At 33.8% G+C, this 72,089-nt stretch overlaps 3 protein-coding genes, 1 long non-coding RNA gene and 1 other non-coding gene across 7 annotated transcripts in view; 2 read left to right on the plus strand and 3 right to left on the minus strand.

Annotated features, from left to right (window-relative positions):
* Positions 1-8,425: 8,425 nt before the first annotated feature.
* Positions 8,426-8,532, plus strand: LOC114420770. Its single transcript, XR_003668403.1, has one exon. It is a non-coding gene; the product is annotated as a small nucleolar RNA R71 (small nucleolar RNA).
* Positions 8,533-29,196: 20,664 nt separating this feature from the next.
* Positions 29,197-37,485, minus strand: LOC114419322 (histidine kinase 4-like). Of its 3 annotated transcripts, none has more exons than XM_028384977.1 (12): positions 36,765-37,485; positions 35,597-35,998; positions 35,194-35,427; positions 34,937-35,106; positions 33,969-34,187; positions 33,692-33,878; positions 33,551-33,602; positions 33,211-33,440; positions 32,892-32,990; positions 31,928-32,640; positions 30,708-31,193; positions 29,205-29,856 (listed from the first exon to the last, which is right to left on the minus strand). In XM_028384977.1, the coding sequence occupies exons 2-12, from the start codon at positions 35,936-35,938 to the stop codon at positions 29,625-29,627; spliced, it is 2,964 nt and encodes a 987-aa protein (XP_028240778.1). In that variant the 5' UTR covers positions 35,939-35,998; positions 36,765-37,485; the 3' UTR covers positions 29,205-29,624. The 3 variants fall into 3 exon arrangements, with proteins under 3 accessions (XP_028240777.1, XP_028240778.1, XP_028240780.1); XM_028384979.1 differs by having other exon boundaries at positions 35,597-36,002; XM_028384976.1 differs by lacking the exon at positions 36,765-37,485 and having other exon boundaries at positions 29,197-29,856; positions 35,597-36,737.
* Positions 37,486-43,611: 6,126 nt separating this feature from the next.
* On the minus strand, positions 43,612-47,170 carry LOC114419323. The gene is made up of 3 exons (XR_003668236.1): positions 46,832-47,170; positions 46,624-46,743; positions 43,612-46,487 (listed from the first exon to the last, which is right to left on the minus strand). It is a non-coding gene; the product is annotated as an uncharacterized LOC114419323 (long non-coding RNA).
* Positions 47,171-56,736: 9,566 nt separating this feature from the next.
* LOC114420601 lies at positions 56,737-58,753 on the minus strand. Its single transcript, XM_028386455.1, has 5 exons — positions 58,445-58,753; positions 58,023-58,364; positions 57,461-57,612; positions 57,042-57,384; positions 56,737-56,913 (listed from the first exon to the last, which is right to left on the minus strand). Exons 1-5 carry the CDS (start codon positions 58,751-58,753, stop codon positions 56,737-56,739), a joined length of 1,323 nt encoding a protein of 440 aa, XP_028242256.1.
* Positions 58,754-71,318: 12,565 nt separating this feature from the next.
* The window catches only part of LOC114419325 (GTP-binding protein ERG), a 6,769-nt gene continuing 5,998 nt past the window's right edge, over positions 71,319-72,089 (plus strand). Inside the window, exon 1 of the mRNA XM_028384981.1 lies at positions 71,319-71,916. Coding sequence (XP_028240782.1) covers positions 71,467-71,916 — 450 coding nt within the window. The 5' untranslated portion in view covers positions 71,319-71,466. The remainder of the gene's footprint in view (positions 71,917-72,089) is intronic.

A 72,089-nucleotide genomic window follows, 5' to 3' on the forward strand; every position in this document is an offset into this window, starting at 1 on the left:
CCTTCTTAGGAAGAATTCACCCTTGAATTGATGTCAAAGGTACCTACATCATAAAGAGTCAAGTCAGTAACATTAAAAGTGTTGCTCACACCATAGTCTAGTGGTAAAGCAATTTTATATGCATTATAGTTGATGCGCTTTAAAACTTGGAAAGGACCATCTCCATTTTCTTGAAGTTTAGATTTCCTTTTGGAAGTAAATGTATTCTTCCTCAAGTGAGTCCAAACCCAATCACCCGGTTTGATAACTATTTTCTTTCTCCCCTTATTGGAATATCTATCATATTGTTCAATCTTTTTCTCAATTTGTGTTTTCCCCTTCTCATGCAAACTCTTAACAAAATTGGCTTTAGAAACCAATCCATATTCATCGTAGCAAAATTTTTAGGCAAAGGTAACAAATTAAGAGGTGACAATAGACTAGAACCGTAAACTACCTCAAAAAGAGAATAAGTAGGAGAGTTTACTATCCTATTATAAGGAAATTCAGCATGGGGTAGGCATTCCTCCCAAGATTTCAAATTCTTACCTATCACATACTTTAGAAGTTGAAATATATTTTGATTTACCAGAATGACAAACATAGCACATAGGCTCAAGATTTCTCTCACCCATCCTTTTCCTATCAAGCTCTCCACTTGCCTTTGGATCTCTTTTCTCTCTTCCATATTTTTCTATATGTTGCCTTATTTGGTAAGGAAGCTCCTAAAATGAGATAAATTTGGTGCTCTATCCCTCTCAAAGGAGGTAACCCATGAGGGGTGTCTTTGGGGAAGTGATCGAGACCGTACCCGAATCAAATTAATATTAAAATGTAGTAACTAGGAAGTGATCCTAGGTCATTTCCCAATGAGCAATGATACACCAAATGTTCATAACAGATAGTAGGAAATAGTAACAAATTGGGGGGAGGGGGTTGTTTGCTTTTGTAAATTAAACAGCGAGTAAAATTGAATTAGAAATTATCATAATTAAAATACGTTGCTTCCCCTTGATTCACAAGCAAGTCTCTTATCCTAGGTTACGAGAATTTATCCTTTATCAATTCAATCACTTAATCAAACCCTAAATTAAATTACTAAGCGAAATTTAACATAAAGCATTCATTATGTGATTAAGCATCACACACACCAATTACTCATAAACGATCATTAAGCATGAACGTAAATTAAGCGCAGAGACAATTAATCAAGTACTAAGCATGCATGAAATAATAGCAACAAATTCAGAGTAATTAGTGAAGAGGAAAAATTGAACAGAATTTAACAGTAATAATAGAACCTCAAAGAGAGCTGTGCTTGATCCTCAAGAGAAAACAACGCTGCGGACTTAGCCTTCCATTAATCAAATAGAGAACGAAATTTTATTGATAAAACTAAAAGTCTGAACTGGAATTGTAAAAAAATGAAAATAAAAAAGAAAGAGAAGAGAGACTAAAACTAAAAACGAAAAATAGAGGAGAGAGAGGAGAGAGAGAGAGCTAAACTAGAACCTTGGTGCTGTTATATAGTTTTTTCAGCCCCAAAGCTTACAAATATGTTTTAAATCCAAGCCCATAAGTAAAATCAAATCAAATCTAGATAAGATAAGATAAGATAAGATCTAGATGAAATAATATCTAGATGAGATCAAATCTAAATAATATCTAGATAAGATAAGATCTAATTTTATAGAATAAATTAGTCTGCCCTCTTCAAGTCCAAGCCCAATGCTGGACTCAAGCCCAAGCCCAATTCTAGATTCAAGCCCAATGCTTCATTAATTCCTGAAATTAGATTAAAAACATCAAATTAGCTGAATGGGCCCAAATAATAAAACTGCCTAATAAATTTGACAATTAAGACTAATCAGTATTTAAAATGGTGCAAAAAGGGTTAAGAAATAGGAGAAAATAATGGCACATCAAAACGCCCCATACTTAGCCTTTTTCACTCCTGGGCAAAATGAAATAAAGAACAAAATCCAAGGATATCAAAGAGAGACAAACAAAAACATTTACATATTTCTCAATGAACATCAAGGAAAGAAAAGAATGGGTAACATCTAACATGAAGAGATCCAAAGAGTCAAGACATTCGTGAAAATCATCCAAGCAACCCAATCATGGCAAAATAGTTAATCAGCTCAATAATGAAAAATGATTAAGCCTCACAAGATATACACTCTATCTCTCAAGTGTCTAGGCTACTGTTTACTCTCAAAGCACCCATGAAAACAAACACCACATAGACTTGGCAAAATTCTAAAATTGACAAACGACTTGACAACACATGCATATGAGGATCAAAAGGCCTTTAAAGGTTGTAATGGGGCCAAGGACAAGGTAGGGAAGAAAAATATGGAATAAGTAGCTAAATCCCAAAGGAATAGAGGAGCAATGGGGAATAAGTGGAAATTAAGCACAAGTAGTAAACCCAAACCCTCTAATATCAAAAAAATCAACCAAGGCTCCCAAATCAAGTTCTCATATCAAGACCTTATTTATTCAACTTCACTTCTTTTCTTCTTCTTCTTCTTCTTCTTCTTCTTCTTCTTCTTCTTCTTTTTTGAAGAGTACGAAATTGCAGAATTTGCAACAACTGAATTTTTTTTTATTTTTTCATTTTTCATTTTTTTATTGAACAGTACGAAATTGAAGATTAAAGAAAGAACTAGGCAATATATATATACATCAAGCATGGCCAAAATAAAACATTAAGCATGGCCAAAAATCATATCTTCCAATGAAACATACCCCCCCACACTTATTCCCAGCTTATTCCCAAAACAATTCCAAAGCTCCAAAATTCCTTAAGGGCAATGTGATATCATGGTTTTTCACTTAAGGCTTGTAATGAGCTTCAAAACAAATAAAAGGGAAAATAGGCTCAAAGGGGCTATCAAAGGAATTAATTCAAGGTAAGACCATTTGGCTAGAAGCTTATAAGAACGGAATTGCCTAAATCATTTCCAAATATGCATGTGAATTAGGAAGCATCAACAAGAATCAAGCCAAGGCTATTGTTCAAGCAATCAATGGGGCAAAACACACCAAAAGATTATGATGATGGATGGCTCGAATTCTCACAAAGGTAAACTTATAACTTTCAAATTGAGCTTTCAAAACTATCATGACATGTAAAGGAAAAACAAGGATTTCAAGTCACAAAATGTCAAGAGACTTTTATTTTCAGAACAATTACCCATTACTTGAACATATCCTATAATTCAAAGACAAACATGCAAATTTAACACAGCAAAACTAACAAAATTAAACTAGAACACAACAAAACTAACAAAATTAAACTAATTTAACACGACTAACAAAACCAAAACCAAAGAACACACTCCCCCCCCCATACTTAAACAACACATTGTCCTCAATGTGGCACAATTAAAAGATTAAAAGCAATTAAACCATCAAATAGAATCAGACAAATGTAATAAAAGTAAAGAAGGAGATAAGAAAGAAAAACTCCCTAAGCCATGGTAGAGGAAGTGTAGGGTGGAGTAAGGAAGTCTCTTCCACCACTACGTCCACTAAAGAAGGGTTTGTGAGGAATGGCTTAAGTTGGTGTCCATTGACCTTGAAGCTCTTGTTTGTGGAGTCGCTTTTGATCTCAACTATACCATAAGGAAAAACATTAGTAACAACAAAAGGACCAATTCACTTAGACCTCAACTTACCACTCATGAGTCCAAGCTTAGAATTATACAATAACACTTTTTGCCCAACCATGAAGTCCTTCTTAATTATCATGCTATCATGGAACTTCTTGGTCTTTTCTTTATACAACTTGGCATTCTCGTAGGCTTCTAGGCAGATCTCATCTAACTCACACAGTTGCAACTTTCTTTCCTCACCAGCTTGATCCATAGAGAAGTTGCAGGTCTTCACTGCCCAGTATGTTTTATGCTCAATCTCCACTGGAAGATGACATGCCTTTCCAAAGACAACCCGATAAGGAGACATTCCTATGGGTGCTTTGTAGGCAGTCCTATGTTCCCAAAGAGCATCATCTAGCCTAGTGCTCCAATCCTTCCTACTTGGTTGCATAATCTTCTCTAAAATTCTCTTGATCTCCCTGTAAGAAATTTTTGCCTGCCCATTGGTTTGGGGGTGGTTTGGTGTGGATACCCTGTGGACAACCCCATACTTTTTAAGCAAGGCATGCATTGATTTGTTGCAAAAATGGGTTCCTTGATCACTAACGATTGCTTTAGGTACTCCAAACCTTCAAAACAGATTAGATCTGACAAAATCTACAACAACCTTAGCATCATTAGTTCTATTGGGCTTGGCTTCCACCCATTTTGAAACATAATCAACTGTAAGGAGAATGTAAACATAACCAAAAGATACAGGAAAAGGGCCCATGAAATCTATACCCCAGACATCAAACACCTCACAAAATAGCATAGGTTGCTGAGGCATTTATTGTCGCCATGTAAGTGCACTTCTTACTCTCTGACACTGCTCACAAGTGCTACAAATCTTCCACGCATCTTTAAAGATGGTGGGCTAGTACAAGCCACAGTCAAGCACCCTACGAGCTGTCCTTTGAACACCCAGATGACCTCCCAATGCGGAAGAATGACAGAACTACAGGACTGAGTCAGTCTCATGATCTGGAATGCATCATCTAATGACCTGATCACTGCACAATTTCCACAAGTAGGGGTCATCCCAAATAAAATGCTTAGCATCACTTTTAATTTTATCTTTTTGGGCCTTAGATGCTAAGGGAGGAAAAACAGAAGCAACTAAATAATTGACAATGTTAGCAAACCAGGGAGTAGAAAAAGAATCAGAAATACTATACAATATATATAAATGATCATCCAGGAAACAATCCCGAATGGGTGAGTCCTCATCAGACACATGTTTGATCCGACTCAAATGATCAGCAACTAAATTTTGTGCTCCACTCCTATCACGGATCACCAAGTCAAACTCTTGGAGCCAGAGCATCCATCGGATCAACCTAGGCTTTGAATCAGCCTTCTGCAACAAGTACTTTAAAGATGCATGGTCAGTATAAACAATAATGCGAGTACCAAGCAAATAAGAACGAAATTTTTCAAGAGCAAAAACTATGGCTAGTAGCTCTTTCTCAGTAGTAGTATAATTCGCTTGGGCGGCATCTAAAGTCCTAGAAGCATAATATATCACCCTAGGCAATTTATCAATTTTCTGAGCAAGGGCAGGCCACAATGCATAATTTGATGCATCACACATAAGCTCAAAAAGGGTTGTCTAGTCGGGTGCCTGGATGATGAGGGTGGTAGTCAGTGCTCTTTTGAGGCAATCAAAAGCCTCTTTGCATTTATCATTATAGTCAAACTCCACCTCCTTTTGCAACAAGTTGGATAGTGGAAGGGCTACTTTGCTAAAATCTCTTATAAAGCGCCTGTAGAATCATGCATGACCAAGAAAAGATCACACCTCTCGCACGCAAGAAGGGTAAGACAATTGTGAAATAACATAAATTTTTGCAGGATCTACTTCAATGCCATTATTCGAAATAATGTGGCCTAAAACTATACCTTGCTCAACCATAAAATGACATTTTTAAAAATTTAGAACAAGGTTAGTTTCAGTGCATCTATTCAAAACCTTTTCCAGACTATCTAAACAAACATCAAAAGAGGATCCATATATAGTGAAATCATCCATAAACACCTCTATGCAATTTTCTAAAAAATCACTAAAAATACTAATCATGCACCGCTAGAAGGTACCGGGGGCATTGCACAGGCCGAAAGGCATCCTCCTATAGGCAAAAGTGCCGAAGGGGCAAGTGAATGTGGTCTTTTCCTGATCCTCAGGAGCAATAGTGATTTGCATATAACCAGAAAAACCATCAAGGAAACAGTAGTGAGATTTACCTGCTAGGCGTTTAAGCATCTGGTCAATGAATGGCAGTGGAAAATGGTCCTTTTTGGTAACCTGGTTCAGCCTCCTATAGTCAATGCATACTCTCCAACTGTTCTGCACCCGAGTAGGAATCAGCTCTTCCTTCTCATTTTTTATCACGGTGAGGCCGGTTTTCTTTGGAACTACCTGGACGGGACTCACCCATTGGCTATCGGAGATAGGATAAATGATTCAAGCTTGCAAAAGCTTGGTTACCTACTTCTTCACTACATTAAGAATCATCGGGTTGAGTCTTCTCTGTGGCTGTCTTACTGGTTTAGCCCCATCTTCTAAATTTATTCGATGCATACATGTGGATGGCCTAATACCAGGAATGTCCGCCAGGGTCCAGCCTATAGCCTTCTTATACTTCTTAAGAACTGATAACAGCTTCTCCTCTTGCTCATCAACAAGGGAGGCAGATATAATTACTGGAAAACTTTTGCTATCATCCAAGTAAGCATATTTTAAATTTGATGGCAGAGGCTTCAATTCTGGTGTGGATGGCTGGATAGTGGTAGAAAGAGATGGTTTCACAACCTGTACCTCATAAAGAAAGTCAGAGGTATGTGTACTTCCTGAAACATGGTTAGTTCTATCTGACTCTAGAAAATCAATCTCAAGAGGTAAAACATCAGCAAACATGTAATCAATATCAAATTCAGATTCACTCTCAGCATCAAATTCAGACATATGATCAAGTACAAATTCAGATTCAATGCATGAAGAGTGACAGGCATGCAGATTAGAATGAAGATCAGTCATGTATTCATAAAAAATATGGTCAATTATTTCAACACGATATACAGAAAGATCTTTAGATGGGTGTTTCATAGCATCAAGAATATTAAAATGAACAGTTATATCACACAACTCCATAGATAGTGTGCCTGCATATACATCTATCTTAGTTCTAGAAGTTTTCATAAAAGGTTTGCCTAGAATGATGGGAACTAATCCTTTAGAAAATCCCTCCTCCATATTTAAAATATAAAAATCAACAGGGAAAATCAGCTCACCAACTCTAACTAAGACATCCTCTATGAAACCAGCAGGATAGGCAACACTTCTATTAGCTAAATGAATTACCACATCAGTTGACTGCAAAGGACCTAGAGATAGAGAATTAAAAATAGACAGAGGCATAACACTAGCAGAAGCTCCTAAATCTAGCATGGCATTATCAAACTTATTGTTCCCTATAATACAAGGTATGCTAAATGTACCTGGATCTTTACATTTTTCAGGGATTTGGGGAACAGATTTACCAATCAATGCGGAGACATTCCTGCCCATACTAATTCTTTCACTTCCTTTAAGCTTCCGCTTATTAGTGCACAACTCCTTCAAGAATTTAGCATATCTTGGAATTTGCTTTATTGCATCCAGCAGAGGTATGTTTACCTCTACTTTCCTAAATGTTTCCAAGATCTCCTTCTCTGCCTCTTCCATATTTTTGTTGGAAATTGCTCTTGGAGGGAATGGAAGAGGGATATGCTGCTTCTCTTTAGATTCACCTGCATAGAAATTGTTAGGTAACTTACTCTTTAAATTTTTGTCATCATCTTTTTCTGGAGTGGAGTGAGGTTTGGCAAGTTCATTGGCGGATGAGGAAGATGCTACTGGTTGAGGTCCTTGACACTGCTTTCCTGACCTCAATGTAATGGCACTCACATTTTTGGGATTCTGGACAGATTGAGAAGGTAATCTATCAGAATTATGGGACTGATGTTGATTTAACTGTGTAGCCAACTGTCCCATCTGATTAGTTAAGCTCTGAATGGAGGCTCTGGTCTCTTGTTGAAACTCCATGTTTTGCATAGTCATTTTCCTCACAAGTTCTTCAAGGGAAGGTTGCGGAGGGGCCTCAACTGTTTGCTATTTCTGGGGCTGTTGTTGTTGTTGCTGCTGGATTGGTGGAGGAACGTATGGTCTGCTTGGGCCAGCAGCATTTTAAAAATAAGTCTGTTGTTGTTGTTGTTGCTGCTGTTGTGAAGGATTTGACCATCTAAGGTTGGGATGATTCCTCCATCCGGGATTGTACCTGTTGCTGGAGAGGTCATAATTATTCTATTGTGGCTGATTTTGCTGTTGAGGTTGAGGAGGTCTGTTGTAGATGTTTGCAGCATAAGCTTCAGGCTGTTCAATTGCTTCAGATTGTTGCATAGAAGGGCAAAGGTCTGTGTGGTGGTCGGCAGAAGAGCATAAACCACAGAGTCTGGCAACAGGTGCAGATTTTTTATTCATGGCCAATTGGGTTACCAGGTTAACCAAGGCATCTAGTTTACCTTCAAGCTTCTTAGTCTCACCTGATGAAGATGAATTCGTGGCTACTTCATGCACTCCTCTAATGATAATAGCATCATTTCTGGCACTGAATTGCTGGGAGTTGGAAGCCATTTTCTCAATTAAATTTCTGGCTTCAGCAGGGGTCATGTCTCTAAGGGCTCCACCACTGGCAGCATCTATCATACTTCTCTCCATGTTGTTGAGTCCTTCATAAAAATATTGGAGAAGAAGCTGCTCTGAAATCTGGTGGTGAGGGCAACTGGCACATAATTTTTTAAATCTCTCCCAGTATTCATATAGGCTCTCTCCACTGAGCTGTCTAATACCTGAAATATCCTTTCTAATGGTCGTGGTCTTGGAAGCAGGGAAAATTTTTTCTAAGAATACTCTCTTGAGGTCATCCCAGCTCGTGATGGACCTTGGAGCAAGGTAATATAGCCAGTCCTTTGCCACTCCCTCTAAAGAATGAGGAAAGTCCTTCAGAAATATGTGATCCTCCTGGACATCTGGTGGTTTCATGGTGGAGCAAACAATATGGAATTCTTTCATATGCTTGTGTGGGTCTTCACCTGCAAGGCCATGAAACTTTGGAAGCAAATGGATCAGTCCAGTTTTAAGAACATATGGAACATCCTCATCAGGGTATTGGATGCACAAGCTTTCGTAGGTGAAATCAGGTGCAGCCATTTCCCTTAGAATCCTCTCACGGGGTGGAGGTTGTGCCATATTCTCATAATGTTCAAAATTATAATGCTCAAAATCACCAATAACAAAATGCTTAGGATGCTCAAAAGGTACTAAATGATGTCAAACTAATCTATGAAATTTCCTATCTATCTCAGGATCAAAGGGTTGTAAGTCAGATGGATTTCCTCTAGTCATACACTAAATTCAGCATGCACAATTAGTTGCCTTCTTATGCAAGTAACAATGTAGGTTTGAACTACAGCTACCATCAAATGATGTCCAAATGACTTGAAATTTTGTGAGCAACCTTATGAAATGATGAGAAGATAGCACAAAATATTTCAAATGACAATTTGAAGTCTAACTATATAAGCTAAAAATGATAAGTTAAGAAAAATAAGAGAATAATACTTGAAAAATAAAAATAAAAATTGATAGAATCACTTTTTTGGAAGATGGAGACCTCAGCCAGCCTATGGCAGGCTGCCCTAGCGTAGGAAATTTTTTTCTACCCTAAATACATATATAATAATTGCGATTCTGATAACCGGAGCAAAAGTTATGGGCGTTTGTAGTTTTGACAAAAATCAAATTTGCTACTTTTTTGGAACTATCAAATCTTACCAAACTAAAGGCTCTAGCTATTTTTTCCACAAAATATAGATTAAAAGAAGTTACCACAAAAAAATTCAGCCAAAAATAACAACTCTAGCTACTAAAACAAAAACTCTCAAATAATTCAGCAAGGGTGGTCGCTAAAATCCATCGCTACATGATTTCCACTACTACTCTGTTTTGCCGCAAGCAAAAGTGGTCGCTAAATTCGTCGCAAAATACTATTCACGGCAAAACACCCAAAACTGAAACAGGAGAAGCGCTTAACATAAAAACTAAAACAAAACACACACTAAACAAAATACCAAGACACTAAACAACACTAACACACACACTAACACAACACTAACAATTAAACATCAAACACGAAAGAATTAAACACTAACACGACACTAGCTATTATGAACCTTTGGACACTGCTCCCCGGCAACGGCGCCAAATTTGATCGAGGCCGTACCCGAATCAAATTAATATTAAAATGTAGTAACTAGGAAGTGATCCTAGGTCATTTCCCAACGAGCAATGATACACCAAATGTTCATAACAGATAGTAGGAAATAGTAACAAATTGGGGGGGGGGGATTGTTTGCTTTTGTAAATTAAACAGCGAGTAAAATTGAATTAGAAATTATCATAATTAAAATGCATTGCTTCCCCTTGATTCACAAGCAAGTCTCTTATCCTAGGTTGCTAGAATTTATCCTTTATCAATTCAACCACTTAATCCAACCCTAAATTAAATTGCTAAGCGAAATTTAACATAAAGCATTCATTATGTGATTAAGCATTACACACACCAATTACTCATAAACGATCATTAAGCATGAACGTAAATTAAGCGTAGAGACAATTAATCAAGCACTAAGCATGCATGAATTAATAGCAACAAATTCAGAGTAATTAGTGAAGAGGAAAAACTGAACAGAATTTAACAGTAATAATAGAACCTCAAAGAGAACTGTGCTTGATCCTCAAGAGAAAACAACGCTGCAGACTTAGCCTTCCATTAATCAAATAGAGAACGAAATTTTATTGATAAAACTAAAAGTCTGAACTGGAATTGTAAAAAAACGAAAATAAAATAGAAAGAGAAGAGAGACTAAAACTAAAAACGAAAAATAGAAGAGAGAGAGGAGAGAGAGAGAGAGAGCTAAACTAGAACCTTGGTGTTGTTATATAGTTTTTTCAGCCCAAAAGCTTACAAATTTGTTTTAAATCTAAGCCCATAAGTAAAATCAAATCAAATCTAGATAAGATAAGATGAGATAAGATCTAGATGAAATAATATCTAGATGAGATCAAATCTAAATAATATCTAGATAAGATAAGATAAGATAAGATCTAATTTTGTAGAATAAATTAGTCTGCCCTCTTCAAGTCCAAGCCCAATGTTGGACTCAAGCCCAAGCCCAATTCTAGATTCAAGCCCAATGTTTCATTAATTCCTGAAATTAGATTAAAAACATCAAATTAGCTTAATGGGCCTAAATAATAAAACTGCCTAATAAATTTGACAATTAAGACTAATCAGTATTTAAAATGGTGCAAAAAGGGTTAAGAAATAGGAGAAAATAATGGCACATCAAGAAGACATCCCCAAACTCCTTCAATAATTCTTCCACACCTATAGGCAAAGAACTAGCAATAGAAGGCAAACAGTAATCATAAGGGATTAGTAAATACATAGTTTGCCTAACTAGCATCACTCTTTTCACCTCTTTTTCTCTCATAAACAAGCTCTGTATTTTTCTCTCTTCTTGATTTTCATTTTTTTATACAATTTAACTCTTTCTTTTCTCTCCACTCTTTTCTTTTTTTTCTCTCCTTTCATGTTTTTCTCTTTTCATCAATTTTGTTTTTCTCTTGTTCTCTTTTCACTCTTATTTTTATTTGATCCTCACAAACCTCACTTGGAGACAAAGGTTTAAGGGTAACCTTTTGCCCTTTATGTACAAATGGAAATTTGTATGTGACACCATTATGGACAACATCCCTATCATACTGTCAAGGCCTTCCAAGTAAGAGATGGCTAGCCTCCATATGGACTACATCAAACAGTACTTCATCAACATATTTTTCCAATGGAGAAGCATATCAAAACTTGTCTATCTACAACTAGTTCCGCATTCTTGCTCAACCATTATAGTTTGTAAGGCCTAGGGTGAGGGGAAGTTTTCAAAGCAATCTTTTCAATCAATCTTTGGCTAGCTACATTAGTGCAACTACCCCCATTAATAATCAGAGAGCATATTTTCCCCATGACCATGCACCTAGTATAAAAAATATTCTCCTTTTGAGTTTCATCTCTATCCTTACACACACTCCCTATTAACCTCCTAACAATCAAAAGATCACCTTCTAGGGGTTGTACATCACATTCACTTTCACTCTCACTAGAAGAACTAGAAAAGCTAGAAGAAGATGCACTAGTGATATCCCCATTACCTAGCACAACCATAGTCCTTTTGTTAGGACATTGGGAGGCAATATGACCCTTTCCCAAACACTTAAAACATTTAATAGAACTCACCTTTAAAGAAGTGGAAGTAGGGTTAGAGTTTTTTTTTTACCAAGGGAAGCACCTTTCTCATGAAATTTGAATGAAGATCCTCTCTCCTTCTTAAATGTCTCCTTATCTTTCCAAGTTGAAGAGCCATAGGGGGACTTCTTGTATGTTTGCTTCCTCATTAATTGATGTTCAACCTTGATAGCTTGATGAATGGGATCCTCCAAAGAGGCATAGTGGTGCAACTCTACAATGTCTTAGATCTCCCTATTAAGACCATGCAAAAACCTTGCCATGGTAGCCTCTTAAGACTCCTTAATTTGAGCCCTAATCAAGGAAATCTCCATCTCTTTGTAATACTCATTCCCACTCCTATTTCCTTGAATTAGTCTTTGGAGCTTGTTGTGAAGGTCTCTCCCATAATAGGACGGCACAAATCTCTCTCTCAAAACTCTCTTCATGTCTTGCCAAGTATTAATCAAAGGTCTTCTCATCCTCTCAACATCACTCTTCACTTGATTCCACCACACTAAGGCATATCCCTCAAACTCCATGGAGGCAAATTTGATCTTTTTTTCTTCATTGTAGTTGTAGCAAGCAAAGACTTGCTTAACCTTCATCTCCCACTCAAGATGGACTTTCGGATCACAAGTCCCTTTAAAAGTAGGGATTTTCACCTTCACTTTCTTAATCCCTTCCTCTCTTTGTCTACCTCCATATCTTCTATGATTTCTTCTCTCCCTATAACTTGCATTCCTCCATCCTCCTCCATCCTCTTCATACCCCTCATCTTCTCCACGAGAAGAATTAGATGATCTTACCACTCTTCTTCGCTCTATATTGTCAATCCTCACACTTTAAGCTTCACTACTCATGTGTATTCTTCCCAAACTCTCCTCATTCTCCTTTCTCATTCTCTCCATCCTTTCTTCATTGTCATAACTCATTCTTCTCATATGATCACCAAGTTTAATCATCTCCGTCATGAGCCTTGTAGTTTTTGGAAATAGTGGAGTAGCATCTCCACTTGTAGAAGTCATACCTACAAGAAAAGTTAGTGCTCAAGTAAAAAAATAGAATAGGACCTCACCACTCAACTTAGTGTTTCACTCAAGTTCACTCGTGTATCACTCTTTCAAAGCTTTTTCTTTTATAATATGCATTTTTTCCTTTTACCACTCTTGCTTCTTTTCAGCTCTTATCCAGAACCTTCAAGCTCAAAATCAAGAAGTATTCAATGTGAAATATGTCACAAATCAAGACTCAACTCAAGAAGCCAAGAAAATAAATACTCTAAGACAAAACTAAGGAATTTTAAAGACAAGCAAAAAATAATGAAAGGAATACTCAAAAGGAATGCCAAGGAAGATAAACTAAAAGACTCCAGAATGAAAAAGAGAACTGTCTAAGAATTGAACTATGCTAGATGTAAATAACTAACAAGACACAATTTTTTTTTTGAAATAGAAGTATGTAAAAACAAGAAAGACTCTAAATATATTATTTTTTTGTGTTCTTTTTTCATTTTTTTGCTTCCTTTTTTATCTCTGCACTTTTTTTATTTATTTTGACACACAATTCAAATTTGAATGCAAATATGTGATTGAAAAAATCCAAATCTAGACCGTAACAGACTTTTGCCTCCAAATCTAAAAACTGGATTTCTTTCCTTTTTGTTGCACAAATTTTAATACTATATTTATAAAAAAAGAAGAGAAAAAGATATTGATACTAGATATAGTTCAGAAAAGAAAGATATACTCAAAGAAATAAAACAAAGGAAGATAAAATAATAATATAAAGTTAAACAAAAAAGTGACAAAACAAACAAAGGAGGAAACACACATGAAACAAAAAACACAAAGGATAGATAACACCTGATCTCAAGACCCAAAGCTCTGGTACCAATTGATGGAACCCTGATTTGTGGATCCAAATTTTAGCAGCAGACTGGAAACCAAGTTGGGACTCTGAAATTGGAGAAAATAAAAGGATAGAGCGGAATTAGAGAAGAAGATGGAAAGAACAACGCCACAATCCTGGAAGATTGATAAGTTAAGGATGATTCACCACAAAGAATAGAGTTCTTTGATAAGAACCTAAGGTTTCACATAAGAACCAAGAGACGTACTTTCTTAACCGTGTCTAATATTAAAATTTCATCAAAACTGCCAATAAAGTGTTTATGGAATCTATTTATAACTCCTACTAATAATCCTAAATTAGGCTCAAGATCCAATAACTAATATAATAATTAAAAGACTTAAAGATAACAATAAAAAAGGTAGCAACCCATTACAAGTTCAAAAATAGGCCCAAAATATAATTAAAAACAAAAATAAATCGTATTCTAAAAGTTGGCTGAAATAAATTAGCTTCTCTTCTTCTTCTCTTTCCTCCATGAGAAAATTTAATCTCTTGTCAACCTCTTATTGAAATCTATTGCTCTCCCTGCTGAAGTGATTGGTCCATCCATGTGGAGCCAACCTAAGCCAAACTCTTCCTCTTTAGATAGTCCTCTATCAAATTTAAACACAACTTTCTTCCTAATTCTACAATACCAATTAACCAATATCTATTCAGTTAAAGCATTTGATCATTTAGGAGATATAGTAAACTGAATTCTCATTTGGAAACAACTAACAACAAAATTGTCTAGTATATTCAGTTTCCTCCTTTTCACATAGTGGAATAAGGTTTTTGTTGTTGTTATTTTGTTTCCTCCTTTGATTTTCTTACAAGAATCTCCAATGTTCCAGTTTAATAATGATCTAAAATAACTAACTTTCATGCCTTGTACCAGTTACTAGAACAACTCCTGAAATATAACGTAATATATCTAATTACATTGAATAATTCGTGTTAGATATAAAGTTGTTTATGAACTTTCCACCTAGCAGCTTGAACTTTAGGGGAAATCCATTCATATATAGTGTCAAATCCTCTATAACTAATTAGTTAGAAGTTCGATCCTTGCTGCCCTCATTATTCTAATTCTAAATAATTAAAAAAGAAACGTATATTATGTCCCTGCCACTAGGTCTTGGAGGTGGATATATTACACTACCTTCCCTTTATTGTGAAAAATTACACTCTAATAAATTAATGTATGACATACTTTAATGAGTTTCTTATGGATGATGTTTTTCTCTCTCTGACTCTCAACATCTTCAACTACTTTTGAATCCTTATTATTGACTTTGGGACTCAAAAAGATAAAATTGAGATTCTGGATTAAGTTCCAAATCCAATAGTAGGGGTGCTTAAAATTTCATTTCATCTTCTAAATTCCTAAAATCAATAATATAATTATAAAATTCAATTGATGTTTAAAATCAATAATATAATACAACTATCTATTGCGTTATATCATTAAGCATGGCTGCTGGAGCTCTGTCCCTATTAAGGCAGGTTAGTCCTTTTTTATTCCCTATGATTCTTTATCACTCATATCAGTAGCATATTCATGATGTATAACTATTACCTGCTACCTAGTAAAAGTTCATTATTCTTGGCTCTTATGGTTTCATATATCATTCCTTGGTTTCTCTTACCTTAAACTTATTTGACTTCAGATTAAGTAACCAAGTAGAAATGTGTGCATGCTTCCCAGTTTTTGGCACTAATAAATTTGACATATCTAGTCAAATGAATTAATAGTTAAGATATTCTTTAGCTGAATCAATTCTAAGAACTTTGTTGAATCAATTCCAAAATTAGAAAAAGGTGAAATGTGGTTAAAAGTTCAAAATCTTCATTGTCAAAGACTACCTATGCATTTTTCATGCTTCTGATTTGCAAACTTTTATACTATATGGCTGATTAGATAGGCATTTTGAGCCAACGTTATATCTTAATAGTATAATTCAAAATGTTGAACTTCAGAAGAGATATGATGGGTGTTGGTTGTGACTAACTTTTAATTATTCCTTATTTATGTACTATTCATATAAGGTGAGTTTCTATTTATTTTCTTTGATGTTGAGTTGCTAACTAACTTCAATTAAATATCTAGGCTTGCAAAGAAATGGGAAGAGCTGCAGACTAATGTGGATACTTGGCCAGGATTGAAGAGCTACACCATATGTTAGGAAACAAGTAGGTAAGCAAGCATAATATTTTTAAAATTTTGAAAAAAAATTTAGTGATTTCAAGTTTACTTACAAGTTTGAAGTTAATTTTGTAATTGTAGTCAAAATAATGATACAGACTTAGATACCCAATAAGTGGTGCAAATGGACAAGTCAAGGAAATCATTTTTTTTTTCTTTTATCCTTTTTCGAGGCCTTAAGTTAAAGAATGTAAATGGATAGGCCAGCTAGCTATTTCTATTTAACTTTATTTTGCAGAAAAAAATTGGGTTATATTTAAATACTACTAAAAAGAAAAATAGATAAGACGGTCAAACCATGAACTGGCACGGTTAGCAACTTTCATTTTTAGAGGGGGAGAAGTGAATGTACATAGAAAAGACAATTGTTCTTGAAGTCTTTATTTTGTAATTTAAATTAAACTTCCCCAACATTAATTGTTTTAGACGTGTCCATCATATATAATTAACAATCAGTTTATTAAATATATTAGATGCAAATGGCCAAGTAGACTATTTCAATTTATTTTCATATGCTTTAACATCTACCCACTTGAATATGTTTATATATGTTATGTCAGCTAGTTTATCTAAAACATGTCTGCAAATTTTTTCTCACCTATCATCAATTTTCTGTGCATTTTAGGTAATTATCATTAGCTTTATTTTCATTTTGTTTTCCATTATGCAGTGTTAGAGCTTTCTGACAATGTTTTCCTTATGGAGGAATGCCTAAAAGCTGGGGTAATTAATGTTCACTAATATCTTCTAAGATATTTTTCTTTTACATAATCCAAGGATTAGTTTGAATGTCTTTAGAGTTTTAATGACATAATTCTGGTGCTTGTAAAAAAATAAATCTGTTTATTGGGTTATAATTTTTCTTTAATATGTAACCATAACTTGTAGTGTCCAACAACCATAGTTCCATTCTTTGGAGATCAGTTCTTTTGGGGAGATATAATTGGGACCAGCCCCAATCCCAATATCTCATCCCAATATTGAGAATTTATCAAATGCCATAAGATTCATGCTCCAGCCAATGGTGAAATAAAATTCTATTCATCCCATTTTTTTGTTTCCTCCTGCATACTCTATAAACATAATGTGTAATAGCTGTGCAATTGTTCTATGCAAACAAAATTATGAATATTCAGGTGAGATCTCAAGTGGTTTTATTTTGCATTAAATAAATAAATGATGTTAAAATAATTAAAAATAAAACAAATATAGTTCTTTTGTTGTAAAAGAATGACAATGGCTTCTTTACTATTTTTCAGGTTTGTCAAATAAAAAAGAATCTAGAGTTGTCTGAGACCCATAAGTCAAACTTGTGATATTAAAGGTAATGGATAAATTATCTTATTGCATTGATGAGAAATGCCCATATGAAATTAAATTTGCAGTTTCTTATTTAATTAAATATTTTATCTTTTGAGCTGATTAATTTATTTTTTAAATGAATTGCTTTTTTTATTGAATATTGAAGTAACTATTTATGCCTATATGATTGTTTGATTAGTTTCCATTATCATATTGAAGTACCAAATATCCTCTCTTTTTCGGTGTTTATAGGGTAGTGGAAAACCTTTTTGTGCCGGTGGCCATGTGGTATTAGTGGTTACGTCCTCAGTTGCAGGTACAACTTGTCCAAACCAGCAAAAATTATGAACAAAAATCCCTACACTTGAACAATTGAAGTAACTAGGGTCCCAAATGCTTGTTAGATTTTTTTGTAGTTATCTTTTCTGCATATAGTTGTAGGTATCTGTAAAGTTAATTGTTTTTTACAATGATTATGTATATTCATGTAATCAAAATCATTTATTCAATTTTTTACCTGGTTGTAGGTATTCGTCAAGCAACATATTATGCATGTTCTATTATAATTAGTACTTTTTTATTTTACTTTATAATTACAAAATCATTTATAATTAGTACTTTCAATCTATTTTATATGTAGTATTCATTTTATTATTATATTTTCATGCGCTTTTCCGTTTGTGGGTAAGAAAAAAAAATATTTTAATTTTTAAAATTTTTTCCAAGGTATGTAGCATAAAATTATTTAAAGTAATGAATGGAAAATTAATGAATATTTAAAATTTTAATTTGAATCATTTAGCATCTTCATATGTTTATTATTATTTAAACGATAAATTAATTTCAACTTAATTGTAATTAGTAGAAAGTTTTGGAAAGTTTGAATTAGGGTCAATTCTATATTTACATCAATAAATATTTAAAATTTGAATTTAAAATATTTAGTATATTTATATTTTGAATAAGATAATTGCACATTTAAAGTTATTGTAAAATAAGTTTATATATGGGCCAAATCTTCAATAATCTATTATATACTTATTTTCTGATTAAAAATTCAAATTTAATTGAAAAATACAAAAATGTATCATGAACAATGAAAAAACTTAAATTATTTATTATTTGTTGCAATTTTGATAATGTTTAATATTGAAGATTTTTGTAGTTTCAATAAGAAAATATATCTAAATTGAACAAAATATTTATTTGATAAAAAAATTCCAATTTCTAAAAAATATTTATAAATACATTAGGTATAAAGGTTTCCAATTTGATTATTAATTGCTAAATTTTAATTTAATTTTGTATCAACTTATGCACCTAATTAAATGTAGCATAATTTATAATATTTCTCATTTTTTCATGTAAAAATATAATAAACATCAACCTAATACATAATTTTTGAAAAAAAATAATGATAATTTCTAATTTTTATATAAAAAAAAATCCTTCAAAATATGTCCAAAGGAACAATCCTTTATTTTCTAATTCGTTAGAATAAAAATTTTAAAATTTGTAAGCATTACAAACCACTAAATTTTAATCTTTCAAATTTTAAACTTTAAAATTATTTTTATTGAAATTTAATTATTAAAAAAACTTACTAATTCATTTTTCCTATCATAAATTAAGTTTGGGTTAAGATCAATTTTATATTTATAATAATAAATATTTTAAAAATTGAATCTATGATATTAATAATATTAATGGTATTAATAACAAGATTTTTAATAGGATTTATTTTTGACAAAAATTTTAATTCTTAATTGTATCATGTAATATAAATTGATATTTAATGCTTATTAATGTATCATTAAATCATATTTAAGAAAATTGTATCAGTTAATCATTTAAATGATATTCAAATATTTTCATAATTGGCCATGTCGGCATACCACGTGTCGTGCCACATGTGCTCGTTGCGTGACTGAGATTACACGCAGGATTTTTTTTAAAGTAAAAATGAAGTCCTTTGGATTTAGGTTAAAAAACTTTTCCCTAAAAAAACGCAAAATAAATTACTCTTCCACTCTTTTAGTTTCGTTTAGGACTCAACAGTAGATAAGAACTCATCCATGGTCCTAACAGAAGACCCTTTATACCCATTTTCATCCTTGACAACATCCCTAATCATATCTCTGACATCACCAACTTTCTTCCTCATCATGTCCCCTTTCTCAGTCTCATCCATCACCAATTCAATTTTGGCCACAATGTCTTCACATTTCGTCTCTAAGCTCTTCCCTCTTGCAACTTGGACATAAACCCCAATCTCTTCCTCCAACAACTTGCAGTTATAAAACTACCCTATCGCCATTGGCCAACAAACCCTTCTAGGGTTGAACAAAATAACTTAATTTAGTTTCGGTGTTGTGGTCTTCCGGTGGAGTCCAATACAGAGGATCGTGACGCGTCGTCACCGACGAGCAACAGTGTTTTGCCAAAGAGCTTCGAGGGAAAGAGGTCATGGTTGAGCTTCAAGCTGAAAAGGATGTTGGAGAGCTTCAAAGGGTTGGGGAAGCGTGGTGAGGGAATTGACACGGGAGATTCTAAAATTTGGCAAGGCTTATGAACAAACAGAAAGTTCGAAGCGGAGAAAGACGGAAGGCAAAGGGTTGGGGAAGCGCGATGAGGGAACCTAATGCAGGCGATTCTGAAATGGAGAAGTAGAGGATAAGGGTTTTAAAGGCTGGTTGGAGGGTGGTAGGCTTGGATGAGGCGAATGACGAGGTGGTAGGGGATGACATTGATGTTCTCTATGCTGGGAGGGAGGTCGTGAGTGAAAGGGGATTTCGACGAGGGAGATGGTGGACCAGATTTGTGTTGGAAGAGGATGAGTTCTTTGGATTGGCGAAAAAAATTAACCTAAATCCAAACAACATCATTATTAATTTATTTTCATATACCTATAACTTTCATTACAAAGTGACAAGCATTCAATGTAATTAGTTGTGTTTATAATTTTTTTTCATATAATATCTAATATAAGATACAATGGCGACGGTAAGAGCATCTCCCCGAGGAAAAACTTACTATTTTGTTTTTTACTGTATGTTCTTGATCTAGGTCATACCTGAATCAAATAAACATTAAAATGCAGTAACTAGAAAGTGATCCTAGATCGTTTCCCAACAAGCAATGACTGACCAAATGTCCATAATATGCTTCGTTATAACAGTAACAATTGGGGGGTGTTTGTTTGTGAATTTAAGAACAAGCAGATTGGAATACGAAATCAATAGTATTAAAAATATATTATTTCCTCTGATTCAGAAGTCATTCTCTTATCCTAGGTTATGAGGATTTCACCCCTGGCAGTTAACCACTTAATCCAACCCTAGTTTAATTTACTAAGCGAAAATCAATTTAAGGTTGTCAATATGCGATTAAGCAACACATACACCAATTAACCCCTTGTTCATTAAGCACAAACGTAATTTAAGCACAGTGGCAACTAATCGAACAGAAGCGTGCACAGATTAACAGAACGCATGTGGGTTAATTGGTGAAGGGAAAACCGATAGGAGAGCAACAATAAAAACAGAACCTCAAAGAGAATTATGCTTCATCCTCAGAGGGAAACAACACTAGAAATTTAGTCTTCCATAAGTTCAACAAAAGCAGAAAACATAAATGAAGCTAAAGGCAGAAAACAAAAATGAAGCCAAAGGCAGAAGAAGGAACAGAAATGAAATTGTATTCACGTGAACAGTAATACAAAGCTCAAAATGTAAAACCCTGAAACTCCTCAATAATAGCATAACAGAATTGCCTCCACGAATCCCAAGGCTGCTATTTATAAGGGTCACTCAAAGTCATTGGGCATGATTACATTATTTTGGCCTAAAACGAAATAAAAATACTAAATAAAAACTGAACGCAATAAAATGAAATTAGACAAAATCTAATAAAATTGTCTTCTCTCTTCAAGTCCAATCTGGCTTAGCCCAATTGCTTATAATTATCCTGAAATTGAATTAAAAACACCAAATTAGTCAAGTGGGCCCAATTGATAAAACTAAATAATAAATTCGACAATTAGAGTTAATCAGTAATTAAATTGGTGACAAAAAGAGTTAAGAAATAGGAGGAAAATAATGACACATCAAAATCCCCCACACTTAGCTTTTTGCACTCCTGGGAAAAATTAAAAACAAAGCAAAGAACAAATCCAGAGACATTAAAGAGAGATAAACAAACACCAAAGCAATTACATATTTCTCACTGAGTCTCAAGGAATGAAAGGATTGGGTAATATCCAATGTGTAATGAGTTAAAGAATCAAGACAGTCATGAAAATCATCCAAGCATCTCAAACATGGTCAGATAGTCAATCAGCTCAAATATAAGTGATATAGCCTCACAAGACATTCACTCTATCTCTCAAGTGTCTAGGCTACTGTTTACTCTCAAAGCACACATGAAAACAAACACCACATAGACTTGGCAAAATTCTAAAATTGACAAACAAACTTGACAAACACATGCACATGAGGATCAAAAGGTCTTTAAAGGTTGTAATGGGGCCAAGGACAAGGTAGAGGGAAGTATGGGATAAGTAGCTAAAACCTTAAATGAATAGAGGAGCGATGGGGAATAAGTGGAAATTAAGCACAAGTAGTAAACCCAAACCCTTTAATATCAACAAAATCAACCAAGGCTTCAACCCAAATCAAGTCCTCAAAACAAGACCTCATTTATTCAACATCACTTCTTTTTTTCAAATTTTTTTTTAGAAGCAGAGTACGAATTTGCAGCAGTTGAAAGTATTTTGAATTTTTGAAAATAAAAGCAAGAACTAGGCAAAATATATATACATCAAGCATGGCCAAAATAAAACATTAATCATGGCCAAAAATCATATCTTCCAATGAAACATACCCCCCCACACTTATTCCCAAAACAATTCCAAAGCTCCAAAATTCCTTAAGGGTAAGATGATATCATGGTTTTTCACTTAAGGCTTGTAGTGAGCTTCAAAACAAGGAAAGAGAAACAAGGCTCAAAAGGGCTATCAAAGGAATTAATTCAAGGTAGGCTCATTTGGCTAGAGGCTTATAAGAATAAAATGCCTAAATCATCTCCCAACATGCATGTGAACCAAGAAGTATCAACAAGAATTGAGCCAAGGCTATTGTGCAAGCAATCAATGGGGCAAAGCACACCGAATAAAATAAACAATGATGGCTCAAAATCTCACCAATGGTAAATTTATCACTTTCAATTTGACCTTTCATAACTAACTTGACATGTAGAGAAGGCAAGGATTTCAATTCACAAAATGCCAAGAAACTCCTATTTCGAAAACAATTACCCATTTATTGTACATAACCCAAAATTCAAAGAGAAACATACAATGTTGTACACAAAACATAAAACCAACATAAAAATTTTAACACAAATTTAACCAAAAAAACAAAACTCAAATAAAGAACAATCTCCTCCCCCCCCCCCCCCCCGACACTTAAACAACACATTGTCCTCAATATGGCACTATCACAAGATTCAAAGCAATCAAATCGATCAATAAAATTGGACAAGTGCGTCAAAAGTAAAGAAGGAGACAGAAAAAGAAGAACTCCCTAAGTCATGGTGGAGGAAAAGTAGGGTGGAGTAAGGAAGTCTCTTCCACCACTGCGTCCACTAAAGAAGGGTTTGTGAGGAATGGCTTAAGTCGGTGTACATTGACCTTGAAGCTCTTGTTTGTGGAGTCGTTTTTTATCTCAACTGTACCATAAGGAAAAATATTAGTAACAACAAAAGGACCAATCCACTTAGACCTCAACTTACCACTCATGAGTCCAAGCCTAGAATTATACAATAACACTTTTTGCCCAACCATGAAGTCCTTCTTAATTATCATGCTATCATGGAACTTCTTGGTCTTTTCTTTGTACAACTTGGCATTCTCATACGCTTCTAGGCGGATCTCATCTAACTCACTCAGTTGCAACTTTCTTTCCTCACCAGCTTGATCCATAGAGAAGTTGCAGGTCTTTACTGCCAAGTATGCTTTGTGCTCAATCTCCACTGGAAGATGACATGCCTTTCCAAAGACAACCCGATAAGGAGACATTCCTATGGGTGCTTTGTAGGCAGTCCTATGTGCCCAAAGAGCATCATCAAGCATGGTACTCCAATCTTTCCTACTTGGCTGCACAATCTTCTCTAAAATTCTCTTGATCTCCCTATTAGAAATTATTGTCTGTCCATTGGTTTAGGGGTGGTATGGTGTGGATACCCTGTGTACAACCCCATACTATTTAAGCAAGGCATGCATTGATTTGTTACAAAAATGGGTTCCTTGATCACTAACGATTGCTTTAGGTACTCCAAACCTGCAAAACAGATTAGATTTGACAAAATCTACAACAACTTTAGCATCATTAGTTCTAGTGGGCTTGGTTTCCACCCATTTTGAAACATAATCAACTGCAAGGAGAATATAAACATAACCAAAAGAGACAGGAAAAAGGCTCATGAAATCTATGCCCTAGACATCAAACACCTCACAGAATAGCATAGGTTGCTGAGGCATTTGTTGTTGTCATATAAGTGCACTTCCTGCTCTCTGACATTGCTCACAAGTGCTACAAGTCTTCCACACATCTTTAAAGATGGTGGGCCAATAAAAGCCACAGTCAAGCACTTTGCGAGTTGTCCTTTGAACACCCAGATGACCTCCCGGTGCGAAAGAATGACAGAACTGCAGGACTGAGTCAGTCTCATGATCTGGAATGCATCATCTAATGACCTGATCACTGCACAATTTCCACAAGTAGGGGTCATCCCAAATAAAATGCTTAGCATCACTTTTAATTTTATCTTTTTGAGCCTTAGATGCTAAGGGAGGAAAAACAGAAGCAACTAAATAATTTACAATGTTAGCAAACCAGGGAGTAGAAAAAGAATCAGAAATACTATACAATATATACAAATGATCATCCGGGAAATCATCCCGAATGGGTGAGTCCTCATCAGACTCACGTTCGATCCGACTCAAATGATCAGCAAATAAATTTTGTGCTCTGCTCCTATCACGGTTCTCCAAGTCAAACTCTTGGAGCTAGAGCATCCATCGGATCAACCTAGGCTTTGAATCAGTAACTCTTAATTTATTTGTTGTTGTTGTTGAAGGAATATGTTCAACTTCTTAATCACTTTTACGAACCATTGAAAAGTGATCTTCCAATCAGGGTCATTTTTAAAGTCAAAATTAGAAGAAAAAAAACTGAAATTGCATTGCATAAATTTTCACACAATGATTATTTTACGTGTGATTTGGAAAATCTTTTGAAGTATTATAATTCAGGTAACAGTGCTTGGATAAAGTTCAACTATGTTGGTGGAAAAAATGTTGACATCAGGGTCAAATATTTAAATTTGGTCGAGGTTAATTATCCATATCCAAATACTACCAATATAAATGTGGATAGACCATACGATATACATACTTTTGAGTTTTTAAATACAATTGTTGATTTGGACTTTCCAACCATCAATTAAAGCTTAGATTAGTCTTCACATCATGATGCTATTAAGAAATATAGACCAATCTTTTGGATTGTGTCATGACACTGGACTCGTTGTCACCCAATTGGTTAATCATGTTTTAGAAGCAAAAGTCATTTCTAGTATTAACATTGGAGAAAAGATTTTCATTCCAAGCTTATCATTGACTCCATTTGATCATAGAATTTCATTTCAATTTCAATATAAACAATTTCCAATGGTGATTTCTTTTGTAATGAAAATAAACAAAAGTCAAGGTTAATCTCTCAAAAGTATTGGAATTTAATTTTCAAGACCATTTTTTTTCAAATGGACAATTGTATTTTTCAATTTTAAGGGTTACAACATGTAAGAGATTGAAGACTCTTATATGTAATGATTATGAACATAATTCAAATATGACTTCAAATGTTGTTATCGATAATAAGTCTTTCAAATTTTAAATCATGTAATGTTACTATGTATTATTTTCTATCACTATTTCTTATATACTTTTTAATATTTATTAGCATATTATTTCTTTATTTGTATACTCTTCAATATTGATTTCTTGATTTAAATTGACATGAAATTGTAGCATAATATTGAAAATTTGACACATTTCATATAAAAAACACACTGGAGCAAAGGTTTTCATTTGTTAAACTTTAAAATATAATTCATAATGTATTCCTTATATAATATCATGTATTAATTATACATTATGTTATTGCCAATATTAATCATGTAAAAATGTTATAAAAAATGGCAATCGTATAACTTAAATGATCAATAATGTATTATCAACTTCACTATATTGAATTAATTTTATTTGCATTTTCTTTGATCATGTATTTTTCGACATGCGATGAATAATTAAAGAATTACGGATCTGTTTCAACAATTTATAGTCATTTACAAAGAAAAAACTTTAAATAATGATGAGGGACCTATCACTGCAACACATGTGACTTTTAGCAACATTTTTTTTGCCTAAAACTTAGTGAAAATGTTGCTGAAAACTTTTGTCAATATTTAAAAAATATCACCAAATATGAATAACTATTACTAATATGTTTTTGCGTCATTTTATCATGTTATGTATAGTTCATGTTACTAAAACTTTTTAAACATTTTTTCTAAGTGTTAGGAAGTGTTTTTTTAGATAGTTAATTCTACTAAGTTTGTCATTTTCTTAAACTTCTAAGTGTGTATATTGGATTGACAGTGAGTTGAAAAGTACCATGATTTTTAGAAGCAGCGGATAGTTGTTTTTGTGGTAAGTTTATCATATTTTGCATTCATCATGAACTTTTACCACCAAATCATACATATTATAAGTAATGTTTACAAACATTTAAGATTACGAGACCAACAATTATGATGGTGATAAGTAGCAACCATTACATTAGATTAGCTAAGTGAGCCCTAATATAAATTTAGGGGTAACAAATGAATCCATTTATTAACTATTCATCCACAATAAATCTATCTAATCCATCCACTACAAAAAATAAAACAAATGGAAGGATTTAAATCCATCCATTTACATTAATGGATGGTTAATGATCCATCCACTAATTTTTAAAATCTAATGGATCCTCTAATCAATACTTAATTGATCAAAATTAATTCAACTTAATAATAAAAGAATTTGTGGGTAACTTTTGACAAATGTTGGCTAGGATTTTTCTTTCAATCATCTTCGGGACTATTTTTTTATAGACATCAACCATGGTTTTTTGTCCAAGTTTATTTTTCGGCTAATATCGACTAGGGCTATTTTTTGACAAAAGTCGGTTGATAATGTTTTTAGGCCAACGTCAATCGATGTTGTTTTTTGAATAATGTCGGCTAGGGTTTTTTTCAGTCAACATTTGTTGGGGTTATTTTTTTTGCCGATGTCATGTAGAGTTTTTTTGGCCAACATTAGCTTATGAACATTATCAGCCAACGTCGATTGATGTTATTTTTCAGATGATCTTAGTAGGATTCTTTTTGGCAGACTTTGGTTAGAGCTATTTTTTTGCCAATATTGTCCAGAGTTTTTTCAGCTTATGATGTCATCCAAAAAATAACCATGACTAATGTATGCCAAAAATCTTCATCAGTCAATGTCAATCAAAAACCCTAGTCGTCATCGGCCAAAACTAGTCTCGAATGATGTTGACAAAAAAAAACCTAGTCAATGCCAACAACAAAAGTTGTCCTGACTAATGTCAACAAAAGAAACATCTTGAGTCATTCGAGGTGATTGGAAAATAAAGAAATAGTGAATTTATTCAAGATAATTATGTACTTACAAAATATGGTCTTAATTCATCCTATTTCATCATATCCTGAATGTGTTATGATGATATTATTGAGGAACGTCTTTCTCAAAAATATTTTTGCTTCTCACTTCAGGCTATTAGCAATAATTTTTAATTCCTCAAAAGGGTTGATAATAAGTTTAAAAAAATAATTAATGAATAATCGACCAAAAAAATAGTCTCAATCATTGTTGGCTAACAAACATTATCAACTGACTTCAGCCAAAAAAATAACCTTAGTTGATGTTAACCAAAAACATCGGCCGAAAAATAGCTTAGGCCAATGCCGATCGAAAAAAAAAAAACTTAATTGATGTCAGGCAAAAAACATCATTGGTTGACGTCAGCAAAAAAATAATCTCAACCAATATCGACCAAAAATTAGCTTCGACTAAGATCAACCAAAAACAACCTCAATGTCTTTTGTTTTGCTTTTTGTTTGGGTTATTATTATTATAAAAAGTATTGTGAATTTTTTAAAATATATTATTTTTAAATTAAAAATAATTGTTTTTAAACATTTTTTTAGATAGATTGGATGGATATACATCCATGAAAAAAGTATTAATGGATGAATCAAATGAATGGAATTGGATTAGATCCATTAAATGATTTTTAAAGAATCAAAATGAATTATTTTGATCTAATCTATTAAAATCCTAATCAGGATGGAGCCAATTCATCTATTTGTCACCCCTATGTAAACCAAATAAAATTACTTCAGCTACATAAAATGTTTAACTATAGGCAAAATTGTAAATTTGGTCTCCCATTTTGTCTTCAATTTCGGATTTTTTCCCCAGTAAATTAATTCACAAATTTTGTCCACGTATTTATTAAAATCATGCAATATTGATCTCTCAGGCTACAATTGGACGTTGACTGTTAGCAAGTGACATTGATTGACACGTGTCAACGTCTGAATCCTTCACTACTCTTGATTCGTGTCCTTTACTACTCTGAATCTTCAGAACACTCCAGAGTATACACACAACTAATCCAAAAGAAAAAAAAAACTTCAACCCCATCAAGATTTTAGCACAAAGCCTAAAACTTTCCACAAAGTTAAAGAGACCCGGTTGTTTACTTTTGTTCATATAGCCACAAAGTAACAAGTTACTTAGGAATCAAGGTCTTGAAGTCCAAACAGTTTTCTTTTTAAATTGAAATATTTTGAAGCATCAAACATGCAGTGGCGGTTTTTGGAGATGGAACTGAGCATGCCACCCTTGTATGGCGGCAGCAACACGAGCGACACGTTCATCAGCGATGCGAACTTCGACACCAACATGGTGATCATTCTGGCAGCGCTGCTGTGCGCTTTGATATGCGTGCTAGGCCTGAACTTCATCGCGCAGTGCGTGCTGCAGTGCGGGTAGCGCTTCGGCGACGAGACGGCGAATCAGGTGACTGGCGGGGACGGGGCTAAAGCGCCGCGAGCTCAGCCGCATCTCAGTCGCAGTGTACGGCGCTGCCGACGAAAGCACGATTCCGACAACAAAGTGCCCCATATGCCTTGACGAGTGCAACCACGGGTTCCACGTGAGGTGCATTAACATGTGGCTTCTGTCACATTCCTCGTGCCCCAATTGTCGCCACTCGCTCCTCGAGAAACCCACGGTTGCGTCGGAAAGTGGGTCAGGGCAGCTTAGCGAGGTGGTGGTGATGGTGGAACGAAGTGGACATGGACAAAGTCGTAGAACGTTTGACATACCTCTCAGACATTGACACGTGTTAATCAACGTCACTTGCTAATGGTTAACGTTCAATTGTGGCCTGGGGGACCAACATTGCGTGATTTTAATAAATACGAGGACAAAATTTGTGAATTAATTTACCAGGGGACAATCCAAAATTAGAGACAAAATGAGAGACCAAATTTACAATTTTGTCTTAACTATATGCATATGAATGATTACTTCAAATTTCATAAGGGAAGACGATTCTAACACTTAGTAAGCACTACATTTTTTCATGCACCAAAGATATGCTACACTACACATAAGCATGCATTTTTTAACATAATGACCAAATCTATTACAATACAAGATGCCTTTACACAAAAAGCTATTGCTATAAAAACCTTCTGATGGGGAAGTAACGAGATGGGGAAAAACATTGAATTTACATAATTTCACTCATCCCTTACCCAAAATCTGTACACAATTGGGGGGTGTAGCGTGGTATACCATTTACTCTAATAATGCCAAACGCAGCCGGTTGGTAATTGTAAGGATCCCTCAACGAACTCAACTCAAAGATGTTAGGAAAACAAGCATTACTCTAGGCATGAGAGCATGCATAAGTAACTAGTTACAAGTGACATGTGAAAGTGCTAGTAATGATAAAATAAAAAAACTAAAATGTGTTGTCTCCAATCAATCTTCTAGTTGGTTGCCAAGTTCAAAGCACATTGTCATGAGTCTGAGATGGTCTTGGATTTGAAAAACTTTGCAACTTCCTGATACAGATTCTCTTCCTCAAATGGCTTTGAGACGTATCCATCCATGCCACATTTCACGCACTTGTCGTACGTAGCAAGGATCACATCAGCTGTCATGGCCAGTATAGGTACATGCCACTCACTGCCATTCATCTCCTCATTTGCCTTGCTCTCCATCATCCGAATTCTACTAGTTGCTTCAAATCTGCAAAATGTGTAACATCTGTTTAGATGGTTTCCCCAAGTCCATGCATATCTCAATTTTCCTCACATGAATCAACACATTTTCCTCACATGTAACAAACTCTTATGAATACATAATATGATAATACATATGGATTAAAAGTATAAAATTCCATGTATTCGAACTTTCACATCTTGCCAGCTTGGTCTATCTTTTATGGTTGGAACATGAAGAGAAGAACCATACAGAATGCTGTGAGATCAGTATCTTATTTTGCCAACCCACTTTTTCCCTATACTCCATCCTTTTTTCATTCTAAATTGAATGAGGCATCAAAAATCTTTACAACCAAGCTTAATTACGAAGCCAAAGCTATGTAGTACAAAAGTACAATTTATATTTGAGCTTATTTTAACATAATAGTCAATAATAGCCTCAAGAGGAATGCAATTTATATGAGCTGATTTTAACGCTCTCTAACACTCTTTCTAATACTCTCTATGATAGGTTGAATTTTATTGGAAATCATCAATTCTGATGGTTCCACTTATTAATCAAGAGAAAGAATTATTAAATGAGGAGTGAGTCCTACCAAAATTGGTGATTTTTAGTATATTTCAATCAATCATAGAGTGTGTTAGAAAGAGAGCGTCGCTAGCATTTCTCATAGCGTCAATCCTGTTATATGTGATGCATCTTGACAAAGGCTATACTCCCGGCTAATATTAACTAAGTGCAACTTCCTAGACACTAGCAATTAACAGGTGGACACTAAAGGCATTTATCATGTGATACACGAATCTATTAAGTATAAAATATTTCCAACATATAAAGCAAGAAAAGAAGCAATAATAGCCAATATAAATGTGTACCCGTCCATTTCTGGCATTTGGATGTCCATGAAGCAAGCATCAAAATTGTGAGGCAATTGCAGCATTTCAAGGGCGACTTTGCCACTTTCAGCACACTTCACATCAGCTCCAAACTTCTTTAGTGCACCTGCTGCAACCCTCCGGTTTACCCCATTGTCATCAACCACCAAAATTTTCTTTCCATAGAGAAGGCTATGTAGAAAACCATTAGGCATGTCTTTCCCTAGCTGCCTCTTCTTCCCCATACCCAAAACTTGCTGAAGACAAGCAGCCACCATACTAGCTCTCAGAGGCTTCATGATCACAGTATCAGTGAAACCCGTGAACTTAGCTTTATCAAATTCGGCATTACTAATATTGGTTGCCAGAAGGATCATTTTAGGCATCTTAATCGTACGACCATTATGTTTCCATGTATTGAAAATGCCATCCTCTCCAGTTATCCATGTGTCCTTCTCAACCATGATAATATCAGGCTGGAACATTCTGCCACATCCAAGTAGTTTCACTCAGTGAATAAACTGAACCAAGCAACTTAAACCATAGAAGAAAAAAATAATAGCATATATTCTTCAAATGTCATTCATTTATTAAAAAACAAATTCCTTAGCATTTGATGTCTGAATAGAAATATGAAAATAATGAAACATAGTATCTTCCATTTTCTTTTCTTTTCTTCCTCCCCTACTCCCTCTCTCGTGGAAAAAAAAAATAGTCAAAAGCAGTTTCACGATATAACTTTAAAGAATAATGCAAGCCTTATAAAGGAAAAACTAGAACAACTAAAATATCAAAATCAACATTAAGCTTTGTAAAGGCACATCCAAGAAATACACCATGAATTGATTTCAAATTGAAGATAACTGAAACATAACCAAAAGACATTTGAAACCTCACTGGGATTGAAAAATAGCTACATTGAAACTTAGCCATTGAGACATGACTATGCCATTACGCCTTTTTATATATCAAACACAAACCCTAAAATCTAGTAGTGGGACCATAGCAGAGGATAGACACCCTGATAAAACTGCAGAATATGTTTTCCAATAAACTTGCAAAGTCAATTTAAAGGTTTTTTTTTTCACAAGCATATGTTACAACAATAGCAAAATGTTGATACCACTTTGTTTATAATCACTTTCAGTTTCTTCATAATTAACACCAATTCTGTCTATAAGAAAAAAAAATCAAAATAGAGATGGAATAATAGAACTTACCCCGATTTCAAAGAACCACTCTTACCACATAAAGCAACAGCCTTACTGATCCTATTTGCAACTTTAACTAGTATCCCTAGTCTCTTCAAATGGTATCTAGTCACAGCAGCTCTAACAGGCTTCCCATCAACCACAATGACTTTCATCCCTCTAAAACTTGAAGGCAGATCTTCCAAATTTTTCTTCTTGTTGGTAACTGAACTTTTCTTAAATGCTTCACAAACTGCAGTAAAAGAAAAGGTGCTCCCAACCTGGGGTCGACTTATGAAGTTTATCTGACCACCCATTAGCTCAACCAGACATTTACTGATACTCAAGCCAATACCAGTACCCCCATAATTTCGTGAGGTTGAGCTGTCAGCCTGCACAAATGGCATGAATATCCCATCCTGAGCTGAGAAAGGAATTCCAATTCCAGTGTCCTCCACGCACACCCTCAAGGTGACTTGCTCAGAAGATTCACAAGCAGCCATTGTTTCTCTAGAAGAATCAAGGCCATATTCTTCGTCAGCGATTAGATGCTTAAAATTATCCCAACTATTCCGTTCATCGGCAGCTTCACATCCACTTAAGGTTTTGAAATGATAATCACCAGATATATGGAAAACTTCATCTGATTCTCCATTTAGAAAAGTATCGTGTTTTCCATTCATTATGGACTTTCGATTGTCTGCTAGATGAACTTTAACAAATATATGCCCTTGTTCAGTAAACTGCAAGATGTGCAAATTAATTAGTAATGTTATCAACAAGTACCTTGTGAATAAAATTTGGCGTACACAAGGGAGAGAATAAATATGAAGGATTCAAGCATCAATATCAATGCTTTCTTCCACAGCTGCTCACTGTGGGGGGGGGGGGGAGAAGAAAAGTGAAGAAGATTGAAACAGTTAGAAACTTAGAATGGCATTTCCAAATGCAAATAACATCCAACAGATGAACAAACTATGAAAATTCCACTTACTTTAACAGAGTTGCCAACAAGATTTGTTATTATTTGTCTGAATCTCCCAGGATCTCCCATGACAATATCCGGAACTTTGTCAGAAACAAACACAGCCAGCTTTACTTCCACAATTGACAATATGAGTTCAGGTTGAGGTTCAGTATGAGCATCAGGAACATGAAAATCGAGTGGCATAAGACACCAAAAAGGTGACAAAGAGATGAAAGAACAGTATAAGTTCATCAATCAAAAAAATAGAATGGTGAAATTTTATAACTTTGACAAAGCAAACCTATGATATGGCATTTATAGTAGGTTAATCAACAATTAAACATACCTCTAAACCTTTGTGTCTAGATTTCTCAGAAAAAAGAGAAAGAACATCATCAATTATGGAACGAAGATCAAATGGAACAGCCTCCAGCTCTAGCTTGCCAGCTTCAATTTTAGCACGGTCAAGCACCTCATTTATTAATGTTATGAGTGCCTTTCCACATGCTTGAGCAGTCTGAGCATAATCTCGTTGGGTTGAACTCAATTCTGTATCTAGAAGCAGAGCAAGCATTCCTACAGTAATTTTAAGTTAAATGATACCAACATCAATAGAAAAGCAAAAGTTATGAAAGCATATATCACACTTTTGTTAATAAGATAGAGAAACAGATTCTTGAAGTTACCTAAAATACCATTCATGGGTGTTCTAATTTCATGAGAGACCGTAGCTAGAAACTGAAATTAAAAACAAAATTTAGGTAATTGTGATCAGCAAGTAATCCTGGAAATAATGAACCCTGATAACAATATGCCAGAAAAATTACCTGGGACTTGGCAATATCAGCTGCTTCTGCTCGGACTTTCAATTCCTCCATTGCATGGAAATCATCTTCAACTTTGACAATATGGTTTCCAGCACCATATAAAATGTAACCCACTAAAAAAAGAATCACAAAGAATAGGAATGCCGTGGTAAGAGCTATCCAGTTTGTCGGTGCCTTCTGATGGTACCTGTTCAAAAATTTGATGATAACTATCAGTTGACAAGTAAAAACATTAAAGGTCCTTACAGAAAAAAGTACAGCAGCCAGAAGCACCTACCTACATATCATCTGATGTTTCCTGTATGGATCTCCAAAATCAAGCTTGCTTTCATGCACAAGAGACATATCGCCTTCTTCATATAGGTTCCCATACATGACTAGGGGATTAGTATAGTTTGTAATATCATATACATTCACCAAAATTGCTTGGTTACCATCAAGTTGCCCAAGTAAATTCTTTACAAGGGACTCAACATCAAAGGATCCTCCAACATATCTGATGTCAATTAGAAATTTATTCAATACATTAGGACACTAAGAAGCTTAGTGTAAACATAAAGCCACAAGATTGAAACAAGGTAAAGAGGCTTGTCGATGTAAGCAACTATAGAACTAAAAGTTAAAACTACATTTTAGACAGGACAGGATGCAAACCACACAACACAAGCATCCTGCCTCTTACATACAGCTCTGAATTCAATAATTGAGGGCCATGAAAATACAAAAACCAAAAGAACAATTTTAAAGAAGAGGAATTATTGGTAAAATAGGAATAATAAAAATTTAATTGGTTAACTATATTGAATGTTAAATAAATTGTTAATTAATAAACATTAACCAGTTAATTGGTTGTGCCATTTGCATCGCCAACAGTTGTCCTCAAACTCTCTGATAGTGATCAGGGGAAATGGCTATGGCACCCAAGGTGGTATTGATGGAAATAAAACTGGTAGCACAAAGTGGCAGGTATTGTGATACTGATACCATTAAAATGTAGTGGTCACAGCTTTAATAGTTAGCATCAGTCATGATCTAATGGAGAAAGAAGCCGCAGCAGCTTTCATTGATTAGTAGAAAAATGTGATATTATTTGACACACAGTGTTGTCATTATTATTTAGGGTATGAAAATAACATACAAGCATAACAACTAAAAAATATACTATATGTCATTTAACACAAAGAATCGCCAAGTATATCACAAAAGAAAACTTGAAAAACAAATAGAAGTGAAACTAAAACCCACCCTGCAGTTGCTTCAATGCGTTCTTCCACTGTTGGCTTCTGAGGGAGCTTAGATTTGTACACAGGGAATGTTAAAACCACACCGAGATGGTGAGAACCCAAAAGACTGAAAGGACTAGTCAGAACCGCCTTCCCAGTGGCTCTAGCCCTTAAAATGTTTTCTCGGTCCTCCTGAACATGCAAAGGCAAAATTTTGAGTGAAAATTTAACAATATATAAGCAGTAAATAGAATAATGTTCGGCAGTGTTGTAATCTACCTCCCCAGACATCATATCAAGAGACTCAAGATATGAGACAGTTTCTTGCGCGAATATCACCGGTGCATACTCATCTCTAACCAGTGAAGACTTTCTTTCCATTGTTTTTATAACCCATCCATGTTCTTTCTCAAATCTCTCCCTCTCAGAGTTAACAACTCTTTGCGCATAGGCCACACCACTCAGTAACGGCCGTTCAAATGCTGTCCGGGCAGTGTACTCAGCAAAGGTTTCCTATTTTATTATGAACAATGGATGGAGATATTTAGTTATTTACACAATTTGAGCAATAAGTAGAAGTGTGAAAATCCCAAATAGCATTTCATTTCTTTCAAACCATTACATATAATATCATGCTTAGCTTGTATCAAATCAAGATTAAAGTGGAAGATCAAGCTCTAACCTGGTCAATGGCAGAAGGGTATCTGTAGTAATGGAAGGTTGAAACAAGGATGGCAAGGGCATGGACATGGTTAACACTAACACTAAACTGGTCTTGCAACATTCTTGCCCTTTGATCACAGAGGCTACCCAAAACCTCTTTCCTTCGGACTTTAGTGTCATCATCCATTTTGCTATAGATGCACCAACTGATCAAAGCCATTAGCAGGATCCACAGCAGCAGAAACTTTGGAAGCCAAGCTCTATGAGCCTGAATGAATGTGTACTTTCTCTTAGACCCCATTTGATCATGTAACCTCAAAGCCACAGGATGGTGGCTCTGCATCTTCAAACTAAGACCCATCAGCAAGTAATTCACACTCTCCCTAGTTTCCCTGGGCTGTTATGTTCCCTTGCTCACCTTCTGCCTTAGAGAAGCCCCAAGAAGAGAAATTTATAGTTAGTGCTCACATAGTAGAGTTAGCTTTCTTTAAAGTTATGACGAAATTGCAGACACTTTTCTCTGTTGGTGCTAGAAAAGAAAAGGGATCACAGAACAAAACTCCATGTAAAAGCATCATCACAGCATTGTTTTGCGTGATTCAAAACATGAGAAAGGGCAAGCACAAACACACTAAGCATAATGAAGGATTGGCCAATTCCCTCTCTTTCTCTCTCCTAACAAGCAAAACGCACTTCATCAAAAATCACCAAAACAAAAAGAAATCAATAGAGAGAGAGGGAGAGAGAGAGAGAGAGAGAGAGAGAGAGAGAGAAAGAGAGACAAGTAACCCAGAATTAAAACAAAAAAAAAATGAAACTTTCCAAGCTCAACACACAAGCATGGGTCTCAAAAGATGGGGAAATAGCTCAAATTTCAAAGAGCTACCACATCCCTCACCACCTCGCTTTCACTCTCACCCTACACCCCTCCAATACTTGGCCTTGTTTCACACTTTTGTGTACTGAGGATCACATTAAAAAAAACAAGAGAACTCTAACCAATAATCATGCTATGTAGGCGTGAAACTAGTTCACACACCCTCTTGCATATAATATTCCAAGCCAGAGACACTGACCCCAAAACACAAACACACAGAACCCAATGAAAGAGAGTCTTAGTAGAAATGAATGAGGCATTTTTGTAGAAAAAAGGAAAGAAAGAAACAATAATGTTTATGTTTGTTTACCTGTAACAGGAAAGAAAGGGTGGCTGTACAATGAACCATAGGAACCAAATTTTGGTTGGTCCAAATCCGTGTCTCTCTCTCTACACTACACACTGCTGCTTTTATTTTATGCTACTTTTCTCTGTTGTCACTTTTTTTTATTTATATTTATATTATTAACAGATAAGAAAAAATCGAATTTGTAGGATTTCCCTTGATACGCTCGTCTCCCACGAGCTTCATGATAAAAAAAAAACTCAAAAATAATTATTAATTAATTAAGTAATACATTAGTCTATACACTACTACTAGTACCAGCCCTTCTTTCTTTCTTGCAACTCTCATTTTCTCTTTTCTATTTTCTCTATATCTCTCTTTCTATTTATGGCACTAACACTAACGCATTTCACACCAACAGTGTCTCCCCTTCCTCAGTTCTCATTGCTGAGGTGAGAAGCTGAAAATAGAAACACCATGTTCACAGGATGATGGAAAAAAGCAACCTTTGTTGACCAGTGAGTGATGGAACCAACAACAAACTGAACCAAACACAGAAAACACTGTTTTTTTTTTCTTTGGTTTATGTTATTTATTTTTTCTATATTACTCACTTCACTACTGCTCTAGAGTGCAATTTTTCTGTGTGGTCCATAAGTGGTTTTCTGATTCTCAAAATGAATCATTTTTTTCTCCCCTGGGTCTCTCACTTTTTTTTTCTTTTTACCTTTTTGTGTGTCCAATTTTAAGGGGTCGGAAGAACACAGAAAAGAGTGAGAAAGAGGTTGAAATGGAAAAAGAAAAACTGGGAAATGCCATTCACAAATCTGTGTGATAATGACACGGCGACCAGGCACGGATTTTATTCCCATGTGGATTACCGGAAATACCCTTCTGTGTCTTTTAGATTCCGTAAATGCCCTTGGAAGATAATCACGAATTATCAGCTGTCAACGCTGGTTAACAATGTTTTGAGTGAAACCAACTTATCCCCCTTTCTCTTTTTGGATAAATGTGTTTTTCCCCTTAACTTTCAGTTAAATCTAGTTTTAATTTCTGTATTTTTAAATTGCAAATGTTAACAAAGTGACAATAGTGTCCTAAGGTAATTTTTATTTTAAAAAAATCATGAAATTTCATTCATAATTGATTGGAAGATACATGAGGAAATATACTGAAAATTCTTGAGTCTAGCGTGGAATTTTGTCACCCTTGTAAGAGAGTAAGTAACGTTATTCGCTTGCCTTCTAACTAACTCAATTCTATGATTAGTGTGGTATGGATTTTGCACTAGTGAGTTTTTACATTGAAGAGTAATAACGTATTTTTTACCTATCAACTGAATTGAATGATGTTTTCTATAAAGATTTTAGTTATCAAACTTAATGTAGAATCTTATTTATTAAAATGTATAAAATTATGTTATTTATAATATTTTTTATATTTTTTTATAATTTTCATGATAAATATTTTTTTCTTAACTTTTTAACCCATGTTTTAATACGGGTTACCAATATATTTTTTTCAATTGATGATTTTAGTCCTCTAACTTTTAAAAATATGTAAAAATTTAGTTTATCTTCTAATTTTATGACAGTCAAAAACTATCAATAAATATTTAGTTTAAGCAGTAAGAGGGACCAAATTCAAATGTTTTAAAAAGCTAGAGAACTAAATTTAATTTGAAAGTATAAGGATCAAATTCAAGTTTTACCACAAGTTCAAGAATCAAATATATAATTTTTTTTCTTTATTTTATCATGATATTAATGAAAAATATCTATAATAATTTTATTAATGATTTTTTCATGCACTAGTGAAAAATATATAATTTAATTTGAAAGTATAATGATTTTTATTAATAAATATCTATGTTTGACAATCTAGTTGACCCACTTATAAGAGAGTCTCTTCTTTCAATATGTTTTTTTCATGCACAAAATTTAAATCAATACATTATTTAAAGAATTTGAGACTAATTTTATTCAAATAATTACATATCACTTCAACATATTTCTAATCATGTTAATAGAGAAGTTTATATGTCAACCATACCAAATCCATATTCATTATTGATTAATCAATTAATCAATAAATAAATAATTTATCTAATTACACTCTAATTTAATAATGATAAATTTATTATCTTTTTGTCATAGTTACTTTAAAAATTACATTCATAATAAATTCTAATTGGTTTACACTAACCATAAAACAAAAATAATAAAAATAACCTTTTAATTGGCAAGTCTTTCCATCTACCGTCACTTCGAAATAAATTAATCTTCCTTTCTTTGATGGCATATGGATTATGGACGCTTTTGGTTTGTAATGCACCCAAAAACAAAATATGGACTACGGACGCTTTTGAAAATGTAATGTCCTAAAGTTAAGAGTAAAGTGTACATCACCCACTTTGACTTTCTTTTCTACTCCAATCATGAGTATGTTTCATCTCAAATTATGCATTATTAACTGATATATGTTTAAAACATTAGTAATTATATTGATTATCATGATTGTAACAAAAAAAAAATATTAATTATCATGATAAAGTAATTTGCATTTAAATATTCTTATTGTGTTATAATATAATTATGAATTAATGAATAAATAAATAATATGTGCACTAAAAATTAAAACTCTTTATTATTATTATTTAATTATAAATCATCATATATAAAATAAATTTAATTTTATAATGAGTAATTTATTACTAATTAATTAATGATGTAAAAAATTAAATTATCAATACATATTAATTAAATCCAATATCAATATTTAATAAGTTTTTACAGGTGATGTTGCATAATATATTTTTTTTAAAAAAATCGAGTCCTAATAATGATCGATCATGGTAATGAGAAAATACGACCTTTCGAAGTTCCAATATAAACATAAAATCATATTGGAAAGGATCAAAATTCAAATAATTGAGTCCATGATCTAGAGCTCTCCTTTTGCTTTACTGAGTGATCGAGTCAAGCCACAGCAACATATCTCCTTAACCCAACAAAAAACAAGATATACCCACATTTTTTAATATAATAGTAAGTGAAGACTGAAGACCTAGGATTCTTCACTTTTCTAATTATTTAAAAATGTTAAATAACAAGGTCAATTGATAGATAGCAGCACGATGAATAAGATTCGAGAGTCTTATGTATAGAACAGTCTTTTTGAGAGAAGTAACTATGTTTACATCAGTGATTTTTACATCTAAGAAAATGATTACTTAGCTATGAATTAATGGATTTAATGGTTATATTTTATTAATGTAAAAAATTATATTATAAATTAATTACAAATTATTTTTAGTATAATTATTAAGGTAAGTTTATAAAAGTTAATAAATTTATTATATAATAATTTATAATTAAATGATAATATAAAATTATTTTAAACGGCTAACGCATATTTTTTTTTCTAAATTGAGAGATATGTTGGTCACACCACAATGAATAATTAAATAAAAAATAAATAAAGGTGTTTCCTTAGTCTGTGGTTGACAATGTTTGTTGCTTGGAAATAGGAAGTAGATGATTTTGAGTTGTTTTTATTTTAAATTTTTTTCAGCCTTGACTATAGACATGCCAACGGGAGGACATGTGTTTGGTTTCCTATCTTCATTCCCGCTTCCTCAAAATTATTCCTGTATCCGTTCTCATTCTTAATAGTTATGAAAATTTTTCCTATTTCCGTCCTCCTTGGGTATCCGATGCATCCGTACCCATGCTATAATTAAAAAAAAATACATAAAGAAGTAAATTTTAAAAAAATAGCAAAACTAAATATATTATTTATTCAAGGAGTCAATTTTAAAAAAATTGAACATAGCTAAAATTAATTTTTTTTAATGAACAAAACTAAAAAAAAATTAAATAAAATAAGGGTATTTTAATAATTATATGTGTCGAGGACAAGGGAGGATACATACAGGAGACGGGTAGATACGTACATGTACATGTTCTCATTCTCATTTTGAAAAGTCGGATATTATCTATACTTATATTCATTTTCGATTAAAGTGGGAACTCTCCGTAAAAGTTAGGACGGGTTAAGATACTACCAGTTGATTGTCGTGTCTACTTGACTGCTTATTATATATTTTTTTTTAACTTAATAAGCATCTGGTAGTGGTTGCAAGACGAGTCAATGATTTTATAATCATTGATAGGATTCAGATTGTCTATGGTTGTTTTTCAAGACTTTAGATAATTTTATCCGTTAAAACACCTATTTTATTTATAAAAAGATAAAATACACAATACAGAAAGTTGAAGTTGATGGATGACAGTTGAATATTCAACTACAAAGAATTAGCTTCCCGTCAAATACTCAAATGTATATAAAAAGTTTGAAGAAACTGTCATTTTTGTCTCTGAACTAAAATTAAGAAAATTATAGATAAGTCTTTGAAATTACTATATGTTAGAAAGAGAATATTAGCATTTATAATTAATCTTAAAATATATTTAAAATATAACTTATTTTACACAGTCTTTTTATAAAATAAGTTTAAGTATATTAGTAAATTTAGGAAAGTATTTGTAATAAATTATAAAAAGGTATATTTTTTTAACTATATTATTTGATGTGAAGTATTCGTTAGCTTCATATATAACTAATTTCGTTAAAGAATATATTGATTATCACCAGGAAGATTTTTTATTTTTTTTACCAATGAATCACTAAGTAATTACATAAAAAAATTTAACACTACACTTTAATCCAAAATTTGGAGACTAATATTTGTAGATCTTTTTTACTCAATATGAGATTTCACCACCTCATATTTGTAATTAAAAAATTATACATATGTGAATGTGAAACTTATTTTTATTGCAAGAAAAAGAGGGGCGTGTTGGTCATCTTTAGTAGCATTAAGTGGCTCAACAAACAGTTGTCTAGAGTAAACTTGCAATGTCATAGGTAAGGTTAAGGATTGTTCAGTTGTTTTTTCCTTTGTTTTCTTCTTACCCTTTCCTGCACTTTATCATTACCAAGGATATCACTTTAGTTAGCACTTCAAATTTTTTATTGTTTAGTTTGTCAATTTATGGGTCAAATCCTTGCTATAGAAAAAGGTTTCAAAAAATAATAGAAAAAGAATGCACTTGCAAATTGCAACGGATAGTCAAGACAGGATCAATGGCTTTGAGTGAAAAGGCAATGGGTCCTGGCTCAAAATTGACTAGTTTTGAGACAAATGTGTTTGCTATGGAAAGCAATACCAACACTATACCTTGTGTTTGCTATGGTCTTGGGACGACAAAAGTGGATTGCACTGCCCATGCATTTCTGCTTGGGATGTTTTCTTTTTCCCATCAGTTCATTAAAACTGCAAAACAAAATTTTAAAAACACTCACACGAACTTTTTTTATCCGTACATAAGAATTGAATTCAAGTGATAGGATGTTTTACAACAATTTATGTACATTTGTTCAATCAATTCAACTAGACCAAAATAAACTTTTAGGGACTATCATATTATCCACTTAAAGTACATGTATTTCAACATTTGTGGTGGCCTTGGTCATGTGTAGACTAGTGGCTAAAATAGCACATCTTAGAAAGAAAGCATGTGTTTTTCTCTGTTCAATAGGCCTTGGCCATCGTCATGTGCTAATGTCCATGGCTATGTAGCCTCCTTCACCAGTCACATGGGACAGGTGTCTGTTCGTCACTCTCTTTTGTGCGAGGATGTTCCATTCTATATACCTAAAAATGGTCTTCACCTTGCATTGGCTTCCTTGTCGTAAGTTTGTGTGGTCCCCTGAACTTCTTGTTACTGAGCCATGTGAGCCTTCAAACTCTACTAATTCAATGAATGGCTAAATAATCTTGTGACCTCTTTAGAAAAGATCATACTTATTATGACCTTTTTTTTTATGCAAAATTGTTTTTCTCATACGTAATTAGGAGATATAACCATGGAAAAATAAACTATTCTTCCAAGGAATACTATTTTGAGTTAATTACCAAATTTAAATATTATTCTATTTTAAGATTAATTATATAGTCTAAATATTGACTTCAGTTACCAAATTACATAAGTATTTCTTTTAAAATCGAATAATTATATAATTTTATATTGCGATTCCTTGAACTCCAAAATGTTAATTCTTCACATACCACCGTTTACCAAAACGAAAAAGGATAGGGGCAAAATATGCTTATGGGAATCAAATCCTGGCCTAAAGATTAGAACATAGAATCATGGTTCAAGCTAGTGGACGTGTATCAGCATAAATAAGAATTGGTACAGCATATATCTTCCATTTTCTACAAATATTTTTAATTATGGTTGTAATTAGTAACAGTTGCACGTGTTTATAAAGTTGTTTCTTTTCTAGCACACGGTGAAGTTCTCTTGCATTGGTTGAGAATTCACATTAATATTGTGATGAAACGAGGGGGGAGGAATAATTATTTAAGTAAATTCCATGATATAAAAAAGAAAACGAGGAAGTATATTAGTGATTTAAGGAGAGTTTAAATAACAATAACGTGACATTTTTTCCTTTATTCTATTCTTTTAGCATTGGCCACCCTTTATTTATATATATATATATATATATATATATATATATATATATATATATATATATATATATATATATATATATGATCTCATTTTATTTCTTACTAGCCTGTAGAGGACGCACGGGTTGTAAGCTTATATCTTTAGCAACTGCCATTTAACTTTTTATCAAGTATTTAGGGAGTATATAGAGAATGCTGAAGCCACAGAAAAAACCACTTTTGTGGTCAAACTCAAAATCTCAGTCACCTCCTTTTGAAAGTCAACAATATAAAAAAATAAAAAAGCAACATACTCTGATGCTAATAAGATGGGAAACTCAAAACTGCAAAACATACAATTTGATATTAATTTATTTCTAATGATTGTTACATATTTGATGTGCTTTCCTTTGAAGTAACAGAATACATAAATGGGTTACGAAGTATCAAAGTTTGGTTTTTCCTTTAAGCATCAGTTCACTGCTTGAAAGATAATGTATCAATTATGAAATAAACTGAAAGAACAGACCTCAATTCGAATGCCACAGCCTCTTAAAAGGACTACATTTGCTATGTTCTTTCCTTCTGCAGCACGTTTAGCATTCACAGGATGAGAAACCAAAATTTTTGTTATTTCCTTGGACAACTCGTTGACAACAGCGGCACTGTTCCTTGCTTCATGGGAATCATCTAAAGCTTCTGCTTTCAAAAGTATGTGGTTGTCCTTCAATGGGTAGATAAGAATTGCTAATTTAACTCTGCATAATTCTTTATCATTAGCAGCAAAGTGAGGAAGTAGATTAAGAACCAACTTACAAATGGTTCTCCTTTAGAAGTGGGTCATGATGTGCTAAAAAGGAGCATGCATTGAAATGAATTATTTGTTGTTAACTCCTATATTAATAAATTTTAATCTCTCGTGAAGGACTAAAAATACACAACTTTTGTAATTTTAAAAAGACTATAAATAGATTAAAAGAAAAAAAGAAGCATTGAAAATCTAACAAAACACATAACAGCATAATGAGGATCTCCAAAACACAACCAGCATTATGATGATCTTATGGTCCCTCCACACATTATTTTCCTATATTTTATCATCTCAATAGAAAAATTGCTAAATTCAAATTAATGTATATTCAGAGGAGGGAGAGAGAGGCGAATTTTGGTGGGTGAGACTGCAGGTCACTTGGTCTATTTTCCTCCTCCTAAGAATAAAATCAAACATTATTAAAATAAAATATATAAGTAAAAGATAAATCTTAATTTACAAACTGATATTTTAAAGCTAAATTAGACCTAAATCTACATTTTTAAAATTTTCTTGAAGTTTCTAACGTTGATGCATTGTAGAGTTCCTGATAACCCTCAACCAAAGGTAAAATACCTGATTTGCCTTGACACGACTGCAATTATTTGTAGATTAAGGAGGTCAAGGAGAAGATGAAAGGAAAGATCAACACTTCAAACATATCTGGGAACTGACTGAGGCACCAAGTGGAGCCATGATCTAATTTTTCTTTCAATTTCTTATAATTTATATTCGCCAGCCATAGATACACAAAAAAAGAGTACAATTACCCTTGGTATAGTTTGGTTGTTTGTACCTATATTTTTTATTGTTTGAAGGATCTTGTGGTAACATTACCTCAGGGCATATTTGAAGAATGTTGTCATTTTTCTGCTGTGTACCGAGCAATAAAATGATCAAAATTCAAGGCAATGACAATGAAATTAACCTCAACTGTATACCAAAAGATATCCACCTCATATGCCGCTTGGGGCTATAATCTACACATAAAGGCACAACTAAAAATCTATCGAGGACCACGTAGAGAAACTAAAGCCACCAATAAGTGTAAAATGCTCAGATCAAAGATACCCCACCAATAAAAATGAGATTTTTATTATATATGTATGCAAAATTATGAAAGGAAAGGTATATTTGTTTGATAATCCTAGCTGTCAAGGAATTACTTTTTATAACCATTAGATTAAAAAAATAAGAGGTGATATAAGAAGTAACTTTTTAAAAGTTATTATATGTCTTGAAGTTTCCGAATAACCCGTCCAAGATAACCAACAGAAGCTTCTTTCTCAGAATATTGTCGAGAAATTATAACAGCAAAATGCGCAAGCTTGAGAAGGTTGATTTTGGTCTCAAAGTCTGAAATTGTGATATAATAGGAATGCATTGAGGAAATTCATTTTCCAAGTACCACATTCCAAAGCAACACGCCACATTGACATACAAATACTTTGAGCCTAGGAAGACATATATACTAACTTCAGCAATACAACAGTAACATAATCAAATTTAAGAAGTAATAAGCAATATGTGACCAATGTTTTGCATTGGCATAATAATCATGATAAACACATAAAAGCAGGTAATTAAGGAAGGGCAAAAAAATGAATGGTTCCTGTTTTGAGTAGGGATGTGGGGTGCAGAGCAGAAGAGACTTTAACAACAAAAGATGACATTAAGCTTTAATGGAAATATTTCAAAATTATTATGTGTAAATTGAGGCGTAACATAACATACAAATTCAAACATATTTTATCAATAAGCATACCTTCTATAACCAAGCCATAGTACATCATGAACAAAAAGTTGTTCCATGGGGAACTGGTTATCTGTTCAAGGATTACCTAATAACAGTATATTTCATTCATGAGAGCGTTAGTAGAAACTTGTACCCGAGCCAAGGAAATTACAAAACATAACACAATACAAAATATTGTCCCTATAAGTGAAAGAGCCAGAGGCCAAACCAATAGACAACCACATTTAATCAAAAGGACACTTTTGTTTTGGGAGGGAAGACCTGCACCTGTTACCAAGAACAACATGCAACTTGACAATGATCTTTTCTTCTTAAGGAGTAATATTACCTCTCTTCACATTTGATCTTAAGTAGTTGATCCACCTCAGTCTACAACTTTTCCCACATCTTAACAAACCTTCATATGTACAAATACATAGTTCAAATCATTAATTAACCGGTCAACACAAACAACAAAAACAAAGCCTCATAATTAATTCCACAAGGTAAGATCAGTTACATGATACCATTCGGCTCAGTTAAATACTAAAAAGTTTCAAAGATGTAACCAATGAACACAAACACAACGTGAATCAGAGAAACCATTTGAGTCATCAACATTAAACCACATCTAAGAACATACCAAATCTACACAAATTCCACCAGATCTACAACCTGCAAGAAAAAAAAGAAGAAAAAATAAAATGATTATTCAAACCCGTGGTAACGTGGAATAACAGTTCCATCAGGGACTTGAGCCAGTAAAAAATTCTTTAGTTAATAACATTATTGTAGAATAAATTGAACCAACCTTGCCAACCAAATCAGGGGCAATAATGGTGTTCACATTGTCCACAGCTTGCATGTGCAACAAAAAACCATGTAAAAATAAACTGTTGGACCGAGAAATCGCATACCCATCACCAGGTTCCTTGGAAAACAAGTGACCTTCAGAAAATATTCAAACCAAAAAAGAAAAATACAAAAAAATCAACACAAGCAACGGATATAGAACATACCAAATGTACACAAATTTCACCAGATCTACAACCTGAAAAGATAAAAATGCAAGAAAAAAAAGAAGAAAAAATATCAGATATGAGATTTTAGGATAAAAAAGTTATCTCGTGAAGCGTTGCCACAAACCGGATCGCAAAGGTGAAACCCTAATCCTAATTCTCCTTCCCCCCTTCCACATCAATTCAAATCTCTAAGTTGTGGATCCTTATTTTTCCGATTTTATTTTTTTGTATTTTAGAATTCTCCAAGGTTGTCGTGCGTACTACAATTGCTTAGTTTCTTTGTGAAGCACTCCACGGGAGAGAGAGAGAAATGGAAAGATCGACAAAACAATTTTGTGGAAAAAAGCAAAACCACGTGAGGGAACGTAGCACTGACATGACCCGTAAAGCTTTCCCACAAAACCACGTGGGAGAAGCAATGCAGCTACACCAAGCCACCAAGACACATGGCAGCCAGGTGCCAAAAGACCAAGGCCAAAGCTGAAGGGGTAAAAGGAAATAAAAACCAATAAAACTGTCAGGTGTCAAAAGTTTAAGATGGGGCATTTCAAGGTTTTTACCCTACTCCAGTTTTTTTATTAGATAGATATTGATGATTTACTCTCTTAGTTAAATATTCATTGTTGGCCCATATTGAGGCAGAAATTCTTCCTTGTCTTTATTGTTAAAACTTTCTATTCCTACAACCATTTTTCTAAGTTCATCCACAACTTTATTAGAAATATTTGTTTTGACAAAATAATCCTACAATTTTTTTTTTGTTTGGTTGTTATTTCTAAAAACTCTAAAACCAACATTTTTAGTCTATTTATATGACATATTTGTTAATGGTCTAATTTAGTTGGTTGAGTAAGATCTATGAGGTATTATGAACCCCTAACATTATCGTTGATTCTCACTGATAAAAAAATATAACATTATCTTCTATTTATATGACACCTCACTCTCAATATTTTGAACATTAAAATTAAAATAAATCTATTCATTTGTCCAAAAGAAATATTAGGTACTAAGATTTTAAGTTGGGAAATGCTACTTGTACAACTAAGAGAAAGAAATTTAAAATATAATAATAAATAAGGTAACAAAGAAAGACAAATACACAATGTTATGTGGAAGTTCCATATTCATTCCCTCCAAAATAATAAATATAATCAAAGTCATTTTTATTTTTTATTCATTAGTAATAGTTATCTTCTAAATAATTACCTTAATTATAATATATTTTTCAACCGAATTAATAAAAATTAATAAAAAATATTTTGCAACTAAAGTTTTACACTAACTATTATATGAAATTAATTTTTATTTTATTTTCTTATATATGTTTTATTTGTTGTATATGTTAGTTCAACAATAATATGACAAATTATTATATCCTTTATAGTGATTATTATAAAATAATAATACAAAATTATTTAATAACATTTTTTACTATACTAAATTTCAGACTTTGTAAATGAAAATTATACAAAAACTTTATATTATTGATGAAAATGTATCTCTCCGTAAATATTTGGTTGAAATTTAATCAAGTAAAAACATTTATTTATTTATTTTAATAAATTTTCATTTCAAGTGATATTTATTCATGAAAAATATTTAATGAACTATTATAAATTAATTATACAAATTTATTTGATAACATTTTTTACCATACTAAAATTTGGACCTTGTAAATGAAAATTATCTAAGATTTTATCATTGATGAAAATATATCCTTCTATGAACATTCGATTGAAATTTAATCACAAAATAAATATTTATTTATTTAGTTTAAATAAGTTTCATTTCTTATGACATTTATTCACGAAAAAAATTTAATGAACAATTTAATTTTGGAACTAACTTAATTTAAAAAAACAAATCATAATAAAACTAAAAAAATAATTTTATCATGAAAAATATTTATTTATTAATTTTAATAAATTTTTATTTCTTATTAAATTTATTCAAAATAAATATTTAAGGAAATAATTTAAATTAATTATATAAATTTATTTAACAACATTTTTTACCATACTAAAATTTAGACCTTGTAAATGAAAATTATACAAGATCTTATGATTGATAAAAATATATCCCTCCATGAATACTCCTTTGAAATCTAATCACGAAATAAATATTTATTTATTTATTTTAATAAATTTTTGTTTTTATGATATTTAATCACGGAAAATATTTAATAAACAAGTTATTTTTGGAACAAATTTAATTTAAAATAGAATTAACTGTAATAAAACTAAAAATGAAAATTATGCAGGTAAATTATATAATATATTTTTCGAAATAATTCAAGTAAAAGGAAGGATATCATGATGCAAATATATTTAGAATTAAATTTTGAAAATAATTTAATCTGAAATTAATCAAATTATCAAGTATAAATTCAAATAATTTATTTTTTCCTTCAATTCCAATCAAAATTAGATGACATTTTTTTAATAACATCTTTTTTTACATTTAAAATTTTTTTAGATAACATTTAAAGCTTTAAAAAATAAATTAAATAAAAAATGATTCTATTGTATTTAAATAATTTCACTTAATTTTTATTATCCCAAATCAAACATGCAAATTACATAAAAATATAAAAAAAAATATAAACTAAATTAATTTTTTTTAAAAAAAGAAGCCAAATGAGAACATTCAAGATATCACCAAGGTAAAGAGAATCTTACAAAAAACAACACCTTAATAATAACATTTTTCCTGGAGTATGTGTATATAAAATATATTTGAATATTTATTAACATATTTACTAATATATATTTATTAAAATTTAAATTAAATAATTAATAACATATAAAAAAATTAAAATAATATAAAAATTACTCATAAATTATAAAATATGAATTTAATATCCGTGTAAGACACGAAAAATTTAATACTACAAATTATTGTACATGTATCACATTTTTACAAATTTTAAAAGTTTAAAAAATAAAAAAATATTAACAAGGGAAAAAAATTAAAAATTTGTGTATTTGACAAAAGATTAAAAATAGTGAATTTGAGTTTAAATAAAAGAATTTTATAATGATAAAAGAACCAATTTAATCCAAATACATATATATATATATAGAGAGAGAGAGAGAGAGAGAGAGGAGGGGGAGAATGAGGGTAAAGTAAAACACACCACACCGCAACAGTAGAGAAGAGAGAGAGAAAGAGAAAAGAAGAAGAAGATGGAGAAGCTAAACACCACCACCAACACAGTGTCACTGCACAACATGCACGTGAAAATTGATTTTCTCTCTAATCTAATCAAGTGTCCCATCTTCAGACGCAACGACATCGTTTTACTATAGAGGAATCCTGATCTCACACATGGAAATCATGGGCACTATCACGTTGCAGGAGTTGAAGCACGATTGGTTCCTCCGCTTCGTCATGAATGACGACATCGGCTGTGTCCCCTGCTTGCTCTGGCTCAACGACGCCAATTCCCTCTCTGTCGGCCTCACCACACGTTTTGCCTCACTCATCAAGCTTGGCACAGTGGCCAGAGTGAGGGGCAGGCTGAGTTGCTTCAGAGGAGCAGTGTAGGTGACGGTGTCTGACATCGTTGTGGAGAGAGACCTCAATGCAAAGATCTTCCATCGCCTTGATTGCATCTTACTGGCTCACAACTGTTACAATGTCTTGCCTCCACTGTCTTCTTATACACCGTCGCCGCCACCACCTAAATAGTCCTTTTTTGGGGGGACTAGAAGCACAATTTGATCATGGATGATATTTTTTTTCAATAAACTAGAACGTTGTTTATCCAAATTATATCATTGTTGTAGATATATTTTTAGTTGCTCATTATGTAAATTTGCATAAATGTTGAGATGAGATTTTTAGTTCATGTAAATTTTACATATCAGTATCATCAAACACATAGATCAATTGACATGAGATTGTTTTAGCATTTAACTAGTGATCTTGGGATTGAGGTTTGGGTATGCGTCTACTTAGAGTTTTGCCACCTTTGATCTCATATGACTCAAACATGATTTTCTTCAATGGAAGATATATCTGATTTAGAAAAAAAAAATATGAAACAGTAAATATTTAAACCAAACATAATGGCATTTGCCATCAATAATGCTATTGTTGGGGGCAAGAATATTTAAATTATGTGCAAAGGTTACACTTTAGACCAATTGGGAAAATCAAGGCTACAAGAAAGCTACTGAAATATCACACCTATGTATAGATGTTGGACATTTGGATGAGGAATGACATTTCATATTATGTTTCTACTATTACTACCTCTAATGAAATTACTTTAAAGTCGAATAAAAATGGCCTTGAAAATTTGGCATTCAATAGTATAATTATGGTATCAAAATTTTCCATGACCTCAGGGCATGTGGTGGCCAAAGGTCTAACTCTAATCTAATTAAAGCTGAAGAATATGTTGACTACATCATATCTCAAGCTTTTGTTTCAAGTTCCCATCTTCGCTGGCAAACCAAGACAAATTCTAGAGGAAGGTGTCTTCAAGTTGTCCACCTTCCCATGATATGTAGTGTAACACCCCAATGGAATCACACCAGAATGAGAAGGATCCAGAGGCTGTGTAGGTATGAGATTGTATAATTGAAGATGACTTAAAGAAATTAATTGGTACTACCTATTACAATAAGATGCATTTATTTTTCAGTAGTCTATCACTTAAGAACTTTGGGTGACCTTCTGGGAAGTTTCCTGGAAAACATATGAGTGAGGACAAAACACACTAAAAACTCTTGTGCTAATTTGTGGGGTCAGACATTGATCTTGGAAGCAGGCATAACTGATTTTCAAGGTCTCAAAAAAGGCTACCTATAGAGGGTTCTGACTGGTGGAGGATTCTGACCAACAAGGATGTTGAGTAAAGTGTCACCACATGAAATGTCAGTGTGAGAGCCGCCAAGAAGTTGAAAATTAGAGATATTACATGTTGCTTTAACAATAAATTTGGAAGTTGCCTCCACCAGATAAGCCTTTAGCATAGCATGCACATTGTTTGAAAAGATGTACCAAACATCAAGATCATCTTGCAACTCCAAAAATTCTTTAAAATGTACCCTTGATGTCTTAAGTGCTAGTCTTTTTTCTTTCATTGAGGTTGGAATACAATTCCTTTTACTTCCATCTTCATCATAATAGATTACTCCATTTTCTTTACATGTGATAGCTTTACATTCACCAACCTTTCCAAAATTATGGATGCAAACCTTCTTGGCTATTTTTTGAGCAATCTGCACATAGTTGATTTGGTAACAATTGAGTTTTAAAAGCAAAATAGAAAATTGATATGTGTGTGTGTGCGTGCCCAACAACAACCATAGATATCTCCTTATTTTATAGGCCAACAAAATAATATCAGAATGAAAATAAGTACCTTAGCATAAGGTATGCTAAGGGGATTATTATCATTCTTATTGGTATCAATATCACCGCCATCCTCATCACATCTTCAATTTCCTCTAATAGCTAACCATCATGTGTTTTCTCTCCAAGACCCAATTGGACCATCCTTGTAATCTACCTCATCAGTTTCTTGTTGTTTTCTCTTGTGCATTTGAACCAAGATCTTCATAACCTTTTGCATCTTCAACACCACCACCATCACCATCTTCATTATTTTGACCTTTTTTTCTCAAAACTATTATCCATTGTTGTGAATAATTTGATTGTGAATCTGTCTTGAATTTTTTTATGCCACTAATTTTAGAAAGAAATGTCATGTGATTTTCAATCGCAACCTCTAACTCTCTCACAAAGACAACTCTAAGATCTTCCTTCCAGTCCTCAAGAGTAATGTCAATGTATTTCAAATTCTATTTAGGTTGATATAACTTCATCATAGGTTTATACATACTACAAACCAAACCACCAAGAACGGTAACTAATACAACAAAAACTTTTATACTCTTAATTATGTCAACTACAACCTATAGTGATCTTCATCAACTTATCAACAAGCAAATGTGATAACTATCAGAAACTCTTTTCGAGTAGGAGGGACTCCAAGACGTAAAAGACAAAGAAGGTAAGTTTTGGGTTTTTAATTGTATGCCATTCTTATTCATTAATGGTTCATATATAGCCAAAATACAATACCAAAATTATTGGATCAACCAACACGTGGCAAGATTAGAGATAATTTTCTAATAGAAAAAAATCTATAACAAACTAATCATGTGCATAAATAAAGTGATGGCAACTTTTAGAAGATCGTAGATGAAATCATTCAAATGGTTAGGCACTTTCCTTGTGCATTTGGGTCTTGGTATTTTGGGCCTATAACTATTTGATGACCCAACATGATTGACTACTTCAGAGGTCTCAATTGGAGTATTGACCCCATGTCCCTCTATTGTGCTACTTCGTGTTGTATTATTGCCTTCCCCTACATTGACAACCTTGTCCTCAAGGTTTGAATTAGGATATGACTTACGAAATGATGTTACGTCTTCCCATGTCACCTTCAAACTTGGTAACCCTTCCCATTTTACCAAAAACTGATGAATATCGCCTTTCCCAATGTGTAGTATGCGATGATCCAGTATGCGAGATGGGCGAAGCTCAACCAAGGTTCTTGTAACTGAAGAGTCCAACGTCAATAGTTCAGTGGTCGATGTCCCATGAAAGGGGTTAAGCTTAGAAACATGAAACACTGGATGAATTTGAGCACATTCAGGCAAAACCAACTCATAAGCGACTAGACCAATGACACAATTAATGCAATAAGGTCTGAAATAACACTTGCCCAACTTGACCGAGCCATAACCCCTCATAGATGTTTGACGATAAAGTTATAAAAGGCCATACTAATGTAATCCTTCCAAGGAGGGGACCCATCACCAGAGCTAGCTAGGATACTTCAGGAAGATTGGGTCAGGGATGCAGGAGAAGACCCTAGGATTCTCATGAGCCTTAGGGTAGATTTTGTGCCTACGGGCGAAGTATAAACCCACTTATCTTTGTATGTATTAGATTAGGGTTTCATTATTTTTTGGGCCTTGTATTTAGGGCTCCATAGTGTAGGGAGGGTGCCCCACAAGTTTAGGGTACCCTAGTGATCTAGGATTTTTCAGCCCTTGTATTTTAGGGCACATAGACTAGTTTTTGTATTAGGTGTAGTTTTGTAATTTCACATGAATTAAGAGCACTATTTGATGTGTGTGTTGGGAGAGAAATTTAATTGAATTGGGAGAAGCCCAATCCAATTAAATTTCAGACCAGCCTAAGAGGGAGGTGAGCATTTGCTTGCTACACCCTATTGCCACATCATATAGTCACACTTTGTGCATGTTCTTCATGCTTTACATGCCTCATGACACCTAAGCACACTTAGTGGAAATCTTGGATTTGATCTTGGATTAGTAGGCTGAACCATAACTGAAATTCACTAATCATAATTAGTGAAATTTTGGCTCCACAAATTCAAATTCACGTGAAATTTGAATAGAAATTCAAATTTTCCTCCAATTTTGTGGACACTTAGGCTATAAATAGAGGTCTTGTGTGTGCATTTTGCAACTTTGATCATTTGAGAAATTAAACTTCAAAGTTCATACCTCATTCTCTCTCTTCTCTCTTTCAAAATTTCATTCCTCTCTCTCCCTCTCCCTTAACTCATCTTCTCCTACCTTCAAGCTCTTATTCAAGGCTTCCTATGGTGGTGAACTTGTTCTTGAATCATCTTCTCCTTGAAATGGCGTCTCCAATCACCTTTCCTCCTTCTCCATTCGATTGACATTGATCTTCAAGAAGCAAAGGACTCCATTGATGAAGAAGATCCAAGGCCTACAAGCTCTACATGGAACCACATTACGTGGTATCAGAGCATCTTCATCTAGGTGATGTTCTTTTGCTTCCTATATCTTTTGTTCGGTCAATTCACTTTAATTCATTGTTCTTCATTGTCTTCTCCATGTATCTCCTTCATTGTCTTGTGGTTTGGTGCTATTTAAAGTAGATTAAAAAAAAATAAACCGATTAAATCTTAAGCTCTCTTGAATTGTGTTATCCAAGACAATTGAGCATAAGCAAACACAAATTGTAATTATCCAAGCGTTAAGCATTATAAACACTACTCTTGATTTCTAGGTTGAAATTCTGGTTGTTGTCAGTTTTGACACACTATCTTCTTAACTCCGCTCTGGCTTGAATACTTTGAGTTTTGTGATGAAATTTTAACTAGATAAAATAGACATTTGAAAAAAAAACAATGGAAAAAGAATGAACAAAAAAGAAAAAGAAATGAGCGAGAAAAGGTGATAAAGATTAACGTTAGTCTAGAACATAAAAAAAATGTGTATGCTTGATTTGCTTGAAAATTGTTCATTATTTTGAGTTGTATTACAAGCCTATTTGACTTCTTGGAGTTGTTCATCTTTTAGATGTATTGCCAAATTGACATAACTAGAATTTTGCTTTGAGTCTTGTTTTTAATTTGTCAATCTAATCTAGTGCCATTCTAGGACTTTCTTTGTGTTCCACCTCGGTTTCATTCGCTAATGGACACGAATTCAAACATTACATTAACTTCAACATAGTCGAAACATTAAAAAATTGCATGAAAAACTACAATTAAGTAATACTAATTTTGCATTGAATCATGTTGTGACCGAGATACGTCGTCTTCCATTTCCATTACCTATTTACTAAAAATAGCTAAAATATCTATTGGCCCAAATTGTTTCCAGTAGTTAGACTGTACTAAGATCTTTAGCACGTCATCGTCAGTTTTCAGCTCAATAATTTCAAATTTGATAACTTTTTCTGAATACTCATAGTGACTTGGTTGTCGAAAAAACAATCGCCTTACCGTTTGTGATTCATGAATACCATAAGGGGGAATCCCTTGAGGTGAAACTTGCTTGATCAAATCCTTCAGTTCATCGATGATACATCCAAAAGGAATGTCAAACTTTTTTGGATTTTTTCCTGTGAACGAGTAACCGACAAAATCGTGTTGGCGTGGCATGTTCCATCTCCCATTGTAATATAGTAGGGCATCATGAGTAGAGGTCATAGTGGCTTGAAGTAAGTTTAATATACCATCTGGTGTTCTACCAATGGTGCATAATAACTCAATTGGGCCAACACACGAGAATTGATGATTACACATTAACATTGTGTTAACATCATCATCATTTTTCAATTGCATAGGTTGAAAGCGAAATTGGTTACCTGTATCTGTGAATGACAGCCGGTAGTAAATTTCATCTAAATATTGTTTGTCGGTTAGCTGAAGGGTATTGTGCATTATGATTTTTAACGTTTCAAAACCACAAGAGTTAGGTAGTCAAATGGGTATTGGAGTGGAACTTTGGAAATAAACACCAGTTTCGTTGTGAATAATCGACCCATTCAGAAAAATAAAAGTCAATCTAGAGTTCACAATTGTCTGACTGCTTGTTTCTCCCAAAAATGCCATAGTTTGTTGTAAAAATTGGTTTGTCAAGTTGGTTTGGGAGAGAATGTGTGTTTTTTGAGAGTGTTGGCATGTGTGATATATATAGATGATTTTCACTAACACTGCTTCAATTTTTTAAACAAATAGACACGCGTGCAGATTTGTGTTTGTGTTGACAAGTACAACAATGTCGTGTCACGCTTTATATTGCATCAGACATGTATTGCTTTTAAAAATATGCATGCATTTCAGAGTGTGTTGTCAAGTTTGACAATGATGTATCATACATGCGTAATTTATTTTAGTTGCATGAATTAATTTATTTCTTAACGCAACATTAACGGCTAATTAACAATAAATGAATCACAACAATTTATATCAAATAAATTAACTATTCCAAATAAATAACCAAATGTCAGTGTCCAAAAATAAATGTACCAAATAAATAAATTATCCAAAAAATTATAAATGACATATACAACGCAAAAATAAAACAACTTCAATGACCATCCGTATGTCGCCTACGCCTCAATCTGTGACCTACAGTAGGCTGGCCAATGTAGCGTCTTGTGATGCTCACACATTCTTCAACAATAGTATTGGCTTCTATTCCTTCGATCAAGATCCTCAGGTTCAGTAGCCTGTCCAACTTATCAGCAATTGCTACAAAGTCATCCTAGCAAGTGAAATAAAACGAACATAACAATTGTAAGTAATAAAATACAAAAGAAAGCAACAAACAAAAATACAAAAAAAAAATAATATTACCACTGCATGTCAAAGATGATGCACATTAACGTCTACCTCATTAGGTGCCACTGTCGCCATCGGTTGCTGATACATATCTGGTTCAACAAATTCTTCATATTGTTGAATCGATGGAACTCTAGGAGGATCCCCTGACTGTGCCGAACTCATGAATGGGTGCGAGATCATGTAAAACCAATCCATGTAATCTGGCGAACAGTGGTCAGACACTGCACATAATTGCCCTACAGGTGCAATGTACTCACCAAACTGCATCCATCTATCATTAATTTCTTCAACAGAGAGCGAAGATGCAGCAGGATGTGGCGGAATAGTCTGGATGTAGCCAAACTGTCGTACAACCCTCTCCGGTCGGTGAATGACTGTCAAGAGGCCCCATCTGAGATGGCCGGAAAATAATGAGATGACTTCAAATTCTCTAAAGAACGGTGGTCACCATACGAAATCCAGCACACCGCATCAAGGGTCGGTCTATCCAGACGCCTCTGATACGTGGAAACGGGCAGTGTCTTGCCAAAGGTCCATCGACATGCACGCGGCTCCTCTCATCATAATTCTCGGCAGGAACAGCGGAACCAACGGACGAAAAATGATCGTAGATCCAACACTAAATATATTTTGCAAACATATTCATTTAAATACACAACAACATATAATAATCAACTTCAATGGAAAAAAAATTGTAACATCTTAACTAACCTATAATAGAGTGATATATCCTGCAAACTGCCTCGCCATGCTCTTGGACGCGTCATTTAAATTATCATACATGTGCACAAGTGTAGCAGCACCCCAAGCGTAACCTGCACTCTGCGTCAAGTCACGCAGTGAATCCAAGAATACCACGTGCACGAGTGTGGTACTCTTGTTGGCAAAAACTGTGTATCCAAGCAGATGCAACAAATACGCTCACGCTGCTACGATCCAGTGACATGCCTCGATCTTCAGCTCATACACGTCGCGCAGCCACGATAGTCAAACATAAGAGCCATGACACTAAATCGTCTCAACTCTCACCTCTGCAGCGCTGACCTCGAGTAATTCCACCAACATTTCGACAACGTCGTCGACATGAAGTAGCTTGAAGCTATGGAACACCCTTACAATAGGCAGATGTAGCAACGACGCAACGACATCCAAGGTGATAGTCATCTCTCTGACAGGCAAATGGAAACTGCTAGTTTCCTTATGTCGGCATTCCATAAAAGCAGACATTAGTCCCCAATCACCCGTATCTAGGGAATAGGCGATCAAAGGACTTAGTCCACTGACTGCCACAATGCCTTCAATCTGTGGAGCAGGCCTCTCGAACTTAGCCATCTTCCTTCCATGGGAAGATAGCTTCAACTCAGAACATTCCTGCAAACAATAATATCGATGTTGTAAAAAAATTATTAACTAGTAAACTACGTTCTTTATGTTTTTTAAAAATTACATACATCTCCATTCCAAACTCTCAAAGCAATGTTATTTTCAAAATCTGTGAGAATTGATGTGTCATGGGGTCCGCTTGGAAAACCCTCAACATTAGTAACAACTTCTTCAGTAGGTGCTTCTGGCTGCTCGTCGATCAATTCCTCCGCGGCCGTAGGAGGGTCCTTGACAACACGCTGTTGTTGTCGCTGTCTACGGGCTAATGCAATAGGCCTTCGCCGTTGGGGGGCATCATCGTCACTCACATCTTTCCTCCCCAAGACTTTTCCTATTGCTCGGCCTAAAGCCCGACCAAAACCTCTAGTTCTAACCATTATTTGCATAATAATTATCGTATTTTTTATATTCAATGAATATATTTTAATAATTGATTTCAATCATTTTTTATAACTTACAAATTTGTTATACAATTAAAATATTTGTTTCAATGTTTTGTATAATAAAAATTATTTATAATTTTCAATTGAATTATTTTTATAACTAACAAATTTTAATTAATTTAAATATAGTCTTAGTTTTGGAAATCTTATATAATCTAATCTTAGTCTTAATTTGGGAAATCTAATATAATCTTACTCTTAATTTGGGAAATCTAATATAATCTTACTAATCTAATCTTACTCTTAATATAGGAAATCTAATCTAATCTAATCAAATGTAATCTTATATTACCATACATAATTAAATAATAAAACTAGCCAAATCATATAAAAAGGAAGACTAACATATAAATCAGAAAAATAATCAACAAAACTAACCAAAAAAGTCTATACATAATAAAATTTCAATACATGATTAAATTTCACAAATGATTACAATACACTAAAAAATAATTATACTAATTTTTTAACAAAATCAGTAAAATAAAATAAAATTCAAAATAACTACAAGAATTATAAAAAAAAATTGCAACAAAAAAAGAAATAAACATAATTATTTCTAATTTAAAAAATACTTAAAATGTAACTAAAATACCACTAATTAAATTTTAATAAATATAACTAAAATAATTTTTTTACCATACATAACACCTACTATTTTTTTAAAAATAACTCAAAAAAAACTGCAACAAAAAAAACTAAAAATAATTTTTTTTAATTTATTTTTTTTTTAAAAAAAGAATACCACACAATGATTCGTATGGCAGTTACGCAAATTAAATTTTTATAATTAACTAAAATAATATTTTTTACAATATATAACGGCTTATAAAAAAATAAATGGGTAAATAGTCATTTTGGTCCTTGAAAGTGTAACTCGCTGTCAATTTGGTCCCTGAATCGAGATAAATTGTAAAATAGTCCCTGAAAGTGCAATCTGTTAGTCACGTTAGTCCCTGCCGTGAATGGAGTAGTTAACGCCGTCAGTTATCGCTGATGTGGCTCGTTAAGTGCCACACAAACATGATTATGTGGATTTTTTATTGGGTAAATAGTTATTTTAGTCCCTGAAAGTGTAACTCGCTGTCAATTTGGTCCCTGAATCGAGATAAATTGCAAAATAGTCCCTGAAAGTGCAATCTGTTAGTCACGTTAGTCCCTGCCGTGAATGGAGTAGTTAACGCCGTCAGTTATCGCTGATGTGTCAAACAAAGCATGCATTATTCCAATTATACAATTATGCATCATTGTTTTTTGACAGATTATGCCCTTATGCAGAACTGAATCTTTTGCAATTTTGCAACAAAATGAACATACTAAGACAACAAAATAACATTCCTTAGATTAGCATTACATCAAATTGATTAAAAGCATTCAAGTAGATAACAACATGAACACACTAAGACTCAAATTACATCATTACACTTAATATATATATTCCTAGTACTTGTGAATACATACAAACACCACCATTGACAACAATTGAATTAAGAACATTCCATAGACAATTGTTCTAAACATCTTCATTTCAATCCCCATACAATCAAGCTTTGAGTTAACTTGAGCCTTTCCACATTGTCTTATCTTCCTCTCTTCCAAATTGTCTTCTTTGTTCCATGGAAAATGTCCCAAGTGAATCATCAACTCCAAGTGCTTCAATCAATTGATCAACCCAAATAAAGTACCCACAATATCCAACTTCATCCTGAAAAGCCCCAAATAGAGACCCTAAATCAAACCCCCAATGTGAAATCAAAACCCTAAATCAATAAATGTGAAATAGACATACCTTATTAATTGAACAAGTGAAAAACGTCCTTCCTCTGTTAATATTTGTTCCAGCAACACGCCTAACAGCTCTTCTACCACAACCACAAAGAAGAACAACTTGTGATGAAACTCTTGTTCGAGATGATGATGCATTGCTCCTCTGCGACATTGTTGATAGTAAGAGAGAACGAAATGGTGCGATTTTTGAGGTCTATTGAGATGATTAGAAGTGCAAATATGGAGGAGGAGGAGAAGAGGGCATAGGTTCTATTTAAGGGTTATGTTAAAGAAGAAGAAGAAGAGGAGGAGGATATATGAGGGTTTTTTACTTTCGGTTTGGTCCCTCATTTCATTAAAATAAACGAAATTAGAAATAAAAAATCCACATAATCATGTCTGTGTGGCACTTAACGAGCCACATCAGCGATAACTGACGACATTAATTACTCCATTCACGGCAGGGACTAACGTGACTAACAGATTGCACTTTCAGGGACTATTTTGCAATTTATCTCGATTCAGGGACCAAATTGACAGCGAGTTACACTTTCAGGGACCAAAATGACTATTTACCCAAAAATAAATATTACAACAAATATAAATTTAATCATACTTTTTTATTTTAAAAAAAAATAAAAAAAACCATACAGACCATATGATTTATACGGATTGTCAATCCATATGAACCATACGGATCACTGATCTGTATGGCAGTGTCACTAATTAAATTTTTGTAAATAACTAAAATAATTTTTTTACAATACATAACAACTTATAAAAAATAAATATTGCAACAAAAATAAATTTAAGCATTCTTTTTTAATTTAATTTTTTTAGAAAAAATACATTGACAATTCGTATGAACCATACGAATTCGTGTGGCAGTAATGCTAATTAATTTTTTAAAAAATTTGTAACAAACAAATATTTAAATATACGTTTTTAATTTAAAAAAATTAAAAAAAATACCATACATATGGATCACTGGCAACAACACACTATCAAATTTTTAATAATAACTTAAATAAATTTTACAAAAAATAAAACGAAAAAAATTTCAATTAACTACAAAAAAAAACCCATACGGATCCTAAATCCATATGGGTCATACGGATCTTGAATCCGTATGGGTTTTGGTCTGCAACATGCCACTTTTTCCAGCAAAGCTTAAAAAAAATAACACCAACAACAACAAACACCCAAAACCAATTACAAAAAATAATACAATCATGCAACAACATCATAATAACAAAAAATCATTAAACACTTCAACAAAAACAACTTCAAAGGGAAGGGACCACTTACCTGGAAGAAGATTAGCCAATGAACGACAACAACTAAAGAAGTGAAGAGCGGAAGAGGAACAAGCACCAACGGAAGAGTGGAAGAGGAACAAGCACCAACAGTGATAGGAAGCTTTATTGCCAATGCAGATTAGAGGAAGAGGAAAAGGAAGAAGCGGCCGTAGGCAGAGGAGACATAGGATTCGCGCTATATGAATGGATAAGTAAGAGTATTTATAGTATTAGGATGAAGGGCATTTTTGCCATTTCACCACGGGTGCTGGGTGCTCCAGCAAAAATGCTGGGTGCACCAAGTAACACCCAAAATATTATTATGTTGAGCTGAATATATAGTGAGTGAGTGGAACTAGAAGCTAGCAATTAGCCTTGGATTTGTTTTGTTCTTCATCCACTACATGAACCCTACCCCTTCTAATTAAAATTTATAAAAATTAGGTGTGTTGGAGTGTTGAAAATGTTCATGACCACTATGAAGGGGTGCATTAGTAAAAGAAGGGGTGTAAATAGTAATTGCCAAATTTAGAAATGTAATGGACTGTGAAGATATTTCATGGCAATCCTTTACCCTCGTTAATGATGTTCTGTGCAAAATTGGCCTAATAAGAAAGAATATCTTCCTAGTAAATAAACTTAATGCAGACGGCTTCAACAAACACATGGAAGTTTACAAAATAATGTCACCATAATTGGACTCAAAATCATCCTCCAATTCTCGAAAATGAAATTAAGTTAAGAATTTATGGAATTGTTCAACAAATTCATACAAACTCATCTTAGAGTTCACAATTTTTTTCAAATGACCATGAAATCCTTCACACTGAGATGTAGTTCTGATTCCAACAAAGAAGTTCCCCCTTATGTAAGAAGTCGTCCAGGTGCACCTATTCTCATACAATTCTTAAACCGATTTGTTTTCTTTCAATCCAAACTTAGCAACCATGTCTCCCAAATGACTTCAAATTTATCAACTTTGTAATCACCAAACATGGATTTTTTAAAGGATTGCAAGAAAGAATTAACACCCACATTTGAAGTTGTGTTGAGAAGCAAGTGCCATGCACATAAGCAGTGATATGCATAGGAAAAAACTTTTTTGATTCCATTTTTCATTGCTAAATTACCATTGATTATTATTGAGACCAATGTTTTTCCTTTCATTACTTCCATCAATTTCTCCAAAAGCCAAAAATAGGTGTCTTCTGATTACAAACAAGATTAGTTGCAAGAATAACATTTTAGTTGTGATGATTCACTCCAAAAAATATCACAAAGGGGCCCAAGTACTTGTTCTTTTTATAAGTTGCATCAAAGGCTAAAATATCACCAAAGAACTCATAATTCACTTGACTTTCTCCATCACACCAAAAAGTTGTTATAGTCTTCCTTCCTCATTAACAATGTGCTTACAAACAATAATGAGTCTTTCTTACCCAAATCACAAAGAAAATTTAAAGCATCACTAACATTGGAATAGTGTCATTTTCTTTGGTGTACAACATAATTATACACATCTTTGCAACGAAATCCAATCTTATCATATCCACCAGCAAGATTCGCAAACACCCCCATTGATGCAATCCTACCCTGCAAGGGCATTGGATAGAAGACTTCAAGTAGAATGTGCCAGAGATCCAGGGAAGGCCCTAGGGTTCTCATGAGCCTTAGGGTAGATTTCGAGCCCATGGGCTAAGTATGAGCCCGCTTATCTTTGTAGATATTAGAATAGGTTTTTCCTTCATTTGGGCCTTGTATTTTGGCCATTTTAGTAGTATAGGGTTTTAGCCTTGTATTTCGAGGCATTTTGAGTAGTCTTTGTAGTAGGGATTTTTTTTTGTATTTTCATGTATTTTTTCATGGGGGTGAGCTTAGCTATTATAGGGTGTGTGTAGCTAAGCTCTAGCTTCTCATCTCAAGGAGGTGAGCTTAGCTATTAGAGAGGTATGTGTAGCTAAGTTCTAGCTTTTTTAGGAATCTTCTTAAGGAAGCTTCTCAAGGAGATGAGCTTAGTTATGAGAGGGGTGTGTGTAGCTAAGCTCTAGCTTCTCAAGGAAGTTTTCTCAAGAAATCTTCTCAAGGAAGCTACCTAGTCTATAAATAGAAGCATGTGTAACACTTGTTGTAACTTTGATGAATGAGAGTCTTGTGACACACAACTCAAAGTTCAACTTCTCTTCCTTTTTTTTCTCTTCAATTTCGTGTTCCCCCCTCTCTCTTTCTCTCCCTCTTTCTTTTCCTCCATTGAAGCATCCTCTCCAAGCTTCTTATCCAAGACTCATCTTGGTGGTAAAGCTCCTTCTTCCATGGCTTATTCCCTAGTGGATGGCGCCTCCTCTCACCTCTTCTCCTTTGTCTTCCGCTGCATCTCCATGATGGAAAATCACCATTAAAGGAACTCATTGAAGCTCAAAGATCCAGCCTCCATAGAAGCCCCACAAGCAAGCTTCCATCAAGCGGTATCAGAGCACAAGAGCTTCAAGTAGGTGCTCCTTAAACCTCCATATATTTTTTGTTAGACAAGTGGCCTCAGATATCTTAAGAAGGGGGGGTTGAATTAAGATATTCCAAACTACTTCCCCAATTAAAAATCTATTTCACTTTTTATTCAAGTTATAAATTCCCTTAATAATGAACTTCTTAAATATTGATTCAAATAAAACAATTTGAATATGAATATAAAGCAATAATAAACAAAGGAGATTAAGGGAAGAGAAAGTGCAAACTCAGATTTATACTGGTTCGGCCACACCCTTGTGCCTACGTCCAGTCCCCAAGCAACCCACTTGAGAGTTCCACTATCTTGTAAATTCCTTTTACATGTTCTAAACACACAAGGAAAATCCTTCCTTTGTGTTTACAATTCCTTTACAACAAGAGACCCACGGTCTCTTAATCCCTTAGAGAATGAGGAGAAGAAGAAGAATGAATCTCCCTAGAAAGAGATGGATTTTACAGATTGAGCACTCAAATAATTCCTTAATGAATTGCAATTGAATTGGCCAAGGAATTCTTAAGAGGATAAAATGATTTTGCTCTTTGAGAGGATAAACACTTGTTGTTTTGAAAAACTCTGAGCAAATTCGTGTTATAAGTCACACACATATATATAGACCATTGGTGGTCATGAATAAAGCCTTTGAAAAGTTGTGACTCTTAGAATTATTTTTCTGAAAATTCTGTCTGGTAATCGATTATAGGAATTGTGTAATCGATTACAGCTTTTAAAATTTGAATTAAAACGTTTATTAACTGCTGGTAATCGATTACCAAAATTGTGTAATCGATTACACAGTCTAAAATTTCGAATTCAAATTTTAGTAGCTGTTATAAAACATATTTGGCCACTGGTAATCGATTACATCCTCTGGTAATCGATTACCAGAGAGTAAATCCTTTAAAAAACACTTTTTAATTTAAATTACTTGGCCAAACGTTTTGCTAATTCAATTAGGAATTCCCTTCCTAATATACTAGTGATCATCTTGATGCTGTGACTTGTAATCTTGAAGTATTGTCTTGAATTTAATCTTGAAAAGCCCATTTGCATCAATTGCATCATATCATCATGATCATCATCAAAACATCAAAGGCAATTGCATCTACATTTTTTGCTTTACCTTCTCTTCTATTGTTGTTTCTTCATTTTTCTCCATGTATCTCCTCACATGTCTTGTGCTAAATTTTTTTAACATGATTCTTTAGAGTTTCCACTGATTAAACTTTCTATAGAAGCTAGATTTGATTTTCTATGGTTCAAATTTCTTGTTCTTGTTCTTGAACCATGAATTGTGTTGAGTTTAGGTTCCTTTGAGTTTTGTCTTGTTATTTTTTGTGGCTGAAACCTAAACCATAAAATTCTTACAAAAATATTAAAGTAGAAGAAAACCTCAAAAATCTAGAGTGACTTGTTCACCTATTGTAGTTTTGTCATAGAAGTCATGTCTAGTCATGAAACTTGTCACATAAGATTTCTTATGTTGTGCTGAATTTTATTTTCTTGTTTCTTTGTCTAACTCATTTGTTCATGAGTGTATGAAATTCTTTTAGCCTATTATTTGATTTGAGTCAAATCTTTCATGTTAATTAGTCCTTAACATGTTCATGCAAAATTCTTAGTGAGTCTTTGATTGTGAACCTTTTCTTGAACTTTTAGGTTTCCTTATGATTGTGTCTATTGTGAATTTGAGTTTTGGTGATTGAATTGCTAGGTGAAATGTTGATCCTAAGTGAATATTGAACTCCTAAAACTGTGGTAAACAATCCTAGTGAGTTCAACATACATAGGAAGGTTGAAAGTAATCCCAAGACAATCAATATACCATGCTTAAAAAAAATCGCTGGTGTTGGCAGCTTGGACATACAAACTTGTAAAAATTACTGAGAATTGGTTACTTCGAATTTTGAGCTGAAATTTTTACTGAATTTTCTAGACATCTGAAAAAAAGTTATACAAAAAGAACCAAGTGATTTGGATAAAAGAAAATAATACTAAAAATCACACAAGTTGGCAGAAAAATCAATATCCAGGAAAAAAAAAGGTGAAAGGGAAGTGTGCTTGTTCTTTTGGCTCAAAATTTATTCTATAATTGGTGCCTATGTTATAACAATCTTAGTTCTGAAATTTCAATTGAAAATTACTGTGAAAACAAGTGTCAAAGCTAGAGGTTTGTTGAGTCTTTTTTTTTTTTATAGTTTTTTTACTCTACTCTAGAGCCATTCTAAGTTTCTCTTTGAGTCCTAGCTTGCTTCTATGTCCTTTTCATTGCTTTAATTGTTGAGTAATCCTTGAAAAATTGTCTAGTTAAAACTCCATTGGTTTAGCTTTCATTTCATTTTTTTGGTCTTTGGTTATTGCTTGTCTCTTTGTTTCCTTGTTTGTGGGTTGCCATATAGGGAATTGGAAGGAGGATTGGTGCCATCCCTTGAAGAATTTGAGTCAAGAAGAAAGGGGCTAACCACCTTAAGAGCTATTGGACTAAGAAGCACTCCAAATTGAGTGAATCACCAAAGAGAGAACAACCACCAAAATTGAGGACCATTTTGTAATTTTGTAATTTGCAATTTACTTACCTTCATTGCTTTCAAGTTTTGTAACAAAAAGGCCTTTCATTGGAAGTGTGTTGGGAGCCTCCAATAGGTTACCAAACTTCCATTTGTGTGTAATAATTTTAGACAATTTTTCCTTAGGATAGTGAGTGTTTTGTTGGGAACCTTGAATGTGGTCATCCAAACACTCTTAGGATTCACCTAGTTTACATTTCTTGCTTACTTTCATAGCTTATTTCCTTTACCTTCCATTGTCAAACCGCCTAGATAGCTTTCCTTTTACCAATTAGTTTTTTTCTTTATCTTTCACACCTCTTTTAGTGTTTATTTTGGCTAGTTTCAACCATAGTTTCTTTTATCTTTTGTTTTCAAACCTCCAACAAGAAAGAACCACAACTTAGGAACCAACATGAGTCATCATTCATCTAGTGTTAATGGCGAGGGTACTAGTCATAAAGACCCTTTATCTAGAATCTTAGATGAGTTGAGTTCCCTCAAGTTATGGAAAGAAAAACAAGAGAGAAAAGAAAAAGGAAAAAAAAGAGTGGAAGAAATAAGTCAAGATGAAAGAAAGAAAATAAGAGAGGAAGAAAGAAGAAAAATAATGAAAGAAATGAAAAGAGAAAAACATGCCTCCTATAGTAGTCATAACTCTTGCAAGAGCCTAAGTGAAGAACTTCGTGACTATTACGAAGGAAGGCATAGGTCACATCTTAGACCTCACTCCCATAAAAGAGAAAAGAAAAGAAAGCCTCAAGAGGCTAACATTAACCTCCCATACTTCCATGGGAAGGACAATGTAGAGGCTAACTTAATTTGGGAAATAAGGGTAGAGCAACAATTTAAAAAGAAGTCTACATCAAAATCTTATGACTCTCACTCTTATCCAAAGAAAGACCAAGGTTGAGGCATCTTAGGGGTGACACATTCTAAGCCCAAAGATGATAAGGGGAAGACAATAGAAAAGCAAGCCCCTAAGGCTAGTATGCAAGAGAAAACTAGCTCTATAAAGTGCTTTAAATATCTTGGAAGAGGACACATTACTTCTCAATGCCCCACCACAAAAACCATGATTATGAGGGGCCAAGACATTTATAGTAGCCAAGATGAGGCTACTACTTCACCTTCCTCTAGTGAAAGTGAAGAAGCAAAAGGGGAATAATCTAGTGAAGAAATCTACCCCCAAGAAGAAGGACAACCATTAGTGGTTAAAGAGAAGTGTAAGGAGGTAAGTGTCTCCTCCAAGAGTTTAGCTAAGAAGAAAACTCATTTTACAATAAAGACAAACATTAAAGAAACTTTCCCTCTTAGACAACCTCCACATTTTCTCTTTTGTAAAAAGACACTTGCTAGCATTGCCACACCTCTTGGGCTTGAGTTTATTCCTCAAGTAAAGAAGTTGTTGGATGAGGGTTTGGTTCGCAAGAGCTTAAATCCTTGTGCTTTGTTGGTGCCCAAAATAGGTATTATTAGGCACCAAGTCCCTAAAATAGGTGGTATGATGAATGTTTTGAGTGGTGCAACCCTCTTTTGTAAAATCATTCGTACACCTAACATCTTCATGGTGTGTGTACATAGGGACCCATTAGGTAGGTTTGTTCTTATTTTTAGTTTCAATACAAACTTAGGTACTCATATGGGACACCTTAGGTTTGTCATACTTTTTGGTAGGAATAATCAATATGAAAATACAGAAAAAAGTATATTTTATTGTGTTACTTTTCTTAATTTTTCAAATAGTGATCAAGAGGTTCCCATGAACCCTAAGAGAATAAAGGTCATTCTTGAGTGGCCCACTCCACCAAGTATAAGAAAAATTTGGGGCTTTCATGACTTAACAAACTTTTACAAAAGGTTTGTCCCATATTTTTCTATACTTGTAGCACTACTCATTGAGTTGGTGAGGAACCATGTTCCTTCATGTGAAGATGCCCAGGAAATGGGTTTTCAGACCTTACCTTACTTCAACATACCAAACACTACTAATACATATGTTTTTGTTCTTTTTACAGGTGTCGAGGGAAGGAGCCCGGAGTATGAAGAACCTTAGGATTTGAGGTCAAATCCTTTCCAAGGTGGAGGGAATGATGCAATCCTATCTCACAAGGGCATTGGATAGAAGACTCCAAGTAGATTGTGGCAGAGATCCAAGGGAAGACCCTAGGGTTCTCATGAGCCTTAGGGTAGATTTTGAGCCCATGGGCTAAGTATGAGCTCGCTTATCTTTGTAAATATTAGAATAGGTTTTTCCTTCATTTGGGCCTTGTATTTTGGCCATTCTAGTAGCATAGGGTTTTAGCCTTGTATTTCGAGGCATTTTGAGTAGTCTTTGTAGTAGGGATTTTTTTTTGTATTTTCATGTATTTTTTCATGGGGGTGAGCTTAGCTATTAGAGAGGTATGTGTAGCTAAGCTCTAGCTTTTTTAAGAATCTTCTTAAGGAAGCTTCTCAAGGAGGTGAGTTTAGTTATGAGAGGGGTGTATGTAACTAAGCTCTAGCTTCTCAAGGAAATTTTCTCAAAGAAGTTTCTCAAGGAAGTTTTCTCAAGAAAGCTACCTAGTCTATAAATAGAAGCATGTGTAATACTTGTTGTAAGTTTGATGAATGAGAGTCTTGTGAGACACAATTCAAAGTTCAACTTCTCTCCCTTTTTTTTCTTCAATTTTGTGCTCCCCCTCTCTCTTTCTCCCCCTCTTTCTTTTCCTCCATTGAAGCATCCTCTCCAAGCTTCTTATCCAAGGCTCATCTTGGTGGTGAAGCTCCTTCTTCCATGGCTTATTCCTTAGTGGATGACGCCTCCTCTCACCTCTTCTCCTTTGTCTTTCGCTGCATCTCCATGGTGAAAAATCACCATTAAAGGACTTCATTGAAGCTCAAAGATCCAACCTCCATAGAAGTCCCACAAGCAAGCTTCCATCACCCATCATTTGAGAAGGCCTTATACCAACTTTTCTAAATGTATCAATTTCTAGAATATCTGTAGCACTCAACTTCTTATGCGCTGCTAACACCACACAATAAGCTTAGACCAAATGCTAACGACTATGTAGATCTGTAAATTTAGTTACACACAAACGACTATTGGGAAAAATATGAACATGAAACCTGGCTTTACAATCACACCTAATTTCCTTTCTTGGTTCATGGTTTTGTGTTTAAGTTGTTAGCCCCCTCTCTTCTCTATGACCTTTTCTAGAACAAACAAAAGTTAGTTGCATTCTTTCACCGTTACCACTTTTAAGCACTTTGCTTTGCGTACAACAAAACCATTGTGTAACTGTAAGTCTACTCTAGATCAACAATTGTAACTATAAGTCAACTCTAGATCAACAAATCCATACCTTCCAACCTTATTGCTGCTTATATTTTTCATATCAAAGTTGACTATATCCAGCAGCCATTTATTATAATTGGTTCACCTTTAGGAGCTGCAACATCTTTGCTTACATCACTACCCTCATTTGCATCATCTTCACTTACATCATTTTCAGTTTCAACAACATCGTTGATACCATCATCAATACCCATGTTCTCCTTAACATCATAAAAGCCAAACTGATCTTCACCATTAAAACCATCACCAAGTCCCACCTGAGACATAAAAAAAGCACCTTCATGTGACCATTATAATTAAACTATTATTACCTATTGGGATGAAAAAAAAATCAATAAAATCATTCAAAATGATATATATCAGCCTTACATTGGATGCTGGTTCTCTTATACCATTTAGAATTAACTCTTCTTGCAATGCATTAGTGTTCTTCATAACTGCATAACACAAAATATAATAAAAAAACAAAAACAACAAACTCATAAAATGTCGACAAAATAAAGAAAAACTATGAAAACTACTACAAGTTCTGCAAAATAGACAACACCAATGTTAAACTAACTCTACCATCCAACACATAATGATGATTTACAATTTCTGTAAAACCTACATTTCACACATTCCATTTTTTTCCCCAAAACGAGAATTAACACAATCATCACAACAATTTAATAACCCAAACAAAAAAAATGAACCACCAAAATCTATCATACTATCACGCATATAACAGAGAAAGAAGTAAGAATGACTGAAAAATCTCCCTACCCTTCAAAATTTATCAGACTATGATGCATACTATCTATTACTTTCACTAACTGTTTTGTTACATAAGGATTAAAAGTAAATTAACACTTTATAAAATAATATTTTCAGAAAAACAATAAAAAATGTTATTAAACATACCTATGATAACAAGTTATTTCTCATGGTCCAATCTGGGCCACTTCAACAAAGGGTCTGCCGTAACAATATACTAGTATTAATTTAAATGTATTTATTTATGAAAATAAACTTTAAATATGTGAAACAAACAGACTCTTTTAATATGCTTCTTTTCTCCTTATTAATCCACGTTAAATCCGTTGTGAGTAGATTGGGAAGTTCAATTCCGCTTCACCAAACCCTGAAAGCCCTTAAACCCCAACCCAAATCTCCATCAACAACAGCAAGAGTTCCATGGTCGTTGAATCCCAACAATGAAAGCTCTGAGAACCCTAAGAAGAACCCTCTATTCCCCAACACCCGCAACCGTTTTTCGCGCCTTCTTCTCCGCACAACCACAGCCGCACCACGATGACCCCACCGACTCCTCCGTCTTCGATAGTTCCCACTACGCCCTTGAGGCCGAGCCCACGCTCAAGCCCGAGCCAAAGCCCACGTGGGACGAGAAGTACCGGGCCAGGGCGGACCGGGTGGTGTTCGGGGAAGAGGGCCCCAAGGGGAAGCTGCGGGTGAAGGAGGAGGAGGATGAGAGGCGGAGAAGGGCCCTCGCGAAGGCCCTTCTCGAAGCTGCGATGGACGAGGGCGAAGACGAAGAGGAGGAAGGGAAAGGAGCGGGCTTGGTGAAGGAGGACGACCAGAAGTCGCTGTCCGTGGGAATCATTGGCGCCCCCAATGCTGGCAAGTCTGCGCTGACTAATTACATGGTTCGTTCCAACTAATCATTATCGTTCACAATTTCTCAAGTTAGTTGAGTTAGTATGCTTATTAGTTTTAGTGTTGTGAATCGTGATTCAATGTTTTAGACTGTTGTTACGTTTCCAGCTTCACGGTGATCCTATATATTACAAAAAAAATTTTAGACTGATATGAAAAATTG

Source organism: Glycine soja, chromosome 7 (assembly GCF_004193775.1).
Source record: "Glycine soja cultivar W05 chromosome 7, ASM419377v2, whole genome shotgun sequence".
Lineage (NCBI taxonomy): Eukaryota > Viridiplantae > Streptophyta > Magnoliopsida > Fabales > Fabaceae > Glycine > Glycine soja.

Excerpts from the sequence above, each read along its gene's own strand:
- LOC114419322 (XM_028384976.1), bottom strand. The coding sequence starts at position 35,938 with ATGGGTCTTAGTTTGAAGATGCAGAGCCACCATCCTGTGGCTTTGAGG. Across the intron at positions 33,603-33,691 it reads CTGATATTGCCAAGTCCCAG|TTTCTAGCTACGGTCTCTCA; the intron begins GTAATTTTTCTG and ends TTTTAATTTCAG. Across the intron at positions 32,641-32,891 it reads TTGTTGGCAACTCTGTTAAA|TTTACTGAACAAGGGCATAT; the intron begins GTAAGTGGAATT and ends CACATCTTGCAG.
- LOC114420601 (XM_028386455.1), bottom strand. The coding sequence starts at position 58,753 with ATGGTTAGAACTAGAGGTTTTGGTCGGGCTTTAGGCCGAGCAATAGGA. Across the intron at positions 57,613-58,022 it reads TCGAGGTCAGCGCTGCAGAG|TGTTGGATCTACGATCATTT; the intron begins GTGAGAGTTGAG and ends AAATATATTTAG. Across the intron at positions 57,385-57,460 it reads ATAGACCGACCCTTGATGCG|ATGGGGCCTCTTGACAGTCA; the intron begins GTGTGCTGGATT and ends CGGCCATCTCAG.